This window comes from Plecotus auritus, assembly GCF_963455305.1.
Source record: "Plecotus auritus genome assembly, chromosome: 4".
NCBI lineage: Eukaryota > Metazoa > Chordata > Mammalia > Chiroptera > Vespertilionidae > Plecotus > Plecotus auritus.
The window spans coordinates 33,890,716-33,962,804 of NC_137775.1; the positions used below are offsets into that span (position 1 = coordinate 33,890,716).

The 72,089-nt window shown below is 41.0% G+C and overlaps 1 protein-coding gene across 1 annotated transcript; it reads left to right on the top strand.

Moving 5' to 3' along the window:
- The first annotated feature begins 6,528 nt into the window (after positions 1-6,528).
- On the top strand, positions 6,529-47,957 carry SAMD5 (sterile alpha motif domain containing 5). Its single transcript, XM_080666226.1, has 2 exons — positions 6,529-7,106; positions 47,762-47,957. The coding sequence occupies exons 1-2, from the start codon at positions 6,636-6,638 to the stop codon at positions 47,822-47,824; spliced, it is 534 nt and encodes a 177-aa protein (XP_080522352.1). The 5' UTR covers positions 6,529-6,635; the 3' UTR covers positions 47,825-47,957.
- Positions 47,958-72,089: the final 24,132 nt, after the last annotated feature.

Sequence of the window (72,089 nt, forward strand, 5' to 3'; positions counted from 1 at the left end):
TCTGTCAGTCATTCCCTAAAGTGAAAACTGTGTTCCATGAAAAGTGGCTAGTTTAGCATGCAACTCAATCACACAGTTGTTTTCAAGGAGATAACCATCAGAGGTCAATATTCAGCATAAATGTTTTACATATATTCCCATTTTATCACCCTAATAGAGTCTAAAATTTGTCTTGGGTGAAACTTATAAGCTGAAAAGTTTTAAAGATTTATTCAAAACGTTTACAACTCGCCCAGCTGGCATGACTCAGTGGTTGAGCGTTGACCTATGAACCAGGCTGTCACGGTTCAATACCAGGTCAGGGGACATGCCCGGGTTGCGGGCTGATCCCCATTGGGGGGTGAGCAGGAGGCATTTTTTTCAGTAATGATTTTTTCTCATCATTGATGTTTCTATTTCCCTCTCTCTCTGAAATAAATAAAAATATGTTTTAAAAAAAGAAAAAACAAAAAACATTGACTATTCCTGGGTTTATCAACCACACTTCTAGGAACGGGAGTTTGTTGGTCTAAAGATCTGATGCTCCGCTCAGGTCTTGGGTTGACATCTATAAAGAAGGTCTGAGATGCCATACATATATCAAAATTAAACTCAAAGGTCACGGGAATTTGCAAAACTGTGATACACTCTATCTGCCTCTCAAAAAGCTGGAAAAGGGACAAGACCTTGGGCTTTCATAAGACCTCTAATGGCATTCAGGTTCCTTATCAGTTAAGGGTTGAAGAGTTATAGAGTAAATATTTCAATAGCAAATTTAAACCAAATAAGAAGGAATGAAAAAATTTTAATAAACATAAAATTGCCTTAATTCAAAAGTAACAACCTTCAACCTCTTGGCCATCAAAAGCCAAATAGATCTCAGGAATAATTTATCCTAACACTTAAATGGAGACAAACTGTTAGATGGGAACAATGAACATTTATTATTCAATTTGGATACTTGGTCATAAATTGAATGATTTCATGGTTGTGATTATGCAAATAACTTGCACTTGCCTGAAATAGCTTTTGTCAATATCACTTTACTTGTATGAGGTTACATAATCTGTCCTTCAGATTCTCTCTCTCGCTCTCTCTCTATACACATGTACATACACACACACACACACACACACACACACACACACACACACGTGATACTCCTAAGAAATGCTTAATATTATTTAACAAAATACTCCACCTGCCCTAGCCTAGCCGGTTTGGCTTAGTGGATAGAACACTGGCCTGCAGACTGAAGCATCCCAGGATTGAGTCTAGTTTAGAGCACATAACTCAATTTTGGCTCAATCCCTGGCTCTGGTTGGGGCACGTGCAGGAGGCAAGCAACCAATGTGTCTCTCTCACATCGATGTTTCTCTCTCTCTGTCTCTCCCCCTCCCTTCCACTTCCTTAAAAATCAATGGAAAAATATCCTTGGGTGAAGATTTACTAGTAAAAGAAAAACAAACAAAAAAAACCCCCTCCATCTATCATTTTTATCTTAGGAAGCACTGAACTAATCCTTAACTCCTCTTTATGAGTGCATTTTAAAATATAGAATGTTTGGGAGTTACCAGAGATAAGAGGATAAGAATTTTACTTTCTCTCACTATTAGGCTTTTGCTTGCCACCCCTCTCTCTTTAAGATTCTTTTTTTATTCCTCACTTGAGGATATGTTTTTATTGGTGGTTTTTAGAGAGAGAAAGGGAGATAGATATATATAGAGAGAAACACCTATCGGTTGCCTCTTATATATGGGGATCGAACCCACAATCTAAGTATGTGCCTCGACAGGGAATTAAACCTGCAACCTTCTAGTGTGTGGGATAACATGCCAACCAACTGAGCCACCCAGCCAAGGCTTCCTTCTCTTTCTTTTAGTGACCTTCAGGTCTCTGACTTTTTGAACATTTTTTTCCTTTTCTTCCTTAAAGAACTGGCCTATTATACTAAGTAATAGCAATGAATAATCTATTGGCATCCTGCTGCTACTCCCTACTGTTCCTTTTCTCTCCTTTCATATACATGTTGTCACACACAGGTATAATGTATACAGCTCAGACATATTAACTGACGCCCCACCCAGCCTGCTCCCAATCACATTGCCAACCCAATGCCTCCTGCCCAGTCACTGGAGAACCCAGTGCCTGTTCCATCACTCAAGTCCATTATTCTCACTTCTCCCTGTGGCATATGTTCCTTCTAGATGCTTTTTGTAGCTCATGGTAAACAGAAGCAAGACATATTCTGCATTGTAAGATTAATATTGTATATCTTTGACTTTTACAAAGCTAGGCACTCTGGAAACTGATGTTTAATAGATGTAAATGGAATTTAATTTTTATACACCCTATGTGTGAACATTTATCTTCGAAATAAAATGGCACCAAGAAAATTTCAAAACAAATTATTTTCCACTCTATATCCTTAAATCAAGTTACAGAGTTTAAGCAAAGTCGGAAAGCTGTTTTTTCTTATATTTATATTTTAAAACCTGAATGTAATTATCATTAATGTATTACACTGAAAGTATTAGCAGGCAGTTTGCCAGTTAGTACTACTACAAAATAGTTCTAAAATGATGCCTGAAGAAAATCTTTCTCCATAACCCACATTCCCATTAATTTTCAATAGGCAAGAAGTCCTCCCTCAGAAAAAAAAGTATGGCCCCAAACATATTAAATAATAATCAGCAGGATACATGTTTTGAATATTTGTATAAAAAGAAACAACTCTAATAAAGCAATACAACTAAAATATACTTGTAATAGTATAGGTACTTGCCAATGTGTGTTGAGTAAATTAATTTGTGTTTTAAGGCTGTGCCTAGGAGTATAATAGCAACTTGTTTTATAAAGTACACTTTGTCTGGATGTAAAATATAGTCTCATTAAAATTTTGCCTAATGTTATGGTTCACACAATTTGGATAACTAATTAAAGATAGAAGAAAATATCACCTTTGTCGTCTTCCTTCTTCATGAACTAACATATAAAGCAATCAGTTTATTCTCTACTTATTTAACATGCTGAGATTTTTCCAGTTCCAATTAATGCAGAAAAACTCTTTTTGCTTCAGTGCCTGGCACTGAAGTGCCTACTTAATAAACACTTGATGAGTAAATGAATGATTTTGACAGCAGCCGGGCACTTAGAGCAAAAATGAGGCAATGCAGTGCACTGTGAAGAGCATATGAGGAAACAGATCTGGTCCTGTCCCAGTTCTGCCCTGAACTGGCTGTGTGACCCTAGGTAAATACCGACCCTCCTGAGCCTTGGCATCCTCCATGTTAGGCGGATGCTTGAGATGATCTCGAATGGCCTTCTAGCTCTAAGACTCTAGCTCTGAATCTTAAAATTAGCCAAATGTCCTTGCCAGTTTTACTTTGGACTTGCGCCATGGAGAGAGACACATTGAGGCTATAAAACTTCTACAATCTCACATGATTACCTGTGTAGCCTCCAGAACTAAATCTATTAAAAGGTTCGATATGCAAAAGGCAAGCGGTGGAAAGACAGAAGCCTGAGGGTTTGAACGAGTGTGGGAGACAGAGAAGCGGAGGGACAGCTGGTAGGCAGTGTTCCAGAGCTCACACTGGTGAAGCTTTAGGATAGTGGGGTGTTGCAGAGACTAAGTTTTGTTTATGACCGATGAACAACTGATGAATGTATAAAAGGCTTCCGAAGAGAGCACCAGGGTGCGTTATGTCCTAATTGGACAGTGACATTGCATATAAATAAAGGAGAATCAGTGCTGCCTGTTGGGGCGACACTTGGACATGGCAGGCTAGTTCTGCTCTCTGTCTTGATTTACTGGATGACCTTGGGCAAGTCATTCATCTTCCCCCAAACCAGTTCCCCTAATTATAAAATGGAAATAAAAATACTTGCTGCCTTGACTGAGGATTAATGAGACAAGGTGAATGTCTAAGCTCCCGGAGGGGGAAAGCCTGTATAAAAGCAAGCTAGGAACTGTGAAATAGCACTGTTGGACTTTTTGTACAACTTGGGAGAGAAAACAACACAATAATAAAACTGGAGCTGTAAATGTCCTAGTCTTTAAAAAAAAAAAAAAAAAAAAAAAAAAGAGCACCTTCTTACAACCAGCCCAATTTCTCTGGCATTTGCTCCACAGCACAGGCTGGAGCCTGGGAGGTTAGGAGCTGCAAGCCAGGCACTGCATTTATTCCGCCAGAGTTCCGACCCTTGCTGCACCTTGCACAGTGATATCTTGGGGGCAAATTAGTGTTTGGGTGCCTTAATTTCTTACTCTGCAAGATACTGGATAATACTACTACATGCCATATATATGATATATGCTATACATACCGGGTGCAGATGAAATCTAATGGAGTTGTACACTTGAAACCTGTATGGTTTTGAAAATCAATGTCACCCCAACGAATTCCATAAAAATACTAAAGAAGAAGAAGAAGAAGAAGAAGAAAGGCGGGGGGTAAACTAATGCAATGCCTTGAAGCTCACTCACTTCCTTGGGCTGAGTAGTCTGTGGTACTTGGACACCGCCTTTTAAAATGTGCTCGCACGATCGCGAGGGGGCACTGTGAGTCTGCTTTGGCCAGGGAGAGACTGGGAGCTGCGCAGGGCGGAGATGGCTGTGTGCTTCCAGCCTCCGAGCACCTACCTACCCACCTGCCTGCGGGGCAGCGACCCTAGCTCGGGTTCCCAAAGAATGGTCTGGGTGACTGGGGGAGGGAAAGAGGCGAGGCCATGGTGGCCCCACACCTTTTTGCCCTCATCCCCCTATCCCCCCTATCACCAGGTTCCTTCTGCCAGCTGTTCTTAATTTGGGATCCGTTGAGTCTGGGACTTGGGAACCCAGACAGCCTCCTCCCTCCCGCACCCCCTGCCCACTCCATGCCACCGGCACTGTAGGGAATATTTTTGGTGCGCTTATATCTGGTGTGGTTCTGGGCAAAAGGAAAAAAGCTGTCATCTGATCTTTAGGGTATCTGTGCCCCCAAAGGGGTTAACGTCTTTTGATTTAGGGAAAGAGGGACCTCCCTGCCAAGGGCCAAATGCTCAGGTCTAGAAAATGCAATCGAAGCAGCCGCGGGAGGCTGGCATATCCCACGCAGTCTCCTTCCAGAAAAGTCCAGTTCAGGTCCTGGAATAGCTCAGGTGAGAAGTTGAACAGCCGTTCTGCGAAAAGGGAGGAGACAGTGAACCTGCCCAACCGAGTACCTAGACCAAAATTCTCTTTGCCCCCCAAAGAGGTCAGATGTTCAGGGAAATTTACACGAGGTCCCGGGTCTGCAGCTCCTGTCCCCACCCCCAGGCGCTTCCTCAGGCATTGCACTCGATGATTTTGTTATTCTCTAGTCTAGAGGAAAAGTGCGGCGGGCGGGGACGGCTGAGCGCCCCGGTAACGCAAGCTGGCTGGTGGGGTATCCATGTTCACACACTTCAGGGGCAGGAAGAGAGACATCTGCGCCCGGGCTGCAGGACTGAACGCCCGGGGCGCGAGGGCCGAATGCAGGGCGGGGGGGCTGGAGAGGAAGCACCGCGGAGACGAGGATAAGAGGACCCGGCAGAAAGTCTGGTGGAGGGCCGTGCGGAATGTCAACAGAGGACAGTACAACCCATCCCAAACTTTCACAGACCCGCGGGCCTAGGAAGGGCGAGCCAGGCAGAAGAAGCACCTGCCACTCCCGCAGCCCCGCGCGCCCAGCTGCGGCGAGGAGGGGCCGCACGCAGCGCCGGCTGGACCCCCTCGGTCCCCGCGTCGCTCCCACCCGCGGGGCCAAAGCGCCGCCGCTCCGGGCACTGAGCACCGTCCACGGGAGCAGCCAGACCTCGGGGCTCCAATCTGCGCGCAGGCTGCGAGGAAGGGGGTGTCCAACGCGGACTGGGAAAGGAGAAGGGAACTTGACCTCACAGCCGCGCCCAGCCAGGTGGGGCGGACAGGACGTGCCCTTGGGCAGCCCGAAGGCGCGCAGGATGGAGTCAGGGAGGCTCCGGAGGAAGTGAGCGTAGAGATTTCCACGGGCTGGAGAAATCGGATTGAAAAGAAACATGAAAAGCAATCGAAGCAGCCGCGGGAGCCTGGCAGTTTAGAAGACACCCCTCCTCACCAGGAGGACGACAGTGACACGCACTCAGGAAGACGAAGCGCGCCTGGGCGGCCGTGGGTCTGCGCGGAGGAGCCTCCTCCCCAGCTTGGAGCGTGCGTTCAGACGCCAGCAGCCACCGCCAGAAACCAGGATGCGCCGCGCAGCCCCGGGACGGCCCCTGCTGGGGAAACTCCGGGGCGGCGCCGCGGGCCGCTGACCCCGCGCGGGTCCGAGGGGTGTGCCGCGGCCCCGCCCGCCTCCGCCCACTCCCGCGTCCGCCGCGCGCCCCTCCCCGCGGCGGCGGTGGCGGCAGCGGCGCTTGCTGGGGCGGCGCGGAGCGGCTCGCCCAACCGCCGGTGCCTGCGAGCTCCAGGCTGCTTGGGGAATTCACTTTGCCGCTTTTACGCTTCTCGGTCCTCAGGATTCTTCTGATGGCTTTCTGTCTCTGGCCCTCTTCTTTCTTGTAAAAGGAAAACTTTACTGCCATTTCCCTCTCCCCTTGGAGGAGAGGATTAAAAGTTCCAAGAACTGGTGCCGCTCGGGCGCCGGGACGGTGTTTGGCGGCGGGGTTCCACTCCCATCATGTGCACCAACATAGTTTACGAGTGGCTGAAAGCGCTGCAGCTCCCGCAGTACGCGGAGTCCTTCGTGGATAACGGCTACGATGACCTGGAGGTGTGCAAGCAGATCGGGGACCCGGACCTGGACGCCATCGGGGTGCTGGCGCCCGCGCACCGCCGCCGCATCCTGGAGGCCGTGCGCCGGCTGCGGGAGCAGGACGCCGCCGCCGCCGGCCTCTACTTCACACTGGAGCCGCAGCCGCAGCCTCAGCCCGCGCCGCGCGGGCCGCCCGCGGCTGCCTTCTCCACCGGCCGCCGGGGGGAGCCGTACGGCGGCCTGGCCCAGGGCACCCGCGGGGACCCCCGCAGCCAGACGACCGCCCCCCGCGGCAGGGAGCTGGTGAGCTATCCCAAGCTGAAGCTGAAGATCATGATCAGGGATAAGCTCGTCCGTGACAGCATCCACCTGAGCAAGCCTCCCTACTCCCGCAAGGTAAGGAGGCGCTGCCCGGGTGGCTCTGGGCGCGCAGCGGGAGGGGACGCGGCCCCGCCGCTTCAGCCCAGGCTTGTCAGCCCACTCCAGGTGACTATAGGGAGGCAAGAATGCTTTGGGTATTTGGGGTTCTCTTCTACGTTCTTTCTGTATTCGCTCTTTATTCCTTCCCCCTGGTGTCTAGCGGTTTTAAGACTAGATCTTGGACCCAGGTGTTAATTCTAAACTAGGACCAAGTCTCCGTGTGGTCTCCCGGCTCACCTGTCAGGAACTGGACTCAATGGTGCTTCTCCAAAAGCACAAGGCAATCCTGATATCCTGTTGTAGAGTTTGCGTCTGAAGGGTACCAGGAGAACGGTTAACATCGACCTTATTTTCCGCCTTCCTTTTCCTCTTTCTTTTCCTCACCCTTTTGAGACACTCCCAAGGCAAATTGGCGCACTCTTTTCCTTGAAGAGTGAGAAATCATGCTCTGTTGTTCTCAATCCCGTAAAACCAAATCCCAGGACTGCTGCACATTTGAAAAGTGAACAGGGACCTGGATATTCTGGTGGAAAAGTTAACAGAACACATGTCAGTCCACTTGGGATAAATGTCTTCAGTTTAAGCATAGGGAGGTACTAGGTGCTGAAGACTGGACGGCATGGGGCCACCAAGAGTGTGTGGCGAACTTCTGTGCCGAGTCACCAGTTTTGGTGTAGTGCCAATCCTGAAAAGATGAAGTAGGTCCAACTGCGACTTGTAGAAAGTCTGAGCGGCCTTGCATTTGCCAGAGAAGGACACAGCACAAGGAGGTGTGATTTCAGGACCCAGTGAGGAATTCCCTGGGCAGGGAGCCTCAGGGAAGGAACTGGAAGTATTGGCAGCTCTGTGGGGAAGGCAGAAATGTGGATTTGGGCATTGAATAGTTAAGTAGCAGAAGGTCTTATTTCACACAAGAGTTCTGCCTCCAGCAGAATCTGTTCCATTTAGCTTTCTCCAGTCCTCTAGGAAGAGGGTCCTGACTTAAAAGGTAGAGGAGAGGAGACAGCACAGGTGATCCAGCCTGCCAGGTGTTACCCAGGATAAGGGCACCTCAGCTGGAAAATCAAGGCAGAGAGAGCCGCCCTCTCCCGCTCTGGAGGGATCTTACACTTACATTTCCCTCCCAGGGAAATGCTGATAATCCAAATGTGTGCTCATCCTGGGCACACACACTGCTTTTTTATAGTCATGAGTAAAGGTCATAATGTCTGGAATTTAAGGAAGTTCAAGCAAAAACTTTGTAAAAAGTAGGTAACAGTATCTAGGGTGGCCTTGAATGAAGGGTTTAACATTATCCATATGTTATTTTGCAAAACAGATAGGCAATTCAGATAACCTGCTTGTGTATAAATTTGTTTTATAAAAACTATATAGAAGACAGGTTTGGAGGACAGTTTGCCTCAAATTAAACACATGTTCCAGTTACCCACCATAACTTTCCAGACTGGTAGAGTTAGAGTTACGTATAAATGTGGATAGAGTTATGTCTAAATGTGGAGGGACTTGACCATCAGTGTAACAGCTCATTTCTGGAGTCAGCAGGTCAAAGGAGTTCAAGGTCAGACTATTGTGACTTCTAGCCCAGGAGGTGAAGTAGGCGTAGGTTGAAAGAATGTGAGTACCTGGGCTCATGGTAAGTTCAAATTCTGGCCAGAAAGGGAGGCAGAGAACAAGGGGTGTCATTAAGACTTGCTTATTCTTCAGGAAAATAAATGTGTAATGGGGCTGGGAAGGCAAAGGATGGGGCGGTGGTGTTGGAGGTGAGAGTGGTGTATTGGAAATAACACGTTTGGATAATGATACTTAAAAAGACAAGCCTAGATGTCAAACATAGAAACTGAAAAAGATTCCTCAGTGGAAGACGATTGAGTCCAAGGATATGAACTATCTGGGCACAGACAGTAGACTGTGGATTCCTGCCCAGATCAATGCATATATGGCCATGCATTTGAGTGAGTGCAATTTATAGAAGAAAACTTCACCTCACATTCTGATGCCATTTACTTTCCATGTAAATAATTGTTTCAGTCAGCATCTATATAAATCCCATAACAATAATGTTTGAAAAATAAAGATAGACTCCCATTCATGTTCTGTACATATGTAATGGGGACCAAAAAATATGGAGCTGACAAATTTTATTGTAAAAAATATCCTGTTAGTGCATGTTTACATATTTGTTTACAAGAAAAACAAACACTGACATTGAAACTAAAATATGATTAATGTATCCAAACTGAGCATGCACATGTGTAGTATCAGATCATATTGGTCATTCTGAATTTGCTTATTAAGATTTGCATTTTTAATTCTTTCAGAATTTGTTTTCTCATGCAGCTTATTCTTTTGCAAACAATGCTAGGACTTCTTTAAAATGTGATCTATGTTATAATTTCTCCAGATTCCTTGGCTCTGTCATGATCTGAATGTATAGAGTTCATTATATGCATTTGGAATTCTACTTGTTAAAGAGAGCCTCACCTTTCCTTTCTTTTCTTTATGGGCATTTGCATCTTGATCCCTGTGATTTTTTTGCACTTCGATGAGAATATTAGATGGCTTGAAAGTGGATTATACAAAGGGCAATCAAGGCAGGAACAGCGAATCTTTCAGAGGAAAGAAAGTTGAGAGATTTTCCCAAGACTGTAAGATTTAGGATTTGCTACGGTGACATTCCTGTGCTACAGTGGTATGTTTCTTAAATCTTATCACCAATTGCCACTTCCCCCTCTGGGGTGAGTTAAAAGTAAGTTTTGCTTGGTTATACAAAGGAAGTCTGAAAACCAGGAGCTGGGAAATAGCACCTGGACTCCAGTCCCTCTCCTGCTCTGTATTTAGCTACTCTGCCTGTCGAGATTGCTACCTTAGTGAGATGAGGATAAAGTGTTTTCCCAGCGCAGGGATTAGGGGGATTAGGCAAAGCTTTCCATACATCATTGCATTACTTTACCAAGCTTCTCTCTGCTAAAGCCTTCTGCTAGGCTCCAGCTTACTGTGGTTGGCAGGATGCAGAAGCCTGGCCCTCGAGGACTTGGGTTCTAGCAGAAAGACATAAGGGGAATGAACGATACTGATTGTGTGGTGACTGCTTTGATGGGGAACATGCTACCATGGACACGTGCATCTAGCCTAGTTTGCAGGAAGGTGAGATCAAGGCAGACTTTCCAGAACTGGTACTTAATCTGAGAACTGAAGGTTGTGTGGGTTTAGCCTGAAGAAGATGAGGGCCCTAGGAGACAGATGTTCTAGGCAGAAGGGACAGTGTGTGCAAAAGCCAGAAAGGGAGGGAGTTTAGCATGCAACAGAAATTTAAAGAAATTTAGCCTGGCTGGAGCACAGAATGCTGGGAGGAAGTGGCAAGAGATGGATAGACAGACAGTGGCTGATCTTGGATGGCCCTGTCCGAGTTAGGAGTTTGGAGTGTATTCAAGAAGGGGAGCTATTGATGGATCCTGGCCAGAGGCAGGGTAAACACTTAGGAAGTCACTGAAGTGTCAGGAGAAATTTGCCCATGGCCTGGACTGTGTGGTAACAGTGGGAAAGGAACAACGGAGGTAATTGAATGACAGAATGGACAGAACTTGATGATTGTTTAGATGACAGGGATCAGAGGGGAGAGAGGTGAGGATGACCTGCAGATTTCTGGTTTAGGATTGCAATGCCATTCCCTGAGGTAGGGGACCAGGAGAAGAGCAGATAGAAGAAAGATGTTGCTTTCAGTTTTAAACATATACTCCCTGCCCATGGAATAGAGGAACATAGTTGTGTAGGTGGCAGTTGGAAATTTGGCAGCGGAGCAGAGGAGAGATTCTGGGGCAGAAGGTCTAGAGTTGGGAGTCATCAGCGCATTGTAACCATAAATATAAATGGGCTGTTGAGGGAGAAGAGAGAAAGGACCAGGACAGGATGCTGGGGAACACCAGGATTTAGGAGATGAAGCTGAAGAAGAAGAACCCAGGGGGGCGCAAAGGGCGAGTGGAGAGGTAGGTAAAAGTGGTGTTCTGGGAGCCGATGCAAACAGTGAGGCTCTAAGGAGAAGGGGCTGGTCAGGAGGGCGCCTCATGGTCCAGTAGGACAAGAACTAAAGTGCACTCATAGGAAGTAGCAACTGTGCTATTGGGGACCTCTGAAAAAGCAGGTTAGGTGATGGGACAATAAGAGGAAGTAGGAACAGGGAACACAGATAATCTTTTTTGGTGCTTGTAAGACTTTTTTTTTTTTTGAGCAGTTTTAGGTTCACAGCAAATTGAGAGGAAGGTACAGAGAGTTACTATATACCATCTGCCCCACATATGCATAGTCTCCCCCATTATCAGCATTTCCCATCAGAGTGGTACATTTATGACAATGGATCAACCTGAAACCGGAAAAGCCAGTGTTCGTGCGACCTGTCACTACCAGAACCTATAAGGAGAGATAAGGATTGAATCTTTATGGGCACTTTATTCAGATGGCCGGCCATCTGAGAGGACAGCATGTTACATGCCCTTAAAAGACCATCTTACATCTCATCTCAAGCCAACTCTTTGTAAGGAGAAGAAAAGTGTAGGTAAAGGGTTTGGAATTCAGGAAAAAGTAGGTAAGAGATTTGGAATTCAGGGAAAAAGTTAATCAGATAAAAGCTGCAGTCCTGTGAATTTCTGAGCACCCCTTCACCTGCTGACCGGTGAAGCCTTGCCCTCAAGGAATTTGGGTTCTTTCTCTGCATCCTGGGCAGTGGATGTCCTCTCCCTGGAGCAAAATGACTCAGATACTGTCATGGATTCTCCTGGGGCACAAAAGTTGAATTGCTCAGGTCTCCTGAAGTCAGGGCAGGTCCGGTCATACATTTCAGTTCCTGGAACAATAGCTTTCTACTTGCATTGATTGCCAGGCCTATCCTATATAATAGAAGGGTAATATACAAATTGACCCTAACATCAGATTGACCAGCAATGACTGGTCACTATGACGTGCACTGACCACCAGGGAGCAGACGCTCAATGCAGGAGCTGCCCCCTGGTGGTCAGTGTGCCCCTGCTTAGCCACACCCGGGCTAACAGCGGTGCTGGAGGGAGCCTCTCCTGCCTCCTCAACAGCCCCAAGGATGTCCTACTGCAGCGGGGGGGGGGGGGGGGGGGGGGAAGGGGGGAGGGGGGAGCAGGCCTAAGCCATCATTCAGACATCCCCCGAGGGCTCCTGGGCTGTCAGAGGAATGTCTGGCTGCCAGGTTAAGAGGGCACATTTAACTATATACCCCAGCTAACCATTTTTGATTTCTTGAGTTCCCCCATCAAACCTACATTATCAGATTATAAACATCTATAAAGTCCATAGCTTACATTAGGGCTCACTTTTGGGGTTGTACATTCTTTGGATTTGGAAAAATGTAAAATGACATGTTTCTACCATTATGTCATCAGACAGAGTATTTTCACTGCCCTAAAATCTGCTTTGCTCTGCCCTCCCCTCCCTCACAAATAATAGGCTCTGGGTGTGTATCCATGTTGCTAATATGGAAATTCCTCAACAGGCTTTTCAAAACAAAAAAGGCAATTCCTTATGTATTTGTAAAGAGTGAGGCACTAATCTTGGACTCTCCAAATAGATATTTAGTGTAAAGGTGACTGTGTTCCTAAAGGAGATGAATTAGGTAAATTGTGCCCAGCTATTAGTAAGCTGCAGCACTTGATGGGTTAATCTGGATTTGGGAAGTCTCATGGTGTTCTTTGGCTTTTCATTGGCTTGCCCTGTGCTTTGAAAGCTCTCTTTCCTACACTGCCATCTCAGGTCTTAACAAAGTCATAGTTGTGCTCATTCTTTCGTCCTTACTTTTGAGTGGAAAAAAAAATGCTAAAAACAGAGGTAGCAGTGCCGGGGTTCTTGTCCCAGCCTTACAAAGGGTTCAGCATTCTGGAGAAAGGGGCTTCGGGTAGATTCAAGAAGGAGTCCAAGGATGAAAGATAATTTTGAAAGGCATTGGGGGTCAGAGGAGCTTCAGCTAAAGGGAGCTAAAGACTCTTTCTTGACCAAGGACCCGTGGTTTTATTCAACACGATTTATCCTAAGACAAGGTGGAAATATACACTTCAAAGGGTAAGGTATCAAAGAGTACAGAAACATTGTCAGTGTTGGGAATAGCCTACAGCTGTTCAGGTGTTTGGCCAACAGGAGGCAATAAAATGCCCTGAGCTGTCTGGCAGCAGACAATTTTTCTATTCAGGTTTGGGGGAAGTGCCGTTTAGCCGTTTCCAACAGGTAAACTATATGTGTGGCTCAACCCTGTTGAGCTCCCCAAGCTTCATCAATGTTTTGGTAAAACTCTTGTAATTATTACATGCTGGAATTGGTTCTCGGCAGTAGCAGTATTATGGATGCCCTCATTATCCTTGTCAGCTCCTAGGTAGTTGTCTAAGGTATACCATGAAAAATAAGAAAGAAATAAGAAATACATTTTTAAAAATATATTTTTATTGATTTCAGAGAGGAAGGGAGAGGGAGAGAGAGATAGAAATAGCAATGATGAGAGAGAATCATTGATCGGTGCCTCCTGCATGCCCCCCACTGGGGATCAAGCCCGCAACCACAACCTGGGCATGAGCCCCAACTGGGAATCGATCCCTGACCTCCTGGTTCATAGGTTGACGCTCAACCATTGAGCCATGCTGGCCGGGCGATTTTGATAATTTTTTTTTTTTTTTTTTTAGATGATGTAAGTGCTCAGATCCTGGTTGACCAGAAAAATGTTCTGAAATGAATTTTCTTGAAGGAAAGTGACTCAGATGACATGGACTCGGCCAGGGCTGGTCCTTGTCATAAATAAGGAGTATCCTAAGATATGTGGAAGAACATTGCTTGTGGTGAGGGGAAATTCACCAGGAACCATGGTAGTCATAGCTTCTCAAGGTCATGTTGTTTGTAGAACTAGAAACACCATCGAGTCATTGGCTATAACTAAGGCTTATTATTACTATTAGCACTTTTGTTGAAAGGCTTTTAACAGCTATTTTCTAAATGCTATGGGAAAAAAAATGCTATTTCAGATAAACCACTGATTTGGACTTGGAGAGGCCTGGGAAGTGGAGGAAGGGAATCCTTGTTTTCAATCAATATAAAAATGATTAAGGGCAAATAACTGTGGATCATGCCAAGAGGAATTTCACATACAATCTCTCCTATGTTGAGACTAAGTGACATCTAATAGTTTAAAGAGTTTTCATTACTACTTCTAATTGAAATAAATGGTCTAATGAGCTCTAATAACCTTACTGTTATGTTTCTATAAAGTTATAAATATAAAAAAATAGATACATTTCATTTGGAACATGTCATAAAGATAAGGAAAATAATTTATATATATTCTTTGTTTACCAAAATAATAATAAGCAGATTTTCCAAATTATAAGGTGTTTTCCTTAGAACATAGAATAACTTTATAATAAGACTAGAAGTGTATCTACTGTATCTGACACCAAGAGTGTATCCTTTTCTAACACCCACCTCTACTTGACAAAATTATTTTAATAATAGTCAAGGAATAATACACAGTAATTATTTTCTTTATATCTTCTTTAGTTTTAAAGCAATGAACAATTAAAATAAAGAATATATTTCAACTTTAAAGCATTTTAATTAAGTAAAAATATTTCATCTATGAAATAAAATTTGCTCTTAATCAAAGTAAAGCAGTACACCTTTCACTTTTTATTATCTCACTGTGTTGAATTTTCAACACAAATAAAAACTCCAAGTGGTCCCATAAGAATAATAGAATTTAAGTAACTGGAGTTTTGTTATGTTGCTTTGTCAAATCATGGTGCTGGTATTGTTTACTTCGTATCTGTTGTTAAACTTAGGAATATGTAGTACCATGGGGGAGACATGACCACTTTAACAAACTTGTTCTTGAAAAGAACTGTTGTCACCAAATCTATGGGTTGATCCAACTGTATAACTAGGAGTTTTCTGAATTAATTCCCCTGTAGAACTCGATGCTTATTCAAGGACTGGTGATAAAAAGATGCTAATTTGACACAAACACACCACATACCATCAAAACTCAACAGTAACTGTGGCAATGAGAATTGAAGCCAGAGAAAGATTGTTTTCATGGAGGAGTATTTTATTACTGACATTGTTTAGAGTTGTTTGTCAGCCATGCTCATGACTTAAAGTTTTATTTTAGTTGTGAGTACCCCTTTCCTATCTGCAACTGGGGTGAACCCTTCCCTCTGTCTTATCTTTGGAAGACTTAAGAAGTGTGATCATATTAGTTTAAGAGAAGTTATTTCTTCTGTGAAATGGTGCCAGTATCTATCTGAAAGTGTTGTAGTATGAATTAAGTGGAATAATGTTTATGAAGTTGCTTTGTAAATTCTAAAAGAACTTTATTGATTTAAGGTGTTCTTATTGAATGAACAAATCATTATGTTTGTAATAAAAAATTGAAAATATTTCTGGTTGAAAAGTAATACTGAGTTGAGAAAATTTAGAGAACAATGAAGCAGATCAATTAGGAATTAAAAAAGTCTGTATCATAATTTCTAAGACTACACTATGTATAATAATAAAAGCATAATATGCTAATTATACCAGACAGCTGAATGACCTTCCAGATGTCCTTCCGGACAACCTTCTGGATGAAGCCAGGGCTGCGAGGGCCGAGGCAAGCTGCCGCCGCGGCTCCAAGGGCCAAGCCCCTTGCACAAATTTTGTGCATCAGGCCTCTAGTATTTCTATAAAATCACTTATATGTAAGAATATATGTCTTGTACATTTACACAGATCTGGTATTACACTGTAAGTGGATAAGGAAAGGCTATTCCTATGCTGGCAGATATCACGTAAAATGATTTTAATACTAAGACATATTCTTAGTTTAGTGACATAATTAATTTAATTATTTTATTGGGTCAAAACCTCACCCATGCCATTATTGATTTCTAGAGGCCCAGTGCATGAAATTTGTGCATGGGTAGGGTCTCTAGGCCTGGCTGGTGATCAGGGCCAATCGGTGCCTTCCGGCTGCCTGCCGGGGCCTTCCTTCCCTGGCTGCTGGCCACTGGCCTGGGCCTTCATTCATTCCACGCCGCCCCCTGGTGGTCAGTGCGTGTCATAGCGAGTGATCGAACTCCCAGTCACCAGGTCGAACTCCTGAGGTGACAGTTTGCGTATTAGCCTTTTATATATATAGATTATACTTTATATTTGAAAATCTCGTGTTTGAGAAATAGTATTTCATCATTCTTCAGATTAGTTTTCTTAGAGTACCAGTTGAGATAAGTTAATATTTGTGGCTTTTTATATTTATGTATTGTCTGTTCATGCTGATTGCCTGTTTTTTTTTTTCTATTCGTATCAGACTTCTTTCAGTTGCTTAGCAAGAGTTCTTTACATGTTAAGGAAAATAATCTTTATTGCACAGGGGTTGTAGAGATGTTTTTTCCCAGAAATGTGAGTATACCTTAAGAGTTTTACGAGATTTTAGGGAGAAGAGGGATGTCCAAAATTTAAACACTCTTACATATTCCACCTTTATCAATAATTTTAGTTATTTCCTCCAAACTGAAGGAATATAGAGGGTATAGTCTCAGATAGAATTGAGCATGAATTCCTTTTTATCAATTACTTGGACAAGTTATTTAATCTTACTAAATCAGAGTTGCCTCATCTATAAAATAGGTATAATATTACCTACTTCTGAAGGCTATTGTGATGAATCAGTGAGGCAGTGTGTGTAAAGGGCTGCATAGATTATCTGACACAAAGTAGTCACTCAAAACATCTTGCTAATACTTGTAGCATTACTAGCATATATAACCTAATGATTGTGAAGTTATTCGCAATGCAAAGACATTGTCTTAACTTGTTAGTTCATGTCCTTGCCATTCTGTTGATATTATTTTTTCATAATTTCAAAAAACTCTTTAAATAACAACATATAATTTTTTCCTGGTATAACCATTGAAAATATTTTGCTGAATTTGTCATTTGCATCCTATGTTCTTCTTTCTTTTTTTTTCTTAGTAGAGAAATAGAGGTAATCAACTTCTATTTCTGTGATTACTTTATCCTTTTAAATCCTTTCTCTAGTCCAAAATCAGTTGCCATTTACTTATATCTCCTATTAATTTTTTTATTTTATTTCTGCATTTAACTCTCATCCATTTGAAATTTATTTTGGAACATGATAGAAGGGAAAGCTCTGATGATATACAGAATCATATGGACACCATAATTTTATCACCTACTTTATAGGAATTGTAGCTTTTATTTCTTTGTTCTAGTCTTATTGCTTTGGCTGGAATTTTATATAGCAGTGTTAAATAATAATGATAATCATATAGCCTTGTCTTATTCCAAATTCTAATAGCAATCTCAGGTGGTTTGTTGTTATTCTGCTATTGGCTGCCATCTTAAGATATTCATGATGTTAAAATGGCATCTTTGTTTTCCTAATTTTAGGCATTTTTATTGGGAATATTTGATGCTACTAAATGTCTTTTTAGCAACTAAAAATAATTGAGTCTTCTTCTTACTGGGCATTGTGTTGTTACATTTCACATTAAGAGATTTTCTACTAGTAAACCATCCTTACATAGCTGAGGTGAAGTAAACAATGAAATGATGTCTTTAGAAGTGAAAGGAGGAATTTTGTAATCTTGCTCCCAGGTCATCCTGACATTCTTTTACGTTCCATGTCTTTCTTTCAGGAGTAATGTTTGACATTATGTTTGGTAACCACTTTGACAATTGTCATGATATATATATATGGGTTGGCAAAAGTAGGTTTACAGTTGTGAGTACGCAAAAACGGTTTCTTCTTATGTTATCTATTTATTAATGATTGTATTTTTATTTCTATTACTTATCTTCTTATTATTTTGTATTCTTCCTTATGATTTATCTTTTAGGTAATGATGGCTGCTAATTTACCTACTGTTGCCCACCCCGTGTATTACAGTTGACTCCTGTGGACAGCTTTTTGGAAGTTGCACTTCTGTCACTACAAGCACAAAGAGGCAGTAACTGCTGTGATATGTGGGGACTAGCATTACACCCTTGTTGCTCAAAAGGCAACAGCCACGTAGTTGTGGGTCACAGTTTAGTGTTCTGGTTTGTGCAGACATTTTGGTTTTGAACTAGAGGGCAGAGACTCTGAAGGGGGTGAGGGGTTAGTTTGAATCCCTATTGATTTTACTGTTTTCACAGCATCCTCCCACTCTTCCACTCACTGCCCTCTGCCCCCTGACTCCCTATCAACTCATCTGCTCCCTCCTGCCCCTGCCCCTTCCCAGGTCTTTTAGTGGAAAATACAGATGGGGCTGCTTGCCAGATGCCATGCTGAGTTCAAAACCCTTATTTGTAAAAGAAATGGAAGTGGCATTCATCTTAATTTGAAGGTTTGGCTTTGCATAGAAACAACCGCCCAATGTGCAACACACACAAAACTAAAAGCCTCTGTTGAAATATAATTATAACAGATCTTTGGTTTACATTTACACACTTGTTAACGGGTCAAATGGAACGGTTTTTTAAAGGTCACTGAAGCAAGGATTAAAGATGGGGTACAGGAATGGTACATGGCTGGAGAACATACCCACAGCAGGTGCTGAATTCAGCTGAGTTTGCAGAAATGGAGGCATCCAAGTTCCCCAAGCTAGCCATCAATCATGCAGTAAAGATGTAGCCACTTAAAGGGACCATGTATCAACAGGAATGGAGCATTGCTGGATTATGAAGCGCTCCTCTGGGAAACTCCTGATTGACAAAATTCCATACTGCATTAAGTAGTAGCAATATTTTCATAGCCAGGATGTCATGAAACCATGGTTAATCTTTATGAAGAGAAAATATATTTTACATTAAAAAACCAGCGAGCAATGTTGGGACTCGCTTCCTACAGGATCTGGTTAAGGTGAAAAGTCACTCTAGCTAAAGGTGAGAGAAAAAGTTGTTAATTTGGTAAGTTGTTCATTGCATCCAAGGTCTGTGCTCTAGTCACTGTCATTCATAAGGCATCTAAAGGAAGGGTGGAATTCGTTGCTATTGGGGATCACACAAACTCACTCTACCTCTGGCTTGTTGAGGCTTGTACAGTAGGAAAAAATTCAGGATATGCATATTGTATCCATTATAGATTAGAGTTGAGCCAGAGGGTATGCGAAGTAATTACTCTTTTGAGATCTACTTCATTACAGAGAGGTGATGGAGAGCTGGGGTTAGCTGGTGCCATTCACTCTGAGTTTTATTGCTGTGTCATTTTAAATCAGAGATTTTACTGCCACTTCTTGGCATCGCAGCTTGAGCCAGTGTATTAATCTGATCCCTTCTATTGATAGACTTACCTTGAAAACAGTGTTGGATGGAATCTTCTGATCTTCTCATGGTTGCTTATTAAAACACTGACAGTAACATGCTTGACTGCTGAACCATATTAGTCCTGTGCTGTGACAGGAAGTATGATATCTTTGTCTCCCCCCCCCCCGCACCCCCCAACATCGCTGTTTTGAGATTCACATGCTAAATAATATGTATTTTAAAAGTGACTTGTGGGGAAAAGGGGAGAGTGATGGTGTTCTTTTGAAAGCAGGCAGATTGAAAAAGCAAGGGCTCCTAGAACAGCGAGCTCAACCTGTTCCCTGAAAACCTTTCGTTGTGCTTTGATTTCACTAATGGTGAAAATTAGACTTATTTTTAATTCAACCAGATGCTAATTACTTAGGAATGTTTGATATTCCTCTTCACAGCTGGAGGGGACTTCTCTTCCTGCTTGCGCCACCTCCCTTGCTCTCTCTGTAGAGTTTTGAAAGCTAAAATATTGTTTTCCATTCCCACCCAGATTTACTTATTTTCAGTGAGACTGCTTCCCGCTGTTGGAGGCCTCTTCACATGTAACCTAAGAAAACAGCTTTGAAAGATGTAGAATGATAATAGTGGTAACAGTTATATTATTTGTTGACTGCTTTACCACATTATTTCATTCAATTCTCATAACAGCCCTCAGAGGGAGGTGCTATTTTTGCCATTCCGGTTTAATAAATTAGGAAAATGAAACTCAAAGAGATTCAGCAGCTTGTCCAAAGCCACACAGTTAGCAAGTCTCCTTTAGAATCCAGGTGTACTGACCCCGGAGCCTATAGTGCCCATCACATGCAATTCTGCCTGAAAACATTGTGTGAAGGGATTTGTCTGTCCTTCAGTTGTGAAAAATAGTTGTGGGGGAGGGAGTAGGTGAGTTCGTAGAGATTTTAAATGACTCTGTGATGTATTTGCGTGTGTGTGCACACACACATGCTCAGAATATGGAGACAGAGAAAAAACTAGAGACAGAGATAGAGGTAAAAACATCACTTGGGCTGTTTCCAGATCCTGGCTTTTGTAAATAATCCTATATAATAAAAGCCTAATACGCAAATTGTCCCCTCGACTGGGGAGTTCGACCACTCTCTATGACATGTGCTGACCACCAGGGGGCGGTGCAGAACATAGCGGGCATTGGCGACGCGCTGTGATCTCTCTCACTGGCTACCTGTGGGTGGGGGTGACGAGGATGGAGGTGTGGTGAGAATCCAGGGTGTCTGCTGAGCTCACTCTCACTCCCCCTGCTACCCTCCCCTGGACGCCACCTGTGTGGCCTCTCCACCGGACTGCAGGGGCAGGTTGGGCTCCCCGTGGGTTCGCACAGGAGCTGGTCTGTGAGGCTGGCCCGGGAGAGTGTGCTGCCTGCCCGGCTTCCATGCGGCACCACTGGGCGGCCCAGAGGTCCACACTGTGTCCTGGCCCACGGCGTGCGGCTGCGCTCACCGCATCTCTGCGTGGGGACTCGGGCACCATGACTCAGGCGGAGGGGGGTGCATTGGGGCCCAGGGGTCCAGGTGCTGCCCAGGGCCCAGAGGTCAGCTGGGACCTGCCCTTCCATGCCAGACGCTCACGCTTCGATTGTCAGCCAGGCCTAGGGACCACACCCGTGCATGAATTTCGTGCACTGGGCTTCTAGTGCTGCTCTAAGCATAAGAATGCAGATATTCTTTCTGATTGGTGTTTAGGGATTCTTAGGGTATATTCCCAGAATTGGAAAAAGAACGCACTGAATCGGAGAGCATATTCACCAGTGATACATACAATAAGGGGTTAATTTCCAAAAAAATATAAAGAAGTTATACAACTCAACACCAGGAAGACACACAATCCAATTAAAAAATGGGCAGAGGACCTGAATAGACACTGCTTCAAAGAGGACATACTGATGGCCAATACACATATGAGAAAATGTTCAATGTCACTAATCATCAGAGAGATACAAATAAAAACTACATGAGATATCACCTCACACCTGTCAGAAAGGCCACTATCAATAAGTCAACAAACAACAAGTGCTGGTGAGAATGTGGAGGAAGGGGAACCCTAGTATACTGTTGGTGGGAATGCAGACTGCTGCAGCCACTGTGAAAAACAGTATGGAAAGAGGGATAGAAACATCAACGATGAGAGAGAATCATTGATCGGCTGCCTCCTGCATGCCCCCAACTGGGGATCGAGCCTGCAACCCCACATGTGCCTGACCTGGAATCCAACCATGACCTCCTGATTCATGGGTCAATGCTCAACCACTGAGCAACACTGCCTGGGCTAAACACCCTGTCTTTAATACAGTCACCTTAGGATATATTCCCAGAATTGGAAAGGCACTGTATTAGGGTTGGATTTCAACATAGTAATTTTGGAGGGGACACAATTCAGCCCATAACACTGACCTAAGGAGCTTTATCCATGCTATACCACCTGACAAAAAGTCGTGTTGTCGGGGCTTAAGTCAATCTGGATCACGTGTTTGGAAACTGAGCTTGGATCTAAGACTTGAGGTGGCTAATTGCTCAGAAGCTGATGGAACTAGATTGTTGCCTAGTGACAGTGATCCCTAGGGAAGAGCTCAGTCTCTAGCAAATCTAGGAGCAGTCCATATTAGTCATTTTAAGGAAGTTTGGAAACCGTGACCATAAATCCATAGCATCATTGTATGACATTTGCTAGAGAATAAAAACGAAACAAGTGCTAAACCGTTCAGTTAATGGGATCCCAGGCTTTCAAGTCAGATGCACGAGGCTCCCTCCCTTTTGATCTGTATGATCTCAGGCTGATGGCTTAACCTTTGTCAGCCACTCTTTCCTTATCTCTATAGGGAAGATAATGTTTCCTACCTCATAAGATTGTTCTGAGGATTAAATGAGAAAAATTTATGTCAAGCACTTAGCATAGTCCTTGATATGTATGTAGTAAGCACTCAATAAGTTAATCAAATATGTATTCCATGTTAGCTATTATTAAAGATGAAAATGATAGACCTATTCACAGACATGTTAGCAATAGAATTGTTAGCAAAATATTAGTTTTTTGCAGCCATATTTATGCAAATTGAATAAATCAGCTTTTTTGAAGTTGGCAATCATGTTTCATATGTTTTAAAAATATAATGAGTATTATTTTTGTAACCGTACCAAATAAGACTACTTATTCTTGTATTATACTATTATTGAAGACTAACTTTTCTTAACTTTATTCCAATAATTTGACAAATACCAATTTACATCTAACTTAGGTAGATTTAGCTTGTGGAATTGAACATTTGATTCTGCTAGTAGTATAAACTCGATAAGTGTCTTAGTTATGAGGTATGCACACAGTAAGTTATTTCTCTGTGATGGTAAGATACACAGAAACATTGGATGTCATTATTGCTTCACTGTAGATAACATCATGGGAAGGTTCCAGGAGTTTTGCGTAAAGCCAAGGTAGTACTCAGAAAATGCTGGATACACTCACTAGTCATGACTTTATTGGGCCTTCTGTGCTTCCTGCCTACTTTGTCTCCACCTCAGAGTAAAAGTGATATTAATACTTTTCATTTCACTTATTTTGCTGGTACTATGCTCATCTTAGAACATTTAAAAATATCCAACAAAAATAAGTTGGGAACTTATAAATACTTTGTAATGTAAAGCTGTTTTAAATATTATCATAAAGTAATTCTTTCAGGGTTTTCCCAGTTTATACAATGAAAATGGTAACAGAGATACTTGTAAAAAAGGTTTATTAGTTTTAGAAATGGATTGAGAGGACATTTAAAAATATCAGCCCTGGCCGGGTGGCTCAGGTTGTTGGTCTATACACCAAGAGGTGGCTGATTCAATTCCTAGTCAAGGTACATACCTGGGTTGCAGGTTTGATTCCCAGTCAGGGCGCATGCAGGAGGCAACAGATAGATGTTTCTCTCTCTTTCTCCCCCTTCCTCTCTCTAAAAAATCAATAAAAGTAAAAATTCTATATACAGTTGGGATTCTTCAGAATTTTTTCTTATGGCAGTCTTTTCTTTAAAGTGGGTTAGTCCTTACCATATACAGAAAGGTGTTTTTCTGACATTTAGGTTCTGCTTTAAAAAAAAAGACAAACAGAACCATCCAACAAACATATTAAGAGTCTTTGCCACAGGAAGGGAAATTGTTGTCTATGTTTGAGATTTCACTTTAGTAGTAATTGATTTTGTATTTTTAACTACACAGAGAGGTGACATGGGCAGGAATCGCATTAATATGAGCACACACAAGTACATTGTACTTGTTGGCATTTACCTTGGAACAGGGCTGTGTGCAGTGTGCAGGAGGCAGGTGCAGACAGCTTTCCTAAGTGATAGACATGTCAGTTCTCATTTCCTTTCGGTAGAGAAGTACGAAGTGAAGCAGCCCGCAGTGCCCTCTGGAGCCATCCAACTCCTTCCTTTAGTTGGCATCTTGGAGACATGCCATGTAGCCGCAACCCCTGCCTCCTCAGCCACAACGGGCTTGTGGTTTTGTTTTTGTTTCGTTTGGTTTTTAAATCTTTGTGGTTAGTGTTGAGGATTGTGCAACTGATTTAATAAGCAGAGCAACCTGTGAGATGCTGACCTTGCAGACAAAGGATTTGTTGTAAATGCTAAGCATCACCAACTGAGAGGAAGAGAGTGGGCGTGGAAAGTGGCTTGGGCTGGAGTTGAAGAGTTAGTGAGATGTGGGGCCTGGCCAGTGCTTCCCAAATACTGGAAGGAGAGTCATGCTCTGGGTTCTGAGCTCTGGGCATTTTGCACAATCAGCCTTCGTTGCAATTTCTGCTGTTTAATGTCTTGATGTGTTATTCTGAGAACTACAAAATCATGGTACACATCTCCAAGTTAACCCCCGTCTGAACTTGACCTACTTTCCTTTACAATTAGCCTTATTTAAAATTGTAAACTACCATCTTTGACTACAGTCCTGTTAAAGAGTGTTCTGTTTATAAAACCTCTGCCTTTATTTATTTTTTTTCTACTGTGGATCCTTCCTTGCTTGAGAAGTCTATATAACAAAACCAGAATATATATTTCAATTATCCCAGGAAATTTAAACTTTCAAAGATTTAAAAAGAATAGTATTTTTCTGTGTTAAAAGTTTTAGGGATTAAAGAGGTTCTTTGGGCTCTAAATGCTCAATTAAACTTTGTACTAATATTTTGGAAAAACACTTTAATTTTGTTTATGTGAGTAAAGTCCAGTCCACATGGGAAATCTACATTAAAGTCATAATAGTCAGTTATGATTACGTACTTTGTAGGAGTGAATTTGGCAAAGCATTTAAAATATTCTGCCGGAAATTGCAGTATTTAATTATAATTTCATGTTATTAGCACAATAATTGCTGTTTTATCTGCTTAGTTCCATAAGATGTGAAGGCCGGCCCATGTGATACTCAGCTCTTTAGCCCCAAGGCCCCACACCCAGCCAATGTTGCCCTGAATGGAATGCTCACTAAAAGGACAGTTGCCTCCATTTGCGTCTTATTCACTAATGTATACAAATGTATCAACCACCATTCATGTCAGAACTATACTCATTATTATAATACTAGAGGCTCGGTGCATGGATTCATGCACCAGTGGGGTCCCTCAGGTTGGCCTGCGCCCTCTCATAATTTGGGACCCCTTGGGGGATGTCGGCCTGCCAGTTTTGGCCCGATCCCTGCAGGTCAAACTGGCAGTGTGACATCCCCCAGGGGATGTAATAGTGCACAAAGCAGCAGGCGGCCAGGGAGGAGCCTGAGCCCTCCCGCTCATCCCAGCCCCATTGCTCCCACTGCTGCAGCTGCGCTCGCCAGCCGTGAGCCTGGCGTCTGGCACCCATCGGTCAGCTGAGCAGTGCTCCTACTGTGGGAGCGCATTGACCACCAGAGGGCAGCTCCTGCGTTGAGTGTCTGCCCCCTGGTGATCAGTGTGCATCATAGCGACTGGTTGTTCGGTCGGTCGGTCACTTAGGCTTTTATATATATAAATAGGTTGTATAGGGTGGCTTCCAGTAGAAGAATTTAGTCCATGTCAGCAGAAGCATTCTGTGGGAGGCAATTGGAAAGTGGAATTTACAATAAGGCATATTATAGAGTTTATTAACCTTTTGTAAATGGTATGCTACATATTCTTCATGGCAGTAAAATTTATAATAAATTTATGAATGTGTATGTCTACATATATTTCCACCCCGTGACCCCCTGGAGAGCCAGCTATTAAATGTTTAGCAGCATCATACTGAGGCCTTCCTATTATGATAACGTCTATGATTTTGGGTAGTAAAGGTTAACTGAAGTTCTTCTGGGCCGAGATTGGAAGAAGAGTTATATTTGGCGTCCCATGGTATATAGCCGTGCAGTGCATCATGGCCCAGGAATGGTCAGGCATTGGGTAGGGAAGGAGTCTGGCAGTGCTGACATTGGTAAGGTCAGCACATTTAGAGTTCATACTCCAATGCAGGGCCCAGACGAATCCACTGAGCCCAAGGGTGGAGCCAGGTTTTATGAGGCATGAAGCTTTTAAAATTGAAGAGGGCCTTTTTTTTTTTTAATATATTTTATTGGTTTTTTACAGAGAGGAAGGAAGAGGGACAGAGAGTCAGAAACATCGATGAGAGAGATACATCGATCAGCTGCCTCCTGCACACCCCCCACTGGGGATGTGCCCACAACCAAGGTACATGCCCTTGACCGGAATCGAACCTGGGACCCTTCAGTCCGCAGGCCGACGCTCCATCCACTGAGCCAAACCGGTTAGGCAAGAGGGCCCTTTTTTAAGGAAAAGAATATACAATTAGGTAAAAGGCCTGAAGAAACTTCCGGTAAGTAGCCCTGAGGCTTCAACTTCATGGTAGACCTGCCTTTGATCAAGCAAAGGGAACATTTAAGAGATCAAACAGGCTTTCAGGCTGAGATTGGGAAGGGAGACTACAGGATTCCCAAGAACAGAAGGGGTGGCAGAAGACAGAGTCACTCCAGGTCTACCAGGAAGAGCCCTATCTGAGAGAAAGAGAACAAAAGGGTGTGTGTGTGTGTTTTTTTTTTGTGTGTGTGTGTGAGAGAGAGAGAGAGAGAGAGAGAGAGAGAGAGAGAGAGAGAGAGAGAGGAGATTTTAAGAAATTGACTTGCACAATTATAGGGGCTGGTGAGTCTGAAATCTGCAGGGCAGGCTGGAGACCCAGAGAAGAGTTGATGTTGCAGTCTGTATCCAAAAGCAGTCTGGAGGCAGAATTCCTTCCAGATTCCTTTTTGAGGGTGGCGGGTGGGGCTTTAGTCTTTTCTCCTATGGTCTTTGACAGGTTGGAAGAGGCCCACCCATATAATTATGCAGGGTAATCTACTTTATTCAGCGTCTACTGATTTAAATGTTAATCACATCTAAAAGATACCTGGCAGCAACATCTAGACCAGGCACCATAGCCAAGCCAAGTAGACACATGAAATGACCCATCACAATCCACCAGCACACTGGCTAGGAGGGCAGATCTCCACTTGCCACAGTGTGGAGATGGCAGGCAGCACCTAGAATTGGGGAGAATGGTTGTAAGTGAATATGGTGACCAGATCCCTGTTCTGCCATTGGCTCCTTTAGATTTGGGCTCTGAGGGATGCAAGCCCTTCACCTTTCCAGCCTGAGTTTTCTGCTATATGAAATGAGAGCATTTGTAGATATGTGCTATGTCAGAGGTGAAAGGACTAGGATTTGCAATGTTTTTTTTTTTTTCTTGTAGAACCCTTTTTGAGGCAAAATCTCATAAGAAATCCCAAAGCCAAAAAGAGCATCAAAAGTAGCTTGTGTGTATGAGTTCTTGGGGCAAGGAACAGGACCCCCCTCCACCTCTCGCCCTCAGAAGCTGGGTAACTCTGAAGATCATGGATTGAGAATCACTGATCCCGTGTCATTCTAACCCTACTTCCTCATCCTGGTCTTTTAAACCGATAAACCAATGTCCTGAGAGTGTAGAATGACAAAAGCAAGATTTGAAGTCACAATCCTTCTAGCTGCAAAATTCTTTTTCTCTGTTGAAAGATGTGTCACTTGGCCTTTGCTGGTATTGATTTGCTTAAATGCATTTATGTTTTGACAATTCCACATGAGAGCACCATGGCAGATATGACTCCACTGCTGGAGAAAATTCTAACGGGAACAAAGTAAGAATTCTATAATTTAACTGAACTTCTATAGGAGTACAAAAATTTAGTTTTTAAAAAATTTATGGAGTCTTTTTGTTGGTGTTTGTGTACTTGAATTGCCTGGAACCACATTGAATATAATGATCAAAATATACAATATTTAGGTCTAAATAACTTGAGAAAGGATACCTAGTTCTAAAATTATGTAAATGTTAAGTATTTAAAATTATGGTTAATTTTTTTTAATACTTCCAATACATATCTATGATCTTCTTGATGAACTTCTAGTGGTTGATAAGGAAGGACAAAAATTTGTGAAACATTAAATGCATAAGGTAAGTGATAACTTAAGGCAGCAAAAATATGATAGTTTTTAATGAACCAAGAGTTTAAATAAGGAGAATGAATTCTTCAGGATGGGGTGATCTGGGAATTTATAGCCTAAAGAATGGCATTTGAGTCCGGTTTGGATCTGGGTTGGGAGGAGGAGTGGAAGCATTCCAGGAGACTGTAAAACACAAGCAGACGTGTAGAGTAGGAAAGAATGTTCCAAGGAGAGCAGGACATTCTCTTTTTAAAGATAGTAGAAAAGATATATTTAAAATTATAAAGATACTCACAGGACACTAATGCCCTTAAGGTGCCATTTTACAGTGACTAGAAATTTATAATGCATGTAAGTTATAAAAAGACTTCTTATAGTGGCACAGTCTTATTATAAGAAAACTAGAGGCCCGATGCACGAAAATTTGTGCAAGAGTAGGCCTTCCTTCCCCTGGCTGCTGGCACCAGCTTCCCTCCAGTACCCAGGACTCGGGCTGGCTTCCCTCCAGCCCTGGCTTTGTCCGGAATGATGTCCGGAAGGACATCCAGTCTAATTAGCATATTACCCTTTTATTATTATTATAGAGTGTTGGTTTCATGGTGTTGTAGCCTCTGTTGTGGACATCAGGCAAATTAGTCATAGTAAGTATATAGAAACTTTGATTTTAATAGGATGATTACACTGCATGCTCAGCCATGTGATGTAATACATACTTTATCAACATACATATTCTCATGTGAACTCCAGTGATTACAGAATATTTTTAAGAGGCAGTTATTAAATCATTCACTTATTAAACGTACACAGAAAGTTATGTTCATAGTATTGCCAGTCCTTAGAATGGCTTGGAGGGCTCATCCTGTATTCAGTTCTCATAGACACAAGTAAGAAAGTTTCCGTGGTTCCCCTTTTGTAAATTTGGTGACATAGCGTTGTCATTTTTAGTAAGGAGATTTAATACTGATGTTGCAGGATCTGCTGTGGTCCGAATTACATCCTCTCGGTAAAGGTGTTTGTGGCAGAGATTTGGAAAGATATGCACTATTTTAATAGCCTTCATGGGTGGTATATTCAATTTGACTTTTCCATTGTATTTATTTTTTGCATATTAACAGTTTACTGTAGAGATGTAACATCCTGAATGAATAGGAAACCAGCCACATAATTTTGCTTTAGAATCCACTCCCCAAAGTTGGCAGTGTAAAATGCTCTTTATTGCTCTCAACAAAGCAAGTGCTTTCAAAGGTAATTCTGAATAGCTGAAATTCTTTGGCAACAAGATAATTCTGAATACTAGTATAAAATTTATGGATTTCAATTAGACTTTGTAGGGTATCCTAAGCCCAGTTTTATATGCAGTTCATTGTTTTGGATTTTTTACAATGGGGCCAGTGCAATAATAATAAAAGTGATTCCAAATGCACCCAGTAATTACAGAGATTCACTATTGCCTTTGCGTTAAAAATGATGATGATTCACGCTTAGTGGAAATTGCAATCTGTGGCTCTATTTAGGGTATTCTTGCTATTAAGCGGCTTATTAGTTATGGTCAGTGATTTAAAGCTTAAGAGCTACATTAGAAGGCTGTAAAATAATTTATTCTTTAATAGATAATAGTAAATTTGAAACAGGCATTAGGTTAATTATAATCTTGTACATTAAAGGATATATATTAGCCTTTGTCTCTTCTTAGGGCTTTGGAAATTCATTTCAGATAAATGGAAAAATGGGTGATTGGGTTAGATAGTCTGGTTTATAAATAGTTAACATCTTTTCTGAATATTCAGGAAAATAATTTTACTTCTCATTGTGAGTTCTTCTCTGTGTTAAACAAATGCTAGTTTTCATTTTAAATTTGTCCTTGTTCCAGGTTGGCATTGCTTAAATTAAGCTCAAAACATCAGGGAGTTAGACCCTTTATGTGATTTGAAAGTCAGGGTAATGGGGGATGGGGATGGAGTTAATGATAAGTACACTTTAAATTGGCATTGCAGTAACTTTAGTTTGTCATTATTCCTATTATTAATATGTATGTATGTGTAAATTTACATAGATATAGGTGTGTATGTGCATATTTTAAGATTTATATGCTCCTCGTTGTTTTATGTAAGACAGAAATCCAGTGTAAATATCAGATGTGTAAGAATGTGGATTCCTGTAACAGTAATTAAATTTGATATTCAAATTTAATTACTGTGTTAATGTTCTTATATGATGCTTGAATGTTATACTAAATTCAAAAAAGTCACAGATAAAGAAATCCTGCCTAAACCTGTCAAATCAAATCAAGTGAGAAAATATGTGTACATTATTGTGGATAATATCGTATTATTAAGCTATGCTGTAATAAGAACATACTAACAGCCAACAAAGAAATGGGGGCCTCACTCCTACAGGTCTCAGGAACTGGATTCTCCCAAAGCCTAAATGAGCTTTGAAGCACCCCCAACTCCTCCCCCTGATCCTGATCTCACAACCCCAATAAACAAATACTTATTTCTGGCTCCTGCAAAGTTGGTAGAGGTGTATGTTGGTAGAGGCTTTCTTCCATCCAGTGACTCAGAGATCGAGGCTCCCTCCTTCTAGGGTCCTGTCACCTAAACACATGGCCTTTTTCGGGACAAGAGAACCGCAGATCGGCTCAGGATATTTTTTAAGAGTGTGGCCTGAGCCGAAACCGGTTTGGCTCAGTGGATAGAGCGTCGGCCTGCGGACTGAAAGGTCCCAGGTTCGATTCCGGTCAAGGGCATGTACCTTGGTTGCGGGCACATCCCCAGTAGGAGGTGTGCAGGAGGCAGCTGATCGATGTTTCTCTCTCATCGATGTTTCTGGCTCTCTATCCCTCTCCCTTCCTCTCTGTGAAAAAAAAAAAAAAAGAGTGTGGCCTGCAAATGACTTCTATTATTTCTACTTACATTCCATTGGCCAGAACTTCATCAAATCTCCCCAACCAATTTATAGGGGAGCTTGAGAACTATAGTCTTCCTTGGTGCCAAGGAAAAGGAAATAAAAGGAAATTAGGTGAATAACCAGTGTTTCCTCTACTGCAGTACATAAATGCTTCTGAACTCTCTGCATGTAATCATGTGAATTTATAATTGGGAAAATGCCAAAGAGGCATGACATCTTTTAAACAATTTTATAATCTCCCCTCTCTGTTCCAACCTACATACCAAGAATTGGAAAGAAAATCAGTTGGTTGTGCCCAAATTCCTCTCACTTGTGACTTGGCAACTCTTAGTTTACCCTAGTCACTTTGCCTCTTTCTGTCCTTTAGTAAGGTTGGTGGCCACACGCAGGCATCACACAGCCACCAGGCAGGTAAATGCCACAGTGTTTCCTGTCAGTCTGTCCCACCTTGGGTCCTGCTTTTCCATCACTGACCTTCCTCCCTTATTCCTCCTGGGAAGTCCTTTCCTTTCATTAGAATTAATGTCACACATTCTGAAGGTTGGAAAGAGTCATTATTTAGCTGTTTAACAGAACACTTCAGCCAATAAGTCTGGTTACGTGTTGGATGAGTTTTCTGTTGCTGCCTGACAAATTACTGTGAACATAATGGCAAAAAATAACACCCATTTATTGTCTCACAGTTCAGTAGGTCAATATTCTAGGCAAGCTGGACTGGGTTTTCTGTTCAAGGTCTTACAAGGCCACCGTCAGCCTGGTTTCAGATCTGGAGGATTTGGGGGTAGAACCTGCTTCAAAGCTCATTTAGGCTTTGGGAGAATCCAGTTCCTGAGAGCTGTAGGTGTGAGGCCCCCATTTCTTTGTTGGCTGTTAGCCGTGGGCCACTGCCTGCATCTCGAAGCTGACTGAATTCCTTCTCATGTAGCACCTCCATCTCCTAACCAGGAATGTGGGTCAAGTCCTTCTCTTGCTCCCAATCTCACTGACCTTCTGTCTTCTAGCCCAAGAAACACTATGCTTTTAAAGGATTAGAATTAGATTAGGCCAACCCAAAGAATCTGTTTTTGTTTTTGTTTTTGTTTGTTTGTTTGCCATATAATTTAACCTAGTCACAAGAATGACATCTCATCATATATTATTAACAGGTTCCATCTATGCTCAAAAGAGAAGGGCTTGGGCTCATTCTTAGAATTCTGTCTCCTGTATGTGTTTCTGCCCAGGATAGGTTAGAAAGGAAGTTTTTGTTTAGTGGAACCTGTATTTTTGCTCAAATACATATTTGAAAGGAAAGATTTCTTTGTACTGTTACAGAGAACCAGAATAAATCAAGCAATGCTCAGAGAGTTTGGAGTCACACTTTATTCACCAGTGGGCTTAGAGAAAATGAATTCAAATTCTAAGCAAAGCTACAAGCAGAACTTCCCTTTTTATTAAAGAGCCAGCCCAAAGTGCACTTAGTGCTTATCTCGCTGCTGGCCTTGAAAACAACACAGTTCTATCCAATTAAAAAATGCACCTGGCATGGCATTGAGAGTATGGGCATATCTAGTCCCTGGCCTACAAGGTCAGACAGCTAAGTTTATCTTCCTCATTATTCAAGCAGGCTAAAGCAGGCTAGAAAGCAAAGTTATTTTTTTAGAATAAGAGGCCATCTAAAAAAACAGCAGAGAATTCCAAATAGTAGTTTTACAAAATAAGGGTTAGCCTTCTCAGTACAACAATTAGATGAGGGTAGGGGAAGAGAAGTTGGTTGGGATTGGTGAGGAGAGAGGATGAATTTTCTTTTAAAGGCTTTGTAATATATAGTAACCTTTGGTTTTTCTCCCATGAAAATGAAGGCATGGTATGATAGATTGGATTAATGGGCTCTAAATCACTCTTTCTCATTGTGCCTCCCTGTAGGGTTCTATGTCCCTTCCCTTTGAACTAAAATAGACACATGGCATGCTTTGGTCAATGAAAGGTGAGAACAGTGATGTGGATCTCTTCCAAGCAGAAGCTTTACAAAATTGTGATTGGTTCACAAATTTAATCTTTTCCCTGAAGTCACAATGACTGGCAATGTTCTTGACTGAGACTATTTTGTTACCTTTGGTCCTGGAGTGAATAAAATGGCACAGAACTATAGTAGACCCACGTTGGATTTATAGCACGAGAAAAAAATAAACCTTTGTTGTTGTAAGGCATTGAAATGGTGGGGTCATTTGTTACTGCAGTGTAACTGGCCCATCCTGACTGATACACATGCCTGATACTTGGTGCACCAGTTTAAATCATCTTGGCTTTAAACTATTCCAGCCACTGATAAGCAAGCAATTCTGCACAGGCTTCAACTCACAGCCTGACAACTCATTGGCTGAAGCCCCTGTCTTTTGCTTTATGTCCAAATACACCTCTGATTTTGTCATGCACTCCTATGGGAGCTGACTAGGCACTCACACCTGTGTAAATAGGAAGTGCAGGGAGATTGACGTCCAGGAGGCAAATTTTGACAAATGGGTAATAGATGCTGAGGTATAAATGTTTCCCTCTTTCTTCTCTTACACGCACAGTTCTGAGATGAATTTCTTAAGGCTCCTCTGAAAGTCTTACAAAATTGAACAGCATATAACCAAGTGGCAAACTCCATAAACATCCACGTGTTGGCTTTCCCTTGTTTATTTTACTCTCCCCAGCCCCTAAATAAACTGCCTGCACATAAATCCTTGTCTCAGGCTCTGCTTGGTGGGGGAACATGACTGTCACCAGTTAGAACAGTGGTTCTCAACCTTTCTAATGCCGCGACCCTTTAATACAGTTCCTCATGTTGTGGTGACCCCCAACCATAAAATTATTTTCGTTGCTACTTCATAACTGTAATTTTGCTACTGTTATGAATCGTAATGTAAATATCTGTGTTTTCTGATGGTCTTAGGCGACCCTGCTAGCGGTTCTCAACCTGTGGGTCATGACCCACAGGTTGAGAACCGCTGCTGTAGAGCCTAAGACCATCAGAAAACACAGATATTTACATTACAATTCATTAACAGTAGCAAAATTACAGTTATGCAGTAGCAATGAAAATAATTTTATGGTTGGGGGTCACCACAACATGAAGAACTATATTAAAAGGTTGCAGCATTGGAAAGGTTGAGAACCACTGAGTTAGAACCTCATTTAAATGATCCAATCAGAGCATTATCCACCGCCAGAATGAATTACTTACATAATTTGGCAGTGGTAAGAATTATACTGTGCATTTATAGAAACTTGCAAGCATAAACACTTTGCCACTCAGCCTGGAAGTTATTGTTAGATTTGCTGATCCAAAAATAAGACCTCCCCCCTCCTCCTCACACAGATTAATCTGTCATTAGATTTGGTCCACAGTTGTTGGTTGGGAGGAACTCATGTTTTCAAGATTTAGTGATTTGTTGGATAACATGTTGTTAAGCAAATGTTTCCTTGTTACAGCACAACTGAGGTTGTGGTAGACCTGTAGTTCTATGGTACCTTGTTGCCCTTTAGCTCTGAGCTGCCAGTCCACTGACAGTGCCATGTAGGACGTTTGTCAGGAATCATGGGAGATGCCTTGTTTAGGAACTGAATTGGTTCAGTTCCATAGCATCTTGGCTCTGTTTCTTCTCTGCCTTTTTGTCAGTCTATTCCCTAGAAATCTTAAAATCACAGCATGATAGAACTGGAGGGTGTCTTAAGATCATCTAACCAAACTCCTCCTGTTTCACAGGTCAGAAAACAAGTCCACAGATGTTAAGGAAAATAATCTTCTACTTGACCGGTGGCGGGCGGGGGGGGGGGGGGTTTGCAGGGAAAGAAATTGAAGGGGATGTAATCTATAAGAAGATATCGTGTTTTGTTTTGTTTTTTACATAATTATATTCTTGATTGTGGTGCTCTTAAATAAGCCACAGAATTCCAAGCACTCACAATGCAAGTGTGATTTTTAACTAAGGCTTCTTCCCGCACCCCACCCCCAATCTGAATGTTAAGGTGGCAGATGCATAACTAATCTTAGCTGAATCTATATTAAGAAATCAGCAAGGTGTCTTTATTTAACTTGCATAATCTGTGAATATAATGTAGTGTTAAATAGCATGACTTTGCACATTATGTCCTGAAATAAAAACAACTTCTCCTTGAAAGTGATAGTAAAGTGCAATAATATGAAAGGTTATTTTACATTTGTTCTCAAAGGGAATGAGAAAAACAGAAGGAAAGAATTGAAGAACTTGTTTCTAAATGTGATTTCAGCAGATGTATGTACCATTTTAAATTCTATTTTATCTGAGAGACAAAAGTCAGCTATTGGGATTGCATTCTATGCCATACAGGAGACACTCCTGTCAACAAAATGGGGGTTAAAATCCCTTGTGATGCTGGTTTTGAATTTCTGAAAAATATCCAATCCATTGAGCTTCTGTGTTTTTGCTTGTGGATGTTTCCATGGATCTGTGTTAGTTCCAGGAAATTGGGGTCCTTCATATTATCTCTGGAACCAGGCGTAGTTCCTGCAGAAACTGCATAGGATCATCAGTTTCCCTGTTTGACGTCGTTGCTGTAGTGGGTCGGGTTCCTGAAGGAGAAAACAATGACAAATTATAAGGCCCAACTGGAAGATTGTGTGGAGAGGAAAGACAGCTATTCTGATTGAAGACAGAAAAAATGTTGGCCTTTAGCTTCTTGAAATATTGCTCTGAAGTCTTCTTGGCTGGCATACACTAACTAGTGCAAGCTTGTAGCTATGACCACTCAGTATTCTATTGAAGTCAGGATGCTGGGATCTGATTTTCACGTGGTGAACCAGTTTTTATTTGAATGTATTTGAATTTTTTCAAGAATGCGAAAGTGGCTCCTAATTCAAGAAGCGTGGACCCTTAAGGAATTAATAGAAGGGTCCTAGAAACTATTTGGTACCAACCATTGTGAGTGGATACCTAATAGATAGTGTTTTGTATACATTTACTTGAAAGTGTTCTTAAGTTCTTGGTCACTTTTAAAGCAATACTTTTTCTCGATCAAAGGGTAGCAGGAAAGTAAGAAAAATAGAATAATAAAGTTACTTTTTCTTTAACATGTGTGTGCATGCACACACATGCATATGTGGGGAGGGTCTATGTTTTTAAAGAATTAAAGAGGTCTTCATGCTTGCATAAACTGAGAACTGCTACTATGGTGGTTATGTTCTATAGGATATGCTTCACAAAGCTAAGTGAAGTTTTTAAAAGTTAATGGCTAGACAGTGCTTAAAGCATACACATTCATGATTTATTCTAATAACTTTTGTGGATGACTAACTTAATGCTGCCACACATTTGTTACGTTTTATCCTGGAGATGCGACTACATATCCCTGCCTCTTACAGGGTGGGTTTATGTCACTCAGTGATTTAACCAGGCAATAGAATTCCATGCCTTTTATGGGAAAGAGCTTAGAACAAACATCTGGATACTTATCTATACTAATAAAAGGGTAATAGGCAAATTGGTCACAATGCCCTCACAGTAACAACTGAACAGCAGGCTGCATGGGGCGACAAGGCCGGAAGGGAGGTTAGCGAGGGATGACCAAACGATTGACCAGCAGGCTGTGTGGGGCGACCATGCTGGCAAGGAGGGCAGTGAAGGGCAACCAGGCCGGCAGGGGGGACAGTGAGGGGCATGACCAGGTTGGCGGGGGGACAGTTGGGGGTGACCAGGCCAGCAGGGGCGGGCAGCGACCAGGTTGGCGGGAGGGGCAGTTGGTGGTGACCAGGCCGGCGGAGTGGGCAGTTGGGGGCAACCAGGCCAGTGGGGGGGCACTAAGGGATGACCAGGCCAGTGGGGGCGGGCAGTTAGGAGTGACCAGGCTGGCAGAGGGGGGGGCAGTTAGGGGTGACCAGGCCGGCAGGGTGGGCAGTTAGGGGCAATCAGGCTGGAAGGCAGAGGCAGTTAGGGGCGATCAGGCAGGCAGGTGAGCAGTTAGGAGCCAGCGGTCCTGGATTGTGAGAGGGATGTCCGATTGCCGGTTTCGGCCCCATCCCTGGGATTGGGCCAAAACCGGCAGTCAGACATCCCCCGAGGAGTCCCAGATTGGAGAGGGTCCAGGCTGGGCTGAGGGGACCCCCCCCCCCACCACATGCACGGATTTCATGAACCGGGCCTCTAGTATATAGACAGATAGATAGATAGATAGATAGATAGATAGATAGATAGATGTACACTGTGTCAGATACTGTCCTAAACAGTTTTATGCCTCAAAACAACCCTGTGAGAGATGTAGGTACAATTGTTGGTTCCATTTTTTAGATGGGAAACTGAAGTATAGAGCCATTAGGTTAAGTAATATGCTCAAGGCTACCCATCCAAGAAGAAGGAAACTGGGTTCATTCCAGTCTGAGCAGGGATCTCTGTATTGTTTGTGCAGGGGACTTTGTTTGTCTCCTGGCAGGAAGGGATTCAGTGACTGCTGAGGAATACCTGGAGGATAAGCTGGTTTGGATTGAGATAGTATATACCCCACGTGTCCTCCACTCCCCACCCAGTCCTAACGTTTCATGCGTGTACACACACACACACTCACACACACACACACACACACACACACACATATTACCCTGAGCTTACTCTGGGCACTGTGACATTAGTCTACCCTGGTGTAACTGCAGTGCCCTTTGATCTGGGCTTTGCTCCCAAACCTTGTAGAATTGTCACTTCATAACAGCAAGTATGTGCGGCAAAGACCTCCAGTGTATAATGGGACTCAGTCCTATTTGCCTATTTTGCTGCTTCAGTAACCCATTTACATGTCCTCAGAGTTCATTTGGACAAGGCCAGCTTCTTGAGGATTATTCAGATGACTTTATAGGTACTATGCTTTTAAAGGAATTAGCTGTGGGTCATTGAATCCCAGAATGATGGTGTCAGAGCATGTTACTTTCCTGAGACATTTGAAAGTGCCCCTCCTTCCCCTGCCAAAACCAGATAAGAGGTGGAATGATAGAAAACAACATAGACATTCTAGTACTCTGGCTGCCAATAAACATGCAAATGTGCTTTCCAAGGAATTGCTGAAGAGGATATGGTCATAGTCTTGCTTCTCTGCCCATTCTAATTTGGCCGGTGAAGTCAAGGCCCAGTGGAGGCCCTGCTCCAGTGATGGAGAAGCTGGGACTGGACCAAGGATTATATTGATGCTGCAGGCTAGCTGTTCTCAGAATTGCCCAAAGTCATTTCAAAAGCTGTTGTTATTGTCAAGGTTGGCAAGTAGAATCCCTTAGAGAAGTATTTTTTCCTGGCCAGCTCAACTGTCTTTGCAACCCCTCTCACCAGACAGGTGAAGAAAATCAACTCACCTTCATGGCGGGAAACCTCCAGACTTTGCATGGGGCAGAGCCAGATGGGGGGCCAGGAGGGTGAATACAGAGCAATTGTTAGGAAGAGCTCTCATTTCAAAGCATATACTTACATTGCAGACTAATGAGTTGATCTGAGGCTTGCTGGTGCTGATTTTGTGACCTTTGCCTTAACTCTCCATCTAGAAGTGGTATAGGGCAAGGGTTCTCAAAGTGTGGTCCTCACATCACTGGGGGGTCTCAGATCCTTTTAGGGGGTCTGTGTGGTCATAATTGGTTCATAGCAATGCTATGACATTATTGGCCCTTTTCACGTTGTGGATACTTGCACTCGGAGCACAAAAGCAGCAGTGGTTGAAAGTGCTGGCACATTAGTGCCAATCAAGGCAGTGACACCAAACCATATTAGCACCTATTGTAGTCTTCATCTGTACACATGCCAAAAAGAGCCACTTTCCTAAAAATATCCTTAATGAAGTAGTGGAAATTTTAAGTTTATTTAAGTTCAACCTTTGCATAGGTTTTTAAAAAATATTCTGTGCCATAAAATGGAACTACTCATAAAGACTTCTGTTGCGAATGGAAGTGTATATGTACCTTGTCTCCTTGCAAACCACTTCTGCTGTTGTTTGAGTTGCTAGCTGAATTAGCAGCTTTATTCATGGAACATCATTTTCACTTGAAAGAACAACTGAAGGACAAGCCATAGTTAGAATTGGGCATTTGGCAGATAATTTCTCAAAGATGAATAAAGTGGACCTAATATTTCAAGAAAAACAATTGACAATATTTGTTAAGATAAAATTTAAATGTTCAAGTAAAAATTATATTTTTAGAAAATTTGCATCTGCCACAATGAGCTTGACAGTTACTCAATAATAGATTTGAAAGCTTTCTGTGATGAGAGGGGTGGTGATATTAATAAACGTTCTTTTTTTTTTACATTGAATAATGATATGGGTTAACATTCGGAAGATCTGCATAACTCAGGAACCTGATACTTTTTAAATGACCAGTGCATGATGTTAACAAATCATGATGGGAAGAGATCCCTTAAGAATGGAAGATGGACCCATGGTTTTTACGTTGTAGACAGAGAATAAAAAGCTCATTGGTATGGTTTCAGATTTCACATTACAACTGACTTTTAAGACACTATCTGTTGTCAAGTTTTGTCATGGTATCAAAAAGCGTATCTATAATTACCTCTTTAAAAAAGCTATTAAAATATTTTCTTTTTTTCAAATAATGCATCTATGGAGGCCAGATTTCCTTCATATATTTCATCTAAAAAAACATATTGCCATAGAACAAATGTGAAAGATGTGAAAATCCAGTTGTCTATCAAGTAAAGAGATATGCAAAAATGCAAAACAATGCCATCCTTCTTATTAATTCTTTAGGAGGGGAATATATTTATTTTACATAAAGTTATGTTATATACACTGAGTGGTGAGATTATTATGATCTCTGAACACATAATAATCTGGCCACTTAATAATCTGGCCACTCAGTGTGTGTGTGTGTTTGTGTGTGTGTGTGTCTGTGTGTGTATATATATATATATATATATATATATATATATACACACACACACACATATATATTAGAGGCCCAGTGCATGAATTCGTGCGTGGGTGGGGTCCGGCCAGCCTGGCCAGGGGGAGGGGACATGGGCGGTTGGCCAGCCTGCCTGCTGTTCGAACTCCTGGTCAAGGGGACAATTTGCATAATAGCCTTTTATTATATAGGATATACACTGAGTAGCCAGATTATTATGCATTAAGAGATCATAATAATCTGGCCACTTAGTGTATGTTAACATATAAGGCATTTACTATTTTATATTTTTAAATGAATGTAATATTTTAAACCTTTCTTAGTTGTAATTTCAAATATGGTAAGTATCAATAGTTATAACCCACATAAACAGAAGCTGTTTGGAATCCTCAATGCTGTTAGAAAATGCAAATGGCTCCTGGAACTGAAAGTTTGAGAACACTAAAATAGAATAGTGAAGTGCTTGCCAGCTGGAGGTTTCTGAGCTGTCAGAGGAGTTAAAAAAGTTGTCCAGGTTGGGAATTAGTGACTATTTAATTATATACCTTTAAATAACTCAATAAAAATTATTTAAATGTTTTCCTCTTTAAAATGAAACACTCACAGAGCTCAAATATAACTACACTGCATAGTAAACTCTTCCTCATTCTTCAGTAACTGATATAAAAACAGGAAAATACTGGCAATTATATTCAGCCCTAATTTATTGGAAATAAAAATATCCACATGTCTCGTGTGTTATTTGTAGAAAAATGCTTATAAATAATCACTGAAACCTCTCTTGTCTTACAATTTAAAACAAATCATAAATATTTAAGTAAATAATAAATAAACCAGTGGATTGTAAACAAAAGAAAAACATTCCTTTCACATACTGATTTTCTATTTTTGATGTTGTAGTATATAGTTAAATATCATTCTGCATTTTAATATACATGGAGTCCATGTATAAACACAGTGAATAGTTTTAAATGTATTTTTAAGTCCTATTTTCCTTACATAATTAATTTAACAGTTTGCCCATTAATTTAATAGGTAATAGTCAAAATTGTTCTTATACATTATGAATTACATTAAATATCATAGTACATCTAAGTAATCATTCTGCACATTTAATATTCTGAATAAAAACAAAATGAGGTGATTAAAATATTTCTAAGAGCATTTGAGAAATGATGTATTTATATGAAAGGGATCTGTATCAGTTTCGGAGGGCTGCTGTAACAAAAGTACTACTAGCATGTTCCCAGTCAAAAATGATTGGGAGTTGCAGACACACTTTTACAAGGTTGGACTTTACTGTTGGACACAAGCACTCTGTCAGGTAATCTGCACTTGAAGGTCTCAGATTTCTCATCTGTAAAACTGGGTTTCATGATATCCATTACATTGGTTTGTGAGAAGTAAGGGGATTATGTATAAAAATATACAACGTTCTCAGCACAATGCCTGATGCAGAGGAAGGTCACTCAATAAATATTAGTAGTTTTTACTCTTGCCAGATTAGGCAGGTAATGACAATCACAGTATGCGCACTATAAATACACAGTTAATGGCAAGTTTATTGATGATAATCGTAATAAGAGTTAGTGTTAATGGTGATTTCAAAGTTCACTAGTACCTAATAATGGATGGTTTTACTGTGAGTGGGTAGATGAGAGAGAGACAGAGGGATACAGGGAAGGACACAGAGATGAGAACTTTAAGTGAGTAGCCAGTGAGCCGTATTTAGAGACAGACATTGCTATAGACTAAATGTTTGTGTCCTCCCCAAACTCCTAGGGTGAAACCTAATCCTCAATGTGATGGTATTTGGAGGTGGGACCTTTGGGAGTTGATTAGGTCATGAGGGTGGAGTCCTCATGAATGGGATTAGTGCCCTTAGAAAAGAGGCCCCAGATAGCTTCCTTCTGCCATGTGAAGATACCTCAAGAAGATGGTATCCATGAACCAGGAAGAGGTCCTCCCCAGACACTGAGTCTGTGAACACTTTGATCTTGGACTCTCCAGTCTCCAGAAATATGAGAAATGAGTTTCTGTTGTTTATAATTCACCCTGTCCGTGGTATTTTGTTATAGTAGCCCGAGCAGTCATCAATAGGACTTTTTCGTCAAAAGACTTACTAAATATATTTTATTGAAGAGTTGCAGTGGAGGACAGAACCCTGGTGTTCAGAATGCTCTAGCATTTATCATTATCTTGGTTCTGGATTTGTGTTACACGTTTATAGGCTTATGTCTGTCTTGATCACTATTTGGGGCCGTATTTAGAGATACTGAAGCATAATACAGGGGAACTCTGAAAGCCATATCACTGTAATTCCATGCAGTCCAATCCAGCTGAATCTGCCCTCTTGCAGCTGTCAAAGTGACTCCGTGCAACTTCCCTTAGTGGCTATTTCAGACCACCACTCCCAACCTGCGCCTCTCAACAACTCTTCTTCAAATAGCCTTGGCTCCCTCATTACTGAGAACCGGAAGTCCCCTGTAATGAGCTCCCTCCCTGCCTCCCTCCCTCTCTCCTTCATCTCAAAATGTGTTGGCATCTTCGCCCATCTGCTCTTCTTTGCCTCTATTTTGGATGAGGAATTACTAATCCCTCCCGTCATATTTACTCTTGGCCCAAGTAATAATTATGGTCCATAATTATCCCTTTATTGTCTTGCACTTAGTCTCTCTCCATAGAGTCCTTCCACTCCCTCTATACATTCCCTTTTTGTTCCCGAAGGCACTGGCCCCACCAGCTACCATTTTGTCTCCTTAATTGTACTTTAAACTTCTAGAAAGAGCAGTGAACTAGCCCCAGCTTCATGTTGTGACAAGCTGTTAATTATTACAAAATTATTGAAAGCACAGTCTAGAAATCCCAACAGTTCTTTTCTTCCTGGTAGAGATAAGACTTGGCTGTCACTGCATGACAGTGAGGAGGTCCTGGCCTCTGAGAGCCTGGTCTCCCAGAGCTTGCCACCACGTGCAGGCCACAACCCCTGCGTGGGAATTTAGCAGGTTCAGAGTACTCAGTGATGATTATAACAAAATGCTTTTAAGAAATCGGGTTTACATCGCTGTTTAGTTGGGAAGAATTATAAAATCAGTTAATGCCCTGAGAATAGCATAAGCAAAGGTACTTTTATCTTTGAACCCCTGAATTTGTTCCTGAGAATTTTCTGAATGATAAGCAGGTAGGAAAATTTCCAGCTTCTCCAGTATACTTTGAATTTGCTGAAAACCTGTGGATAAGTCCCAAGTGAAGATTAGAACCATGTGGATTGCGAGGAGATAGTGAGAAGCAGTACCTTTATTAAAACCCACTTACTTTGTTCCAGGAAGTAGGCAGTAAGTCAGTATTTGCCAAGGACACACCATAGATGAAGACAGGATGTTAGTCCATAAAATGTGCATAGCGTTTGGATATTTGTGTGTAAAGTAAAAAAAAAAAAAAAAAAAAGTATATATGTAGCCCTGGCCTGGGTTGCTAACTGGTTAGAACATGAGCCCAAGGGTCTTGGATTTGATTCCTGATCAGGGCAGGTACCTGAGTTTTGAGTTCATTCCCTGTCCCCGGTCCGTTCATGCAAGAGGCAACCAATCGATGGATCGATCTCTCTCACAAAGATGTTTCTCTGTCTCCTTTTACTCTCTTCTTCCCTCCTCCCTTCCACTCTCTCTAAAAATCAATGGAAAAAATATCATTGGGTGAGGATTTTATAAAAGTATATATGTAGATTATTCTGGAGGAAGTCAAACATTTTTCTAGTCTATAGAGTCCCTAAGAAATCTATCCTTAAGACTCCTCTAGCAGAAAAAAGGACCTGCATCCAGCTAGCTGTCTAACATAAGGCATCCTCCAGCCTGTTGGGGTTTAGGAGGCAGCCATGGCCTCCCCAGTCCAGCAGCTTAGAAAAAACCCTCTGAGGCCTTTATGGAATTGCAAGATGGCCATTAAGATACCTATGGGTTTAGTGAACACATTGGTATATTGATAACTTTCTCTCCGTCGTATAGGCAAAGGAATTTATATGCCTATCTGACTTGCTTCTCTAAAATGTCCAAATAGGATCTTAGATTACTGAAAAATTCTATGTAAAAATTATAGTGCAGACAAATCAATCAACCAGCAATAGTAGTGTGTGACATTATAGATAATGTCCCCGCGGGAGATATAAAGAAGTATAAAATGTGGTTTCTGCCCTTGGAGGAGTTTACAATGAAAAGGAGGCTGTATTGAAACTCCCTCTCTCTAAGCAGATTCCCAACCTTCCTTGGTCTCATAACGATAGGCCGTGTGCCATGGCTGAATGTTGGTCAACTCAACTTGAGAAAGTCATGGGAGGAAACGTGTCCTGTCACCACGCACCCAGAGATTCAGCTTAGTGGCCCTTTTTTGCCATCTAGGAGAAGAGGAGGCAACATTTGTACTGTCATTCCTAATTAATTTTTTTTCTACAAGACATTTGCCCCCAATTGTAAAGAAATTGCATGGACTGTCAATGTATAGTCACCCAGTTTTGTTTTTTACTTTTTAAAAAATATATTTTTATTGATTTCAGAGAAGAAGGGAGAGGGAGAGAGATAGAAACATCAATGAAGAGAGAGAATCATGGATCAACTGCCTCCTGCATGCCCCACACTGGGGATGGAGCTCTAAACCCAGGCATGTGCCCTGACCAGGATTCAAACCGTGACTTCCTGGTTCAGAGGTGGATGCTCAACCGCTGAGCCAGGCCTGCCAAGCACCAGTTTTATTTTTTATCCCAGCAACCAAATGTGGAGAATTCATGTTTGTTGGTTCTGTATCTGCAATGGAGCTACATCCTTAGAATAACATCACAATAGAGAAATAACTTCGAAATGGGTTAGCCCACATAAAATTCTGATTGCCTTTATTTAGGGGCAAATCAAAAGCTAAAAAGAGTTACAGATTTGAAACCAGTTAAAAATCAAAATAACAAAAGGAGAAAAAATGTAACCCTTAAATCTTAATTTTTAGCTATAGAATTATAGTTTCTTTATTCATTAAATAACATTTTCTGTCCCTCCTATTTCTCTGTTTGGAACTCTAACATGGATTAGGAGAATTGCCAAATATCTATGAAATGAGAGCCTTTCCTCCCACCCTTCCCAAATCCCATAATAGCCCAAAACAAATCAGACTGAGAAAGTCACACAGTTCAGCCCAAGAATTAGGTTTGTGTGGCCCTAAAACAAGAACTCTGTGATTGAGAGAGGTCTCCAAGGCAGGTAAGGGGAGAATTAGGTCAGCTAAAGTATAGCCTTTTCATTAATGTTTCCTAGAAATAGGGAGATAACATTACAAACTGCTGGCATTCGTTTAAAAACTCTGACTATAAAAATAGCAAAACTTCAGGAGCATTAACAGAGCCAAAAGTAGAACTTGCTGTTTATTGTCCCAGAGGTTGGCTTTCATAAAGTTTGAGAAAGGACCAGATTTGAGGCCATTGCTTTCATGATTTTTAAGTCAACCTCCTGCTACATCCAGAGATTGTATACATATATAAATAGATTATTATTATTGCTTTTGGTGGCATAAAGGAAGAACTGTTTTTCTTTGTGGGAGTATGCCAGATAATTCAGGGGGCATTGAAATATGAATAATGTGTGCTGGGGGGAGCGGCTGTGTGAAACGAGGCTGGACTGGCCGTGCCTGTGTGCCCAGAAGACTTATTTTCATCAGTTATCTCCTTCAAGTTGGTCAGAATTTTAAGCTTCTGCTCATTCCTATCCCACTTGAACAGGAATGGGACCTAATAGGAGCAGGGCTGTCCCAGTGCATGTGAGCCTCCAGAGCAAGGGGGACCGTGTGTAACAGGGAAATTACCAGCGTTTCTATGGTCATGAAGCAACATGTGCCTGGCTAATTACTGTTCTCTGCACTGCTCTCACCTCTTAAAACTCTCCATGGCCCAACCACGGAATCCTGTTTGTCTGCCTCCCACCCTCTGGCCCAAAGAATGAAAAATAGTAACTTGCAAGGCTGGGCTTGTTTAATGAATGCAATTTGTTTTTGTTGAGCTAAGGACGCGAGGTTTCTGAGGCTGTAAACTTGATGATAGATTTATGAATGACTCCATGTCCTCATCTTTAGATAAGTTGAGTGTGGAGGGTGTGTCTGCACTTGCTGGATGATAACCGGTCCAAAGGCATTTTTCTTTATTTTTATAGGTTCCTAGAATAAAGTGACCTTTCATGGTAGGCGAGGCCATCTTCCTGGCTTCAGGCAGAGCTATATCTAGCATGGTGACATCTGAGCATCTTTTGTGTTAATAAGAATGTCCTCAAGATGCTGCCTCCTCCCTTGGTGATCCTGTTCTTTCCCTTAGTAACTGCTGATGTTGGAAACTGTGGCTCTTTCTGTTTTTGTTTTGTTTTGTTTTGTTTTGTTTTGTTTTGTTGTTTTTCTGATAGAAATAGCAAGTTATCTTGCACTCTAGAGTAACTATAAAGTTTGGTAATGTCTTTTCATTTATTCATTATTAGAGCATTCAAAACCAAATAGTTTTGCCTTCTTTATAGTAAGCTGAACTTGCCCTCACTCCCCACCAAAAAAAACCTTAGTTTTGTCAAGAAAGATTGAACATCACTTTTTCAAAGTAACAGGAGGTAATTTTAATAGATGTTTTGGCTTGGCTGTGGTTTCTTTGAGTGACTACTTGAATATATTAGTTCATAATAAATTATTATTACTTAGTATTACAGGAATAAAACACCTGAAAATAGCTTGGTTCTCTGGAGAAAGAAACTTTCTGTGCATGGTTAGTAATACTTTCCATATAGATGCAATTGCTGGGTAATGTTACCCAAACTAATTAATGATGACATATTAGTTAACATATTGCCATCAGCAGGTGGCTATCTGAGCAGAGGTGAAAATGGCATGTGCTCAAACAAATTGTTGTACCCTCGTGAAATGGATACAATTGTTTTTTAAAAGAATCTTTGTACTGATGCCTGGAATATGAGTTATTTTTGTAAAGCACAAAACTGGGGGCAGGTAGGAGAGATGCAGACTAGAAAAACAAAACAAAAGAAAGCAAAATTGGTTCCACCTTTTCCAAAAGCTTTTCCAATTAAAAACAAAAACAAAAACCCAACGAGAGAACAGTTGAATCTACCAGCACAATTTGCATGTCCTGGCAGAATCTTGGGAAAGACTCAGGTGTCCTCTCTTCCTTCGTACTCTCCTTTCTTCCTCTCCTTTGTCCATTTCAGAGCTGTCAGGGGAGTCTTGGCACGGGGCATGGCTGTGACAGATGGGCAGGAAGCTGTAATCTGTTGCTGTCTTTCGATTTCAGAGGAATCATTGTGACAGTGAAGGGGTTAAAATGGTCAACACCTATCAGAGTTTGCCGACAATTAGTGTAATTTCAATCCCAGAACACTGACACGATGACCACACAACGATGGATTCTACTAGGTTCTGCTTTGGAAGAAATCCTTATTAATCTCTTCCCAGCACTTGTGCAACCATGCATTTTAAATGCATATGTGAAAAAGTTACTGTTTCTGCATAATACATGTGATTATGATAAAAGATGATTGTGAATCGGTTTCATTTTGGAAGGTGCATTTTGAATTAGCACTTGCAGATACAGGTTAATTGATATGCACCCTCTGAGCCTGAGGCGTGTAGCCTTTAGAAGGTTTCACAGTGTGTTGACTGTTACTCTATTAGTGAGGATGCTGAGGTATAGTATTGAGTGGTGGTTTAGGAAGGCAAGATACAAGTTTATGTAATTTTGTGTTACTATCTTGTCTGACAAGCAACATAAAAGGAAAAAGAAACAGACCTCTTGAAAACAAAACTCAAGAAAAATGGGCTTGAGAAGAATAAAATATATTTTTGTTGGTTAGCTTCAAAGAGAAAACGCATAGATAAAAAGCAGACCTTAAAGCAGTTTTTCAAAAGTCCAGGTGGTAATCAGAAAGGGATAAGTATGACTTAAAAATAGGAGCAGGAATCCATGCTGAACTAGGGGAAGAATGGGTAAAGGAGAACTTCAATAACCCCCCTATGTTCAAATCCACAGGTCCCATTGGCTGGCATCCTAGAGTACTTAATGAATTGGCCGAAGTCATCACAGAACCGCTAGATATCATTTTTGAGAACTCGTGGAGGACTGATGAGGTGCCTGAAGACTGGAAAAGGGCATATTTAGGACCTTCTTTCAAAAAGGGAAATGGATGGTGACCCTGGAAATACTCATCAGCTTAAGTTTTGCTTGGAAAAATTCTGGAATAATCAGTACACTGGGTAACTAACCTACAAATAGCTAGAAATGAGGCAGTGAAAGATCACACATTAAGAAGTACTGAGTTCATTTGTAAAGGACACATCATTGTGAGATACAGTCTTATGCATATTTTGGGATTCTTCCCTCTATTCTATGAGCTCTTGATGAAAATAAATTAGTTTGGCTAAGGTTTTTGGGAATTAATTTTAAGTGTAACATTAGACAAGAAGCAGGTTTCTGGCATTCGCTAGTAATTACATCATTTTGAAATTAACCTGTAACTTGAGAATAGTAGCTTTAATTTTGTATTTTAACATACTCTTCTTTTTTTCCACTTTATATAGGACCATGTTTTCATAGGTTGGGATGTTTATATAATTCTATATAGGCTAGTTTGGTGAGGGAAATCTTATTTTAAACTGCTTTCATATATATAGGTACATTTATAAAGCTGACTAATTAAGGCACATCACCAAAGGAAGCCAATTTTTTCTAACTTTTTAAAAAAAATTTAATCTGGCTGAAGTTTAGCGTTAGGGCCAATAGACTGTCCTGCTCTGACACTCACTGAGGAAGAGCCAGCTCTGGCCTTGGGGGCTGGTTTTCTTCATTCGGTGAACACTGCCACGACCAGTGCCTTGTCTCACCTCACCCTGCACCCCAGGGGTCTGACCTCAGGTCTGTGGGGGCAGGGAGGTGGGAATTAAGAACCCTGTCTAACCGCAGCCAAGATGAAGAGCAGAATGAAGTGGGAGGAGGAAATTAAGATGGCTCTGGGGTTTTTCTGATTCCTGTTGTTCTTGCCTTTGGATATTGGCAGTTTTATTTTCCATGTTGATAGGACCAAAAATTTAGTCAAAAAAGATATAGAGTTGCAATAAGCTCTCAAGTCAGGCAGCTCCTGAGAGGAGCTGAGCAGAGCCTTCCCTGTGCTACTGAGAAGTAAGAGATGCAGGTTTACGGCAGCGTGGTGATGCTCCAGAGTTGGAAACACTCAAAGGGAAAGAAACCTACATTCATTTCTTCCTGGTATGCACCTGGTCCCTAGAAATGGGTGGGCCGGGAAGGGTGATTTTATCACAGTACTGCTTTAAAAAATCGAAGGTTTACATAGTTTAGCTACTTTTAGAGATTAATTTAGATACTAGATAAATTCAGTCTCATTCTTCACTATAAATTCCAGGAAATTAAGCTCTAAATGCATGTACAAGTTTTCTTTAAAACATACATAGCTTGTAGTTTTATAAGAATTATACTCCAAACTTCAATCATTGTTCTTCAAGTGAACTAGAGTCTTTAAAATTAACAAGCTATTTAAAAAAATGATTTTAGAGAGAGAAGAAAGGAGAGGGGGAGAGAGAGAGAGAAAGAGAAATATCAGTATGAGAGAGGGGCATCAATCATTTGCTTCCCACACACACCCTGACTTGGGAATCAAACCTGCAACGTGGGTGTGTGCCCTGACCAGGAACTGAACTGGTCACCTTTGGTGCCTGGGACTACCCGCACCAGCCAGGGCAACAAGCTATACCTTTTTAAAAAAAATATATTTTTATTGATTTCAGAGAGGAAGGGAGAGGGAGAGAGAGAAACATCCATGATGAGAGAGAATCATGGATCAGCTGCCTCCTACACGCCCCCTACTGGAGATCGAGCCCACAACCGTTGGCCGAAATTGAACCCAGGACCCTTCAGTCCGCAGTCTGATGCTCTATCCATTGAGCCAAACCGGCCAGGGCCAAGCTATACTTTTTAAAGGAGTGTGTCAGGGGATCTCTGTAGGCACAGATATAATTTATTATGATAATAAATGGTTTCCTGTTGGAGACCTCATTTCCAGGTGCAGCACCTGTGGCGGATTTATTTCACAGACATACATTTACATGCATTTGCTGAACTGCTGCTAGAAAGGGCCCTAATTTCTGAAAAATCTATTATTTTCACTGTGGGCATTATAGTACAATGTAATGCAACCAAAAACAGGACTTTTCTGGTCATTTCAAGTTTTTTTTTTTTTTTCTATTTGTGTGATGTCCAATGTCAGTTATCTTGCCAAACTTAAGTCTTCTCTGTGTGTTTGCTATTAGAGTTTGAAAATAACAGAACATGAAATAGCTGATGGATTTTAAAGTTTTTTTTACCTAAAACCAGAGAAAGAAGACTTTAAGCAGAGCAGTATTTCATTAATTCCTCTCCATTAAATCAAGACGAGGTAAGAGAATGTAAGAGAAAGGTAGTCACCTTGCCATGAATTGTATCTGGCGATAATTGCTCTTATGAGGAGTCATTTCTCCCCCCCCCCCAGTGTTTTTCTTTTAAATCTAACATTTGTGATGCCCTTAAATTTTTTTTATGCAAAAGAAGTAGCTGAGGGACAAGTGTTATCAAAACTAGAGGATTATCTTAATTTGTTTTTTCTAGAACACCAAGAAAGATTAATTACTGACTTTTACTTCATAATATTGAGGAATTTAGAGGATTATGGCAAAGTTTACTTCAAGTTCATTTTAGAACAAAGTTTGTGGGGGGAGAGAAGAAAGATTTTACTCACAAAAAATTTTTTCTTGGCCTAGGGAATGCATAATTACCAAAGGACTTTTCAGCAATGTAGAATAGATGCACTCAAGCAGTTTCTCAGTCCAGAGAAATGCATAGCACCTTGGTGTTGTGAAAGCAACAAGAACAATAAGAATTGGGTTTTTACTTTGGAGTTCCTCAGGTCTTAGTTCAAAATCAAGGTCATATTCATAGCTTTTTTGTCTGTGGTGGATCTAAGAACATAGACTGTAGATAGCATGGGGAATGATCTTGAACAATTATTAAATTCATCACAGCCTTTTATGCTTGTCCATAAAATGGGAAAAATAAATACCTCCTGTAGTGCTTAAGAGGCTTAAGAGTCCTGCAACCTACACCCACACAGTCCTTGGCTCAGTTTGTGGCACATAGTAGGTGCTCAGTGCCTCTCTCTCTTTCCTTCTTTGCTACCAGTTACCTTCTTTATTTCCTCTTCTATAAAAGAGATTACCTTAAAACTGACCAGAGAACTTAAACATAAATTGATGGGTTCTTATTGCTGCCTTGAACCCACTGAATAAGGCCCCTTTGCTTTCTTTTACAAAGGATAAAAGAAAAAGTTACAGTGGCCCCTCGCAGTAGGAGTTGTGTAAATGTTTACTGATTGCATGAAAAAATGAACAAATTCATGAGGCCAGCACTTGTCAAGTCTGGGAGATAGTCACATAGACACATATGAAAGAATTTCGCTAATCTTCCTCTTTTTAAAAAAGCTTTAGACTTATAAGTTTGGTGTGCAAATTAGTGAGTAGTATATGTGCATTTTTCTGTGATTTTGTGACTTGATTTACAAATTAGGGGTGCAAAGGGTCAGTTCCCAATCGCTGCTTCTGGGCTAAAGTCAGTCAAGATATGAAGCAGATGACGGTAAACAGCAAACTCTTCTATGTGAAGAGAATCCAGATCTGTCAGGGCCTGGGCAGCACCTGCCAGAAACTGAGATTGTTCTCTCGTGAGAGTCTCCGTGCTGGAAACAGGTCCCTTGCCTGGGTGCTAAGGAAGAACAAAAGGAGAGATTCAAGAACATTACATTTTTGGACAGAATATTTGGTTTATGTAACTTTGTACAAGTAATACTTAATTAGGTGTCACAACACCATGTCGGTGGAAGAGTTCTGAATTTTGAAGGAAATAAGGAATAAAGAGTAGAATATAATATCCAGAGATATACACAAGAAATGAGCTAGAGCCTGACCTTTCATCACCAGTTCTCCATTCAGACCAAGGGCCAAGTAACAGGGAATCCTTAGGAGAGATTAGCTGACACCTTGTGCTTAGAATAGAGCCATATAGTTGCTATATTAAATGACACAAAATAGATTATGCAGAGCAGAGCAAATCAAGTAGGCTTTCTTTCTCTTTTAGAATTTCTAATTTTACTCTATGCAGCCTCGATGATCATCAATTAGACATTCCTACATAGATAGTTTACACTGTTTAGATTCTTTGATTAGAAAATCCCGTTCAGCTTTATATTAATTAACTTCTAAGGAGAAAAAAATCAAATAACTTTCTACTCCATGATCACTATAGTAGATATTTCCTTAAAAGACAAAAAAAAAGTAGTTTAGAAACATGAACAACATAACATTTTTACTTATCAAAATAGATGTTCCTTTCAAATTTTTTAAATTCCTGAAAATAAAGTTTTATTTGTTGTTGTTAAAGGATAACTTTTAGAGGAAAATGGGGGGTTAAATTTCACCGTATGAGCTGGGTGGTATTTTTTTGACAACTTGACCAACATTTCTGTCATTGGAACAAAAAGAAGTCACTTTTTAAGTATCACTTAAGATGACAAATGTCTTTTCTAGATGTGTTCTGTAACATGCCCTTGGTCAGACAAATTTTCCCTTATTATTCCAAAAATGAAAGGCTGTATTGCATGTGTTATGGGCAAGGTAGTATTTGATTGGGGCAAATGTTAGGAATTCTGTTGTCCATTGCAGTTGTCACCCTGTTCCCCAGGCTTGACAGTGTTTAAGATCCTTTCTGGGTTTGTAAAGCCGTTATTCACTGAACATTTCTGCCTGTACCGAAATGTGCGCATGGCCCTGTACAACCAACACGTGTACGTCCAAGTAGCCCAGCACGGAGTCATTCCTAGTGAGAACTGCACGTTTGGTTTTGTAAATGCAATTACAATGGACACTCCCCCCGCTCGGTTATTGTTTGGAAAGGGATTGTGTGAGAAGGCACTATGGAAAGCCTAATTGGAACAGCATTATGAACCATGCAATGTATGTCCGTGCAGCCCTGTGACTTGCAAACATATGTTCGTTCTTCAATAAATGTTATGGCGTTCACAGCGGTTCCGCCTTGGCCTCTTTTGTGACAGTTTACGTTGGATGAATGGAGTACAGCCTGTGTGTTGTTTACATTGATGATATACAAATGTTTACAGCTCTGTAGCATTATGGTTAGCCTGGGAAATTAGGGTTCTAACTCAAAAGAAAGGAAAAAACAAGGCTTCCCACGCGGCTTGCACAATCCAAATAAATCATTATGACGTGTACTTAGATGCTTTTATGTGATAGTTACATGTGTATATGTTGTGGCTTTCTCCTTCCTCCCTATTCCCTCCACCCCACTTCCGACTAAAACAGTACTTGAGGGTGATAGCATGAGATTCTGTACCAGTAATCCTGGCCCACCACAGTGGGGGGAGCGGGGGCGGTGGGATATACTAGTACTAGTATTAGGTGGTAGGCGGGGTCATAGGCGGAGTTTCTCCACATGCAGTCCTGCTGTGGTTCCCCAGCCCGATTCTCAATCTCAGGAGTCATTAGATCCAGGATCTACTAGAGTCAGTCCCAGCCTTATCACTTTCTGGCTTCAGGACCTTCAGCAAATGGAATAATTATTGTAAATGCTTAGCAAAATAATTAGCACCTGATAAGCAGCCCAAAAACATTACTTTAAAGAAGTTTTATAGTAGTGTTTTGGGTGATGTAAAAATGGCATTGTGATATGTTTCAGTGATTATGAATGGCTGATTTTATTCCCACTGAAGATGAGAGGAAATTAAATTTAAACAAGGAGATGTAGAGAAAGAAATATGCAAAATTTGAATTTTAGAAATGAAAAGGGACCTTAGAATAAGCACATCTGACTCAGAAAGTATGTAGGTAAGGTACCAAGGAGCCAAGAGTTTGTGACATGCTCAGGATAACAAGGGTTTGGTGGTAGAAATGGAGATTTTCCCAGATCCTCTAATCTTTTTGTCTGATATCAGATCCTAGAAAGTATACCTAAAGGTATCTGTGGCATCTCCAAAAAACACCTATCTTCTAGACTGGCCTTAATTTCACCTTAGATCCATGATTTTCCCAGATGTAGTGTTAGAACACTTTTGCTCATAAACGAAAGCCCCCAGCAACCGCAGGGCTCTGCAGGAGCTGAAAACCCAGTCTTTCAGCTCTAAAATCTTAGGCTTCAAGTCTTCCTTGATCTGCAAAAAATGGGCTGAGGGCATGAAGAGACACTTCTCCAAAGAAGTCATATAGATGTTCAATAGACAAATGAAAAGATGTCCCCCATCACTAATCATCAGAGAAATGCAAATCAGAACCACGATGAGATACCACCTCACACCAGTCAGAATGGCTGTTACAAAAAAGACAAGAACTACGTGTTGATCAGGATGTGGAGAAAAGGGAACCCTTGTGCACCGCTGGGGGGACTGCTACTATGGAAAACAGTATGGGGATTCCTAAAAGAACTAAAAATAGAACTACCATACCACCCAGCAATTCCACTCCTGGGTATACATCCAAAGATAATGAAAAACACTAATTTGTAAAGACTATGTGTTCCTATGTTCATTTCACCATTATTTATAATAGCCAAGATATGGAAGCAACCTGTGTCCATCAATAGATGGATGAAGATGTGGTGCATATATACAATGGAATATTACTCAGCAGCAACAACAAAAAAGAAATCTTGCTATTTGCAACAACATGGATGGATCTAGATGGTATTATGCTAAATGTAATAAGACAGAGGAAGACAAATACTATATGGTTTAATTTATATGTGGAACCTAAAAGAAGAAACTAATGAACAAACAAAACAGACTCATATCAGAGATTAAATTCATGGTTCCCAGAGGAAAGGGGTTGGAGGATGGGTGCTAAAGGTGAATATAGGAAATAACATTGTTACAAGTTTGCTTGGTAACAGACGATTAATAGACTTAGTGTGATGATCAGATTGAAGGGTATATAAATGTCAATTCATTATATTGTACAGCTGAAACTAATATGATATTGTATACCAACTATACTTGAATAAAATTTTTTTTGAAGTCTTCCTTGATCTGTCAAGCATATTTAGAAAAGTTAGTGATTGGTGGGTAGCACTAAAATGTTTTTTTTTTTAAATCCTCACTGGAGGATATGTTTTTATTGATTTTAGAGAGAGGGAAGGGGAGAGAGAGAGAGAGAAACATTGATGTGAGAAACATAGATTTGTTGCTTTTCATATACGCCTCTACTGGGGATCAAACCCACAACCTTTTGGTATATGGGATGATGCTCCAACCAGCTGAGCCACCTGGCCAGGGCTGAAATGTATTTTTTTAAATGGTGAAATACAATGGATGCAGTAGAGACTCCAGCTAAAGGGTGTTAGTTTGATAAAGAATAGGATGATAAAATATCATTAGTAAAATCACATAAGGCAGCTTTTGAAAAGTCTTTCATCTGAACCTGGCAAATGAATACCTTCTAGTCTCATTCCAGGCCATATGCTTCCCCACTGAGGATTTTTTTAATTTAAAAGAGGAATCTTGAACAAGTTTAAATGAAAAAATGACTCTTCCCTCTTCTAGAGTTACCCCGAGGACAGAGTGCATTCATGTAATTATGGACACTTTTTTGGCCAACCTCCTCTACTTTAAAATATATTCACATATCTTTAACAGGATGTCTGTGGAATCTCATCTGTTTCTTGTTTGAATAATGAACGCAGATTGTGAATTGTATATATTCAGTGTGCTTTTTTTTAATATCCATTGTGTGCAATTTAACTTTATTTTAGAAATTAATCTACATAACAGAATTTGCAAAAATAACCATTTTGAGTGAAAAATATGCATTTGACTTTTTCTAAATCCTGACTTCTCAATCAGAAGCCCTGAATCCAGCCTTGGATTTCCTGGTGAGTAGCTAAGCCACTTTTGTTTTACACCTTTACTCTCTCCTCTATAAAAGTGCCCAGAGAACAGCACACCCTGGGAAACAGGCAGTATTTGGAGAACCTCATGTTGTTTAGAAGAAAGTCAATGACATGGTCTAGTTTTTTTACTGTGACCTGCAGGAAACTATGAATCCACCTGGTTTGCCCCCCCTCCCCACTGGTATTGGTCCCCACTGTGTCTTCTATGGTTCCTTCTGTATTTTCTGAAACTTTGTGGGTATTCAATAGTACAGGGTGAGGCAAAAGTAGATTGATAGTTGTGAGTATGCAAAACACAGTTTTTCTTATATTATTATTTATTGTGATATTTTCCACGTGAACAACTGTAAACCTACCTTGGCCTCACCTTGTGTTGTTGCTTGAATGAAGGACTGGATAGACGTTCTCACACACCGAAGGAAACTACAAGCTGAAGGCGGAAGAGTGGGCTCTACCAGGTTATTTACTGGTTTCAGGGGCCTTGCCGGACCACTGTGACCTCGTGTTTTGAAGGAGAGAGCAGGCCTTTCACCCCAAGACCTGGGAAATCAAGCTTCTCTTTATCAGAAGTTAACCTTGAGGTGTGGTTTTCTTTGTTATTTAGGTCCTCTCTGCTGTTTTCTTTTGTATAAAACCATAAATGTAAATAATTTATAAAATAAATTTACATATTTCTTTAGGTTTTCTTTGGCATAAATGTATTGAACATTGTAGTTTGTGAAGGCACACGAAAATACTCAAATGACACACTACTTGAATTGCGATTTTGTTTTGGTCATATTTTCTTAATCTGAATTGTAAGAGGCATATCATCTATTCCTGTGATAAAGTTAAGAAAAGATCGATCTATTTCTGCAGTTAAAACTAATCAAATTGTGATTAATGTATTTATCACATAGATGCTAGCATATGGGGTGCTGCTAGATGAAATTCAAAGATATTTTGATAACCTGCTCTACACAAACATTAACTTCCCTCTTAGATTGTGTTTTATACACACTTCCTTTTAGATATATTAAAATAAATATGTGATCCATGATTTTGTCCCTGGAAATAATTACTTCTTCCCTGAAGTTTATTTCTACCTTCTAGCAATAGAAAGGCAAAATAAATAAATAAATAAATAAAATAAATAAAGTAGAGTAGTTAAAAAATTTCAGTCCAGGGTTGTTCAGACCCAGGTTTGAATCCCACAGAGCTGCTGAGAATTATAATTGCTTGACCTAAGAGGAAACTTGCAACTGTACAGTGATTATATGATTTTCATCCCCTGATGTGTGTGAATTATGTGGATATGAGGGAAGAACATTTAAGTTTAGGAGTAACAAAAACCTAGATGCAAATCTCAGCTCCCCACACCTGGCTGAGTGACTCTAGGCTGGTTACAAAATTCTTTGTTTCTTTAGCCACCTGAAAATTCAGGTTAATAATACCCCCTCCGAGAGGTCTTGTGAGAATTGAATAAAATAACATGTAAGATAACCCTAGAGGAGGGTCTTGTGCTGGAGGAACATGAATTATTACTACATATCAGTTAGGTAGTATTGGTAGGTCGGGATGGGATGTGAAGAGAGATTTGTGACTCATGAACTAAAATTGTTTTCAAAATATGTTAAAAAAAAAAGCTTACATTCTTGAATTGATTATGGAACAACACTAAAAAGTATAGCAATACATGCCCAGTACTGTTGAAAGCACATTACATGTATTTAATCTTCACAACAACCCTGTGAGGTAGGTGTGATCACTGTGCCCATTCCACAGATAAGGACACTGAGGTAAAGACAGATTTTTGGTAATTTATCCCAAGCCACACAACTAGTAACCAGGAAAGCTGGAATTTGAATCTCAGCAGTATGTCTTTTAATAGTCCTTTTAACCTTTATATTTTATGGGGGCAAATTTAACACAGGACCAAATAAAATAAGCATAAATTAAGAAATGAGAGAAGCAGATTAATGAGAGTGGGGTTTATGATAAAAGAGGGGATACTTGAGGGGTCAGGAGACTAGGCAAAAAAGGTATTAAGCATATGGCATTCCATCAAGTCTAGGATGCCAGTATGTGGCCAGTGCGACTATTGCATAGTACTGCTTTTTAACTAAGATGTTTATTTTCAACTGATTGACAGTTATCTTAGATTTTTTATACATAAATATTCATGATTTATTTTTACACATAAAAATAAAACTAAAACTAAGTAAACATGAGGTAACCCTTCAACTTTTTTTAAGCGGACATTTTTTATTTTATTTTATTTTATTTTATTTTATTTTATTTTATTTTATTTTATTTTATTTTATTTTATTTTATTTTATTTTATTTATTTTATTTTATTATTTTACTTTTCCCATCACCATTCCCTCTATGCCCTCTTCCAGCTCCACCACCAACCCAACCCCAGCAATCACCACACTGTTGTCCATGTCCATGAGTTGTCTCTCTTTTTTTCCCTTTTTTTGCTCAACACCTCCACCAACACCCCCAACACCCCTTCCCTCTGCCACAGTTGTCTAGGCAGACTTTTCTGAATTACTTCTCAACTCGGATCCTCCAGTGCCCATCATCCTCACTACTAAAAAGTAGCACACCTGAGAGCACCTTGCTCATCTCCGGGTTTCACCCAAACTGTGCTACACGTTTAGATGCTGTTATTTTTCTGATCTTGCGGTTGTCTGCGGAAGGTTTTCTTGATCTTACCTGAGGTTGTCTGCAGAAGGTGGCTCATTTTTTCTTTGAATGCTTCTTAAGTGGTTTGCTAGCTGAAATGTCCTGGGCTCACACCCTGCAAGTGCGCCACCAGGAATGGGCACCACATTAGCTCATGTGCACATGGTGGCAATGGCACCACTAGCTGCCAATCAGAATTGACTATAGTTCTCCGTCTGTTGTCCTCCACCCTGATTTCACACATGATTGAATATGAAAATGCATGCATTTGATTCCATGAAATATGCTTGTCTATGGAATTAAAAGAAAGTTTCAACAGCCCATCTCACTTCACCTTCTGTCCTCTACTTTGTTGATAATTATGTATTAGTAATTTTACCTGTAGCTGCCTTGGACTCAGAGTAAGAGTTCCTTTTGCTTCTCCTCCTAGTTAAGTCTGTGACAACATTATTTTCCACTGGAGAGTGGTCTCTGACATAATTTTCCTCATAGACACATAATACAAATTGCTTATGTTTAGCTTACTGTTTTCTATGTTTCATGGAGATTTCTGACTCATGAAGACTGAATTAATTCTATAAAATACCATTGAAATGATTTAAATATTACTTAACACTTTCCCTCATAGAATGATAATAAGTTATTTGGGTATTTGAATTTTTAAACATGTTTTTATTGATTTTAGAGAGAGAGAGGAAAGGAGAGGGAGAGAGAAATATCAGCTACCTACTGGGGATCAAGCCCGAAACCCAGGGATGTGCTCTGACCTGGAATTGAACCAGCAGCCTCTTGGTCCACTGGATGATGCTCAACCAACTGAGCCACACCAGCCAAGGCTGGGTATTTTAATTTTTAATAATTTTGCCAATTAAAAAATACCAATACATCTGCCTAGTCTTGGAAGCAAGTGTTTGTTCTCACTGACATAAGAAATACTACATATTGTAATTAGAATTCCAAGTATCAGCTCAAAATTTTCTATTTGGCCTTTAAATATTAGAACTCTGTTAAAATATTTGAAGTTTCTAAATGTCTTTGGGGGCTTTTAAGGCTCCCATTTCTTGTGATCCAAGTATGTGTGTATACTGGAAAGAGGGTGACCTTGGGGTTAGGGAGAAGGGACCCCCAAACTCCTTATTACTAGATGGGCTTGGTAAGAAAATACCAAGTGGTGGGAGCACATTATATGCAAATTCCATTTCATCCTTATCATAACCCAGTAAAGTAATTGCTGTTGCTGATCTATTTCATAGGCCGAAACCAAGGCTCAGGGAATTTAAGTACCTTAGGAAATTCACTTCACCTCTGTTATCCTGGTGTCCTTAGGTTCATAAAATGTTGATTTGTTGTGAGTCTTAGCGGTACCACATATTAAGCATACCACACATATTAGGTGCTTTACTGCAAATGTTTTATTACACTGATTTTAATTGCTTTTGTTCTATAAAGAGTATTAAATTATCATTTGAAATCACCTTATAGATTCTGAGAGAAAAATTAACATTTTGAGATTTTTGAACCCAATTAAAATAATGTTCTATTGCATAAATTGATTCTTTTTGTCTTAAGTAATCGATAAACTTAAAATTTTTTTGAATTAGAAAATCCAGTAGGCAGCATCATATCAATTTACAGGGCTTCCCACTGACTATGAATATTTTCTGTGACACCTAAGTTGAGGAATTCAGAGACCAAATATCTTTTATAGTGGACATTTGGGTGAGATAATCTTATATATTGTATACATTTAATGAATCAATAACCAAAGTCAGATACATAAAAAACTATAATTTTCAATAGTTCTTATCTTGATAAAATCCCAATGTCTTTATTAGAAATATTTCCTATAGAAAATTATTTCATTTTCCCTACCAAATACAAAACAAGGTTGTATTTATATACATGCTAAGACAAAGAAGGTCATTCAATAATGTGGTAGATATAATTGATTATGGCATAGTTTTGGGAAGCATTAAAATCATTACCTCAAATTATTGATCTTCTATATTTCCCTTCCTCTCTTCCTTCCTTTTTCTCTCTCCCTTTCTTGGAACTGACAACAAAATGAATCGAATATATATCTCTTTTAGCCCACAAGTCCTACTCATCTGCTTTTATTTTTCTAGGCTTTAATCTTCTTCCAAGTACATTTGAAGAATAAGTAAATATGTGTTATGAAAATCTTGGCACATTTCCTGGATTTTGGAGGTGTAAGGAAAGGGTTGACAAAAAAGTGATTTTGAATGAAAAATTAAGTCTATATTTACATTTAAAATCCCTAGAGACATTAATATGACTCATAGTAGTCATTTTCAGTAAGAAAAATAGGAAGGTTGTATTTGATCTTGATGAATTATTTTTTAAAAAGCATGTAGTAACTGAATATATATGTAAATCTAGTATCTAGTACTTAATATTTTTATAGCAAGAACCATAGTGTAATCTTAACCAATAATAGGGAAAGAATAAACAGATGAGAGTTCTATTCTGGCATCACATACAGTATGACAGAAGTCCAATCCAGCAGAATAATAGCTCTGTTAAATGCAATGTAAGGCAAAGCCTCCGACTGTGTCATATGATGGAGAGAAGTTGGAAGACATTGACAAAGCCTGTTTCATGGAGTCATGTACAGCTGAGAGAATAAGGAAGGACAGGAAAGTGCTGTGCACTTAGTTTATTGCACATCAGAAGAAGTTCATTGCTCCTCTGCTTTATATATTTTTTAAAACTGATATTTAGAGAGAGAGGAAGGGAGAGGGATAGAGAGATAGAAACATCAATGATGAGAATCATTGACCGGCTGCCTCCTGCATGCCCCCTACTGGGGATCGTGCCCGCAACCTTGGCATGTGCCCTGGCTGGGAATCCAACCGTGACCTCTTGGTTCCTGGGTCAATGTTCAACCACTGAGCCACACAGCCAGGCTGCTTTATAATTTTTTGAATCTTACCTTTGGATTTTTTGACTCTAATAACAATTATTTAAGTCTTAATTATTTTGTTACTCTGCTGCTTAGATGTGGTATTAGTAGGATGTTGTGGGTCTATCTATATACAGGCAGTCCTTGGATTACATCGGAGATCCATTCCTATGGTGCGACGTAATGTGATTTTTGCTGTAAGTTGGAACCCACTTGTGTAAGCACCTATGTCACTCACATGGAGCACATAGCAGTAATGAAGTGAAACAGTAAAAAAAAAATTAAAAGAAAGATAAAAATTCCTGACCTTTACTTGTGGTAAATAAATAATAAAAAACAAATTACATATGTACATACGTTGAAATGACGGAACTTTTTTTTTTTTTTTAATAAATACTGTAAATGGGAGATGCCAACGTAACCATGAAACGATGTAAATCGAGTCCGATGTAACCTGAGGACTGCCTGTATATAAAACCTAAGCCATCGTTATGACTGAAAGACTTAAACGACTGGAACGACTGGTCGACCAGTCACTACGACGTGCACTGACCACCAGGGGGCAGATGCTCAATGCAGGAGCTGCCCCCTGGTGGTCAGTGAGCTCCCACAGCCAACCTCCCACAGCCAGACAGCAGCGTCGGCATCTGGTGTCTGTTTCTTCTGCTCCCGGCGACCATTGCCTCCTCTCCCGACCCTGCCAGGGTCTTCGGGCCCTGGGCAGGGATAGGGAACCGGGGGTGGGTGGCGGCAGACATGGCCCCTTTCCAAGGGGGGCCGGAAGCCAACTTCCCACACCCTATCCCTCCCCTGCGTTGGCAGGCCCCAATAGGCCCACAGCCCCTCCTCCTAACCCTCCCCCTGGCCAGCAGGCCCCAGTCAGCCCAGCCCTGACTGGCCCTGATCGCCAGCCAGGCCTAGGGACCCCATACATTCATGAATTTGTGTACTGGGCCTCTAGTCCTATATAATAAAAGGCTAATATGCAAATAGACTGAACGGCAGAATGACCGGTTGCTATGATGTGCACTGACCACCAGGGGGCAGATGCTCAACACAGGAGCTTCCCCCTGGTGGTCAGTGCGCTCCCACAGGGGGAGTGCTGCTCAGCCTGAAGCCAGGCTCATGGCTGGTGAGCGCAGCGATGGTGGTGGGAACTTCTCCCGCCTCCACAGCAGCGCTAAGGATGTCCAACTGCTGGCTTAGGCCCACTCTTAAGCTGACAGTTGGACATCCCCCAAGGGCTCCCAGACTGTGAGAGCGCGCAGGCTGGGCTGAGGGACACCCCCCGCCCCAGTGCACGAATTTCGTGCACCAAGCCTCTAGTTTATATATAATTTAATTGGCTTCGTAAACAGTAAATGATATGGAGCAACTAAAGTCTGTTGCTCTTTTCATTCCCACCTCCCCAAAGAAGAGTGCCCTTAAGTTAGGAGGGTAACCTGCTCTGGGTAATGCTCCTCTCTGCTCACCTTGGAGACACTGAGAGAGCTTTTAAATCACATTAGTTATAAAATACTATATGAGAATAAGGATGTCCTTTATAAGGATGAGTTCATTCTTTGTATGATTCAAAAGTAATACTAAGACATTATGTATTTATAGAAAAAACTCAAGCCTAATTTCCTGCTTGATGGTAACGTTGGTTATAGTAGACATGGAGAATGATAAATATAGGGTTGGGCAAAAGTAGGTTTATAGTTGTTCATATGGAAAATAACACAATAATTCATAAATAATAATATAAGAATAAACTCTGTGTTTCACATACTCCAAACTGTAAACCTACCTTTGCCATACCCTGTATTAATAGGTTATGGCCCACACTCTGTAGTTTAAAATACTTTCAGACAATTTGGAGCTAATATCCAAAGGGAAACTTCAGTGAGAACAGGTGGCATGGCTTTGAAGGAGGAGTGGGAAGTGGGGAACCAGGGCAGCCAAGTGTAGTCAACTTTTTAAAAGATGTTTGGCTGTGAGGCTGGGGGAACTGGGTTAGCTAGCACTTGAGGGAGTGAGAGATGGGTGGAGAGGTTTGTGGGGGGGTCTTGTTCTTTTGAAGGCAGATTACAGCTGGATCAAGTAGAGGGGTCATAGAGCATGGTTGAAGATACGATGTGGGAGAGGGAATGAGCAGATAGACGATGTGGGAGAGGGAATGAGCAGATAGCTAGATCGTCCAGAGAGGAGGCTCCTGAGAAAGGGGGATGGATGGGGCCCAAGAACAGGTGGAGGGAGAGACATCAACCTTAGGCAGAAAGAGAGACGATTTTCAGTTTAAGGAAAGGAGCTATGTGGTCGCAGCTAAGTGAGTAGGCTCAGTGGGTGGCAGTTGAGAGAGGTCCTGTCTGAGTGCTGAGTTGGCCAAAATTAGTTTTATGTCTAAGATTCTAAAGTGACCTTTATATATGCACTGAGCACATAGAAACATGCTCACAAAAATCGCCGCACGCCCAATCAGCTGTGTTTCTGAAGGTGGTATAGGGCTTTAGGAAAGTGCCTGGTCCTCTGTCCTCCCCAGGACTTCTCAGCAGCAAGCAGCTGCGATGCTCTAAAAAGAGAGGAGCCCAGCCGGTGTGGCTCAGTGGTTGAGCATCGACCTGGGAACCAGGAGGTCACAGTTCGATTCCCAGTCAGGGCACGTGCCTGGTTTGCAGGCTCGATCCCCAGTGTGGACATGTAGGAGACAGCCGGTCAATGATTCTCTCTCATCACTGATGCTTCTATCGCTCTTCCCCTCTCCCTTCATCTCTGAAATCAATAAAAATATATTAAAAATAATAATAAATAAAAAAGAAGAGGATCCTTAGGTGCCCCCCTGGACTAAACTAAAAGCAGGAGTGAGCACAGCAATCATTCTTGCTTCTCCTCTCTGCAGTTGGTATTGCAAGTGTATGGTTTTAATTTTTAACACTATGAAAGTGCATCCTCGAATGTCTAAGGTGCAGAGCCCGAAGCTGGGAGTGAGGCTTTGGACTGGATCAGCGCTGTGTCCAAGGCCCTGTGTCAGCAGCAGCTGTTTGTGTGCAACGGGTCCTGGTGCCCGGCTGCCTGCGGCGCTGGTGTGCAGCTGCACCGCTGTTGTGGCAGGTGCTGGGAAACCCAGTTGCTGCAGGCGTATGGGGTGCGCTGGGATCTGGGTGGTACCCGCCTCTGAGAAAATCTTGTTATGCAAAATGAAAATATGAGTAAACATTAAAATACTTAATGATTTCTTAAAGTAACATACCCAGTCATTAAATAAAAACAGGATGTATAAAATTGATATCTAGTTTTAAACATAAACATTTCATTACATGAATATTTCTCCAACGTGAAGCCGAGCAGCTGTTTCTCCAGATGCCTCAACAGGGCTCTGAAAGGAATGGTTTCTACATCCAATGCCATAGTTATCTAGATATTGAAAGAATTACTACAAGGCGTCTCTGGTCTAATCAGTAAGGCTCAATGAAGTAAAATTTAAACACAGAGCACGGAATTAATGTGAGAATTCGGATTATATTCTAAACAAGGGAAATGGAATTGCTATGCTTTTGTGCTTCTCCCGTTCTGATTTTTTATTATTTAAAACCTATTAAGGATCCATCACAAGAAACTGCTCTTTGTTTTTCCTACAATCAGTTGTCATTGTAGGCCAATTGTATTGAAAGAGCAAGTCCAACATTAGTATTTATGAGAAAGAGCTGACACACACAGAGTCCATGTATTTAGCTGACTCTAATATGCCTGGGCCAGCACATTAAATCATATGCATAATGACTTGGAAGATAGGCCCTGAAGGTTACAGGTCATTTTTATGCAGGAACCATCAGCTCTAAACTGAAATAAAAACCTGCTCATAAAATAGTTCATAACCTATTGCCATTCTGCACCGCAGAGTGGTAAAATGAAGAGCAGGAGAAATTTATGGAAGGATTCCATTGCTCTAGAATGAGCTACCTGATAATTATGTAAGAAAGTGGAATTTTAAAAAACCCACAGAACATTGGCAATTTACCAGAAAGAAGTTTATTAGAAAAAGACTAGTTGATTTTTTTTGACAAATGAAAGATAAGCTTCTTATATGTTCAATTATTTTCCCAAATTAAAAAAAAAAATCTTTATAATACTCTAAAATACTTCAAGGAGTAAATAATGTTAGTGAAAATTTATACAGTGTATACACGTAGGGAAATTCTTCTTGGTGTGATTCTAGGCATTTTTATTATTTTTCTTTTATTAATGAATATTAGTACTGAGCATGTATTACTTCCATAATTACTAAGACACAACCCACCCCAATCCCCTGAAATGTTTCAGCACACTTTTATGGAGGGTTCATAGGCATCATTCAGACATTTCTGAGTACTTCCTTTTGTTTATCCAAGAACTGTTCTTTGTCTTTAAGTTATATCGATAGAGGAATTCTTTAAACTATGTAATTTGATCCACCCCTTCTTTAACTCTTCACAGCTCCTGTGTCTTATCCGAAGATGCACTAGTCTCAGACAGTGGTCACCTAGACAGAAGCTGCCTGAGCCCTTCTCTTCCACCTGCTTTTCCAGGGGCCTGGCCCAGCCTCTCAGGCCCTGCCCTGGCCAGTTCCTGGCCCACACTCCTTCTCCTTATTGCTGGGCAATGAGGCTTATTGCTGGCTAATGAGGACCGTGCCAGGCAATGTGAGAACATCTTTGTTTAGTATTTGTTCCCCTGATTCTATACAGATTCGTATCACTGATGAATTACTACATGCATTACAATTATATACATAATATGTTAGTGCAATATGCCTTCTTGGAATAAGTAAATGAGGACACATATTTTTCTTTGGAGTGTTTCAGAAAACTAATTAGATAAGCCGTGTTAGGGCCTAGCAAAATGTAACTTGTGTGTTATCTTTTTTTAAAATCTTTATTGTTGAAAGTATTACATATGTCTCCCTTTTTCCCCCATTGACCCCTCCTGGCCTGCCCCTGTCCCTCACCACATGCCTTCACTACCCTGTTGTCTGTGTCATGGTTTATGCATATATGCATACAAGTTCTTTGGTTGATCAGTTCTCACCCACCTCCCTTCCCTGCCTTCTTTCTGAGATTCCAGTCTGTTCCATGCTTCTATGTCTTTGGATCTATTTTGTTCATCAGTTTATTTTGTTCATTAGATTCCACATGTAAGTGAGAGCATGTGATACTTGTTTTTCTCTGACTGGCTTATTTCGCTTAGCATAATACTCTCCAGGTCCATCCATGTTGTCCCAAAGGGTAAGATTTCCTTCTTTTTTTATGGCCAAGTAGTAGTCCATTGTGTAAATGTATCACAGCGTTTTTATTCACTCATCTACTGATGGGCACTTGGGCTGCTTCCACATCTTGGCTAAATAATGCTGTGGTAGGGATGTCTATATTCATTTGAATTAGTGCTTCAGGGTTTTTAGGATATATTCCCACAAGTGGAATTGCTGGGTTATAACAGCAGTTCCATTTTTTAATTTTTTTGAGGAGCCTCCATGCTGTTTTCCGTAGTGGCTGCACCAATCAGCTGTACCAGCAGTTCAGGAAGTTTTCCTTTTCTCCATATTCTTTCCAACAGTTATTTGTTGATTAACTGATGACAGCCATTCTGACAGGTGTGACTTGATATCTCATTGTGGCTTTAATTTGCATTTCTCTGATGGTTAGTGACAATGAACAGCTTTTTATATGTCTACTAGAGGCCTGGTGCATGAAAATTCATGCACTAGAGGGGGGATCCCTCAGCCCGGCCTGCCCCCTCTCACAGTCCGGGAGCCCTCAGGGGCGGGAAACGACCCGGCGATCAGGGGAAGGTGACGCCCCATCACACCTCTGCTGCTGCCACTGTCGGCAGTGCAAGCCTCAGCTGGCCCTGGTTACCTGAGCCTTGGGCAGCCCTGGGTGGCTGGGCAGCCACCATCCAAGGCTTGCCTGCACCTTGGGCCAGCCCTGGGCGGCTGGGGGGCTGAGGGGACTGGGGGACTCTGGAAGCAGGCACACAGCAAGGCCGGGCCCACCTGGGGGCGGGCCCGGCCTTGCTGCATGCCTACCACCCCAATGGGGCTGAGGGAACTGGGCGCCACCATCTTGTGGCTGTGGGCACTGCCATCTTGGAGGGTGTGGCAGTCAATTAGCATATTCCCTCCTTATTGGCTGTGGGCACTGCCATCTTTGAGGGTGGGGCAGTCAATTAGCATATTCCCTCTTTATTAGATAGGATTGGCCCTCTGTATATCCTCTTTGGGGAAGTGTCACTCAGGTCCTTTGCCCACTTTTTAACTGGATTGTGGGTTTTTTTTTGGTGTTTAGTTGTGTAAATTATTTATAAATCTTGGGTATGAACCCCTTATCAGATGTATCATTGGCTAATATGTCTTCCTGTTCAGTGGGTTGTCTTTTATTTTGTTGATGGTTCTCTTTGCAGTGTAACAACTTTTTAGTTTGATGTAGACCAATTTGTTTATTTTTTCTTCTGTTTCCCTTGAGAACTTTGATTTTCTTAAATCCTAAGGCTATCTCAGTTTGAACATATACATGTATACATGTTCACACCATGGACGCTAAAAACAGCTAATGAAAAAGTAAACATTCAGTGTTGACATAAATCCTGTCAAAGGACTGTAAGAAGAAAGGTGACTTAAATCAAATTTTCTTGCCGTCTCAATCCTGAACAATGTGTTCATGGCAAAAAGAAATGGGTCACCTCGAAGAACGTGATGGGAAGAGATTAGCTCGGAGCTGAGGTCACAGCCGTCCTTAAGGATGGCCATCGCGGGCGCCAGGGTTAATTAAGGCATCTGCCAGTCATGTGGGCTTGCATCACGCCTTGGAAAGGGCAGAAAGCGACGATATTTACATAGGGATCACGCGCTCATACTCAGAGCACTGTCGCCGCTTCTTCTGGCAGCCTCTGACTTGTTGGCAAAATGTCTTCAATTACGGGCAAACTGCCTAGTCTCATCTCATCACAAACCAACTTGTCAGCATGAGTGTATTTGGAAAGCTTTGGAAACAAAAATATTTTACTTATCGTAAAAGAGTGGAGGAAAACTCTTGTGGACATACATTCAAAATGATCAAATCTTACGAAATTTCACTGTTACATAAGTATTTAATAAAAATTCTTATGCCTTTCTCAAGGGAAACCAACTAGAGAAGAAATACCTTTGTTAATGGTGATGTTAAATAGTTCTGTGACTGTTTATAGAGAGATTGAGGAATGGAGATGCTAAAATATTTCTGCCTGATTTCTAAAAAGTAATTTCCTCCATACTCTGCTAATAATGGTGGCTAATGTATTAGCTATTAGCCTGGCCTGTGAAGTTCAGTGGTTGAGCGTTGACCTATGAACCAGGAGGTCATGGTTCCATTCCTGGGCAGGGCGCATGACAGGGTCATGTGCCTGATCCCTAGTAGGGGGCATGCTGGAGACAGCCAATCAATGATCCTCTCTCATCATTGATGTTTCTATCACTCCCTCTCCCTTTCTCTCTGAAATCAATAATATATATATATAAAGTATTAGCTTTTATAATTTATATTATAATAATATAAATAGGTAAATGAGATAAATAAAATGATACAGGGAGTATAGAAAAGAACCTACAGCAACAAAACTAATGAAATAAAAGCCAAAATGAAGAAATACATTAGCATTTTGCCATTTTTCTTGCTCCTTGTCTTTCCCTTTCCCTTATAGGTTGTAAGAAAAAAAAATTCAAAAGGATGGGAACTAATAAACAATTATTAGTACATAAATTTTGTTAACACAGATTCCATGGCTTTTCACCTGCAGCTTTATATGTTATTATAAACTTCGAGAATAACTGCTTTCCTGCAAAGCTGATTGTAAAGTTAATGCTGATAAAATGAATGTTATTCTTGTACTAGATTTAGTCGTGGAGTTTTAGAGTGTTTATCTATTTGTGCATTTACTTGTTTAATGCTTGTCTTCCCTGCTAGACTGTGAGCTTCAGAAAGGTAAGGCTTCTGTCTTTTTCACCACTGTATTCTCAGCTCCTGCAGCAACTCTAATTCTTGCTAAAAAAATATTTTTAATAACTCTTAAAGATATCCTGTTCTGGGAAAATATTGTGCAGTATAATACATCTAAAATTTTATAAAATAAGTTGAGTTAAGAGGTTGTTGGCACTCATGTCACAATGAATATATTTCTATACCAACAGCGGTACATCTGCAGGCCACTGAATTTTTTTTTTTTTTAATATATTTTATTGATATTTCACAGAGAGGAAGGGAGAGGGATAGAGAGCCAGAAACATCGATGAGAGAGAAACATCGATCAGCTGCCTCCTGCACACCTCCCACTGAGGATGTGCCCGCAACCAAGGTACATGCCCTTGACCGGAATCGAACCCGGGACCTTTCAGTCCGCAGGCCGACGCTCTATCCACTGAGCCAGACCGGTTTCGGCTGCAGGCCACTGAATTTAATGTACAGTGGTACTTTTTCTATGGTAGCATTTTATGAACTTGGTAGGACTTTTCCTCTTCTGGTTTGTCCTTCTACTGTCTGACATAGTTTGCTCCTCCCCATGCACCAGAGCAATTACTTATTTTGTTCAAGTTCCTAGAACTTACCCCGCCTCTGTTTTAATTCTAACGTTATAGTAGAGCTGGACCCTGAGGCTTCATCTCCCTGAAGGATGTTCTACTACCTGGAAACTTTCAAAATTGTATTTTTTCAAAATAAATTGTGGGTCTGTTCTTTCCACCCTTTAAGTTTAAACCTGTCTCTATAGACTTCTTACAATGGAAGGTACTTGGGCTTATAGGGTTTATAAACAGAAACAAAGAAATTAAGGTGACATAAACAATAATGTGAGGAAATAGAAGATGAGGAGCAAAGACCAGAATCAAGTTGCTTTAAATTTCCCTAGTCTATTAAGAGGCATCATTATATGCTAATTAATAAATCTTGGTAGGACTGGGAACATAGATAGGTATCTAATTTGTTTTCAATTATTTTGGATAAATATACAATGTGAATAACATTGGTTTCAGGCAATCATTTCAGTTCCCTTAATAAAATGTCATGTAGTCTTATTCTGTGATGTGATTTTGAAATAGATTTTGGAAGATCTATAGTTTGCTTATCAAGATGACATACTTTGGTTACTTGTAAGGATCAATCACTTAACTTACAGAATGTGGCATGTGGGTGTTTTTTCCTTATATGTCTTTATGCTCATTTCAGCTAGTTAAGTTGATTCATGGAAATACAGGCATGATTCTCTGAGAGCCCTACTGGGTGATCACACCTTCTGTTTTGTTCCTGTTACCTTGGCATTAGTATTAACAGCACCCATTTCACTTTGAAAAATTTGGGAAGTAACTTATTGGGTCAGTCGATCTATAAGGACTTTGGTAATATGATCCTCATACTTTGAACATTTCCCACTTTTCTCCATCTCCGCTTCTCTAAGACCAAGCTTTCCTTTCTCACATATGCCATGGAGACACATCTAGTGTGGCGATTATACCACAAGACAGAAAGGATTGGGAGCTGGGGCCACATGACCCGGGTCTGAGCCTAGCTTGGCCGGTTGTGCACTGTGTGAACGTGGGCCAGCTAGCCAGTCTCTCCAAGCCCCTTGGCCCCCGTTGGTGCCTGGGGTAACAGTCGCACTTCTTAGAAGGGCAGTTAAGTGTAGCAGTTACAAGCCTAGACTTTGGTGCCCAACCACCTGGGTATGAATTCCAGAGCTGCCACGGCGTAAGGCTATGAGAGCGTTAAATGACTTGATGTACAGTATACAGTATAACAATTCTGAAAATAAAGCCAGGCATGGGGAAAGTGCTAAGTAGATGTTAGCAATTGTTATTAGTGCTCTGAGAATTAAATATGCTATAAATGCAAGTGCCTAAAACATAGCACTCAGTAAATGAGACCTAGTGATGTTACTGGATACTGACCTGGCATTGTCTCGGGCTCCTTCCCCTGACTAATCTCAGCAATAATATATTCATCAGATACTTTAAATGTGTGCATACATATGTATGTGTATATGGGCCTGGAATTAGAAACTCAGAGCAGATATTGCTTCCATTTCCAAATAGATGGTTCAGGGCTGCCAAACTGCAGTTAAAAAATCAAGCAGAATGCCAGCACATTTCAAATAAGATGCAAATGTGAGATTCACTTGCTCTGAGAGGGTGTATAAAGGCTTTGCTAAATTAAAAATGCAGAGAAGGGAGGGTTTATTTATCCTGTTTATTTGAAGTCAGAGCCAGAATCGTGATGGCTTAATGGTCCTAAATATCTCCTTAGGATTTTCCAGGAGAGGGAGATTGCACTTATCTCTTAAATGGCCCTTAGCTATTTCCACATATGAACTGGGGGGGTTCTGTTTCTTTAACATTCCTTGGGGACAGTGTAGCTCAGTAGAATGTGAGCTCCTTCAATGAATGGAGTACCTGACCTGTCTTGTGCCTGGTGTGGGCCCGGCGTGGGCCTGGCACCAGCCAGAGCTCAGTGTTTGCTGAACTGAGGGGGGTCACACCCCATTGGAGGGGCCAGCCACTGTTTGATTTCACAGTTGTCTTTTTTTCTGTTCAATTCTTCTTTACCAAGAACAAAATTCAGTAATAAGAAGTCTATTTGAGCTCACGGAGTGACACTTTAATGCAAAGTTTTGGACACATTCTTTGTGACCAGCTTACATTTTACAACTCACAGTATAGCAGTCAGCATTCTAGCACATATTCAATTCAGTCATATATCTGGGGAATGTGTTGCTCGTTTTCCATAGGAAAGGGGCTTT

Excerpts from the sequence above, each read along its gene's own strand:
- SAMD5 (XM_080666226.1), top strand. The coding sequence starts at position 6,636 with ATGTGCACCAACATAGTTTACGAGTGGCTGAAAGCGCTGCAGCTCCCG. Across the intron at positions 7,107-47,761 it reads AGCCTCCCTACTCCCGCAAG|GTCCCATTGGCTGGCATCCT; the intron begins GTAAGGAGGCGC and ends TCAAATCCACAG.